Genomic DNA, 69060 nt, shown 5'->3' on the forward strand with positions numbered 1-69060 from the left:
GTGTGTTGTGTGTGTCCACTCAGACTTCCCAGCTGAGATGTGGGTTGGGTCGCTGTGTAGAACTGGGCACTGGTGTGCCCTGCTGAAGTCCCCCCACATCTCCTGCCGACCCAGGGCTCAGAGCCCTCAGGCTGCCATGGGCACTGTCTGGACCTGGAACGCCCGAGGGAACCGTCTGCCTTTCAGTTGAGGGGCAGTGCCCAGTGCCGCGTAACTGAGTCATCTCTGGGTTCTTCACACACATCCTTTGCAGCCCGGTCACTGCTCTCCCTGGGTAAACTTAATCAGAATGTGGGCTGGCATGGTGACTATTCCACACCACAGGAAGAATGGTATGGACTTCAAGTGCTGATTCCAGTCTTGACCCCATCCAGCTCCTGGTGATGCACGTGGGAAGGCAGCAGTGATGGCCCACGTGCCTGTGCCCCTGTGCCCCTGTCGGAGACCCAGATGGAACTCCAGCCTCTTGGCTTCAGCCTGGTCCAGCCCCAGCTGTTGTGTGCATTTGGGCAGTGAATCAGCAGATGGGAGAGCTCTCTTTCTCTTTCCTGCACAGAGACAGAGTGGCCACTCTCCTGGACGAGTTCCTGTGACAGCTGGGGAGCTGGGGGCCCCGCAGTAGGGGCAGTGTCCCCCACATGGCCAGCCCAGGGCAGACAGTTCTCTGGGAGCACAGCCAGGGGTGGGGTGACCCGGTCCGGCTCCGGGGTCCACACGTGACCCTAACCTGACCCCGTCAGGCCAGGCGGGTTCAGCAAGGCGCAGCCCGCCTTCTGGGCTGAGTTGATGGCGGACAGGACCTGAGGTGGACGCTGCGTCCGGGGGACCCCCTCGGGGGCATCCCCACCTTTTGGTCGTCGACCACAGAGGGGCGGAGGCGGGAAAAAGCCGAGGCCGGGCCGCGTTCTTAGGACTTCCCGGCCTGTCTTCCCTTCCCCCTGGACGTCTCACTTCCATCCCAGAAGCCTCACGGGCGCTCACAGACGGTCCCGGCCGCGAGCGACGCCCCCTTCTCTTCCGCTTGGAGGGGCGCGGGTCGCCACGCCTGGGCCCTGCGACCCCGCCCCCGATGCCGCCCCGCCCCGGCCCGTGGCCAATGGGGAATCAGGGCCTGGGGGTGGGCGGGGTCTCAGCCACCGCCCTCTAGGGAATTCTACCAATGGGGAACGGGGCCCTGGGCGTGGGCGGCGCTCCCGCCCTCGCTGCAGCCCTCCGCCAATGGGCGTCCGCGTGGGCGGAGCCGGCGGCGTGCTGTGCACTGAGGAGCGCGCCGGAGCTCGGGGCGCGGGCGCTGGGCCGGCGGCTGCGGGCGCAGCATGGCGGTGGAAGAAGAGGGCTTGCGCGTCTTCCAGAGCGTGAGGATCAAAATTGGTGAGTGCTATGGCTCCGTCTGCCGCGCCCTCTCGCACGCTCGGCCCCCGGTCGGAGGGTCCGCAGCGGGAGTGCCCTGCATGGTGCGCGCTTCGGGCTAGGCCTGGGGGACCCTGGGAGCAGCCGGGGAAGGTGCCGTGTGTGCAGTGTGCGGGAGTCCTCTGAGTGCAGAAGTGTGCATGAGTGTGCACTGTGTGTGTGCAGGAATGTGCCTGTGTATACGGGTGTGTACCGTGTGTGCAGGAATGTGTGTCCCTGTGTATGCATGAGTGTGTGCTTGTGTGTAAATATGTGCGTATGTGCGGGAGTGTGTGTGTAAATATGTGGGTATGTGCGGGAGTGTGTGTGTGCCTGTGTGTACAGACATGTGTGTGCCTCTGTGTGTGTACTTGTGTATATCTGTGGTATCTGTGTGCAGGAGTTCAGGGGTGTGTGAGGGTGTAGGGGAGTGTGCTGCAGAGAGCCAGTTCAGGCCTGCCTGGGGACTTACACTTGGGATGTCCACCCGTGTTGAGGGCTCGGCATCTCCCCTTGCCATTGGCCCAGAAGCTTCCTTTCTGGGCAGTGTGCTGCTCTTCTTGTCTTTGTGTGGGCGGCAGCCAACAGGCTGGCTGGTGGTGTGTGGTGATGCAGCCTCTGGCTGGGTGCCTGAGCCACCAGCACCTCCCCTTTCCATTGAGTGCTGACCGTGGGAGCTTGTGGTCACCAGGGCCTGCCATTCAGGACTGCCTCTCTAGGCACCAGGGATGGTCAGCATGTCCAGAAGGGTGCCACTCTGGGCACCCTGCCCCCATCTGGAGAGACTGTACCACTGTCTTGGGACAGTGATGGCCACCCCCCACCCCTCACCCCCGGCCTTTCTGGAGTGACAGTGCACGCACAAGACGATCTGTGGGCCTGGTGGGTGTGCGGCTTGCCGGGGTGGGGTGGGTCCTTGTGGTCACTCTCTCACCTGCTCTGGGCTTTATACCTGTTCTATTCCCAGGGGTAAGGGTTGCTGGGAGCTTGTCTGGGAACTGTCACTGTGGGTGATGCCTGATGCTGTGAGGCGCTCCGGCCCGAATCTGCTTTATTTCAGTGTTCATGTCATCACTGGGACACTGTTCCAACGCTCAGCCTAGGGGCACTGCAGGTAGGGGTGGTGCTCTGGGTGCCTGCAGTGCCTGGGGGTGGGAGCAGAGACCACTCCTGGGAAGGCCTAGGGATGTGAGAGTGGCTGTGTCTCCCTGCCCAGGGAGATCAGGGGGTTAGCGGGGAAGCCACAGCCTGTGCCTCATGGGAGGATTCCGGTGCAGAACTATACCAAGGACTCAATTTTTTGTAGAGCAGCACTCAGCACAGAGCAGGAGTGAGAGAGGAGCAGCCCCCCTGGCCTGTCTCAGTGCTGGGGGTGGGCTCTGAAAAGCAGTGACTGGGCCGTCCCACGTGGGCACCCCTGCTCCCTCGTGTCTGGGGAGAATAGCTACAAGTGCTGTCCCCCTCCCATCTGCAGGGCTGGGAGGAGGTACATCCTTGTCCTTCTGGGGTGGGCAGTGCTTGGGCAACACAGCTGTGCGTGTGAAGGTGAGGCACAAACAAGTCTGAGCAGAAGCCGCTGGCTAAGTGTTGCTGAGTTAAAGGGAGGGAAGCGACAACCCTGCTGGGTCAGTGCACTCTGGCTGTGTCCTCCCTCAGGCACCTGGGTTCCTACCATCCAGGTATCCCTGGGCAGCCAATGCAGGAGCCTACCTCTGCTCTCTGCTCCCACCCCTCCACAACACCGCCATATCTTCCACCTCTGCACCTGGGGGAACTTGCTGGCCATGCTGCTTAACTCGATAATCATCCTTTAGGTGGAGTCTGCAGCCACATAATCCAGCAGTCACCACTGGTGCTGCTGTGAGACAGGCAAGCTTTTGGGGGACGCAGAAGGGGCACTGTTTTAGAATGGAACCTTGGCTTCCAAAACAGGCTGGAACGTTTGGTGCTCTGTGGGTTCATCCAGAGGCTAATGCTTGGGAAAAGGGAAGAATCTCTTTCACTTCCTCTTTCATCTTCCTTCCCCATTTTCAAACAAGATAACAGAAGAGAGTAGAACAAACTGGAACCCTTATGGTGCAGGCACTGCTGCTCCCCAGTCATCAGTCAAATCATTTGATTGATTTGGATGTGAATGGGCCACGGGGGGATAGTCATGTGGTCTGCATGTGCATGGACAGACAACAAGAGTGGTCACATGGTCTGTGTGTGCATGGGATAGGGCAGTGGTCACGTGGTCTGGGTGTGCATTCAATGCTCAGTGGCAATGTCTGGGTGTGCATGTGATGACCAGTGATAGTGTGGTCTGGGTGTGTGTGGGATGGGGCAGGTCTTATAGTCTGGGTGTGCATGGGCTGGGGCAGTGGTCATGCAGTCTGGGTATGGGTGGGCTGGGGTAGTGGTCATGTGGTCTGCATGTGTATGTGATGGGCAGTGGTAATATGGTCTGTGTGTGTGTGATGGGCAGTGGTCACATGGTCTGGGTGTATGTGATAGGCAGTGGTAATGTGGGCTGGGTATGGGTGGGCTGGGGCTTTGGTAATGTGGTCTTGGTGTATGTGCGATGGGCAGTGATCATGTGATCTGGGTGCGCATGGGCTGGGGCAGTGATCACATGGTCTGGTGTATGCAATGAGCAGTGGTCATGTGGTCTGGTTGTGTGTGCAATGGGCAGTGGTCACATGGTCTGTGTGTTTGTGCGATGGGCAGTGGTCATGTGACATGGTTGTGTGTGTGATGGGCAGTGGTCACATGGTCTGTGTGTTTGTGCGATGGGCAGTGGTCATGTGGTCTGGTTGTGTGTGCAATGAACAGTGGCCATGTGGTCTGGTTGTGTGTGCAATGAACAGTGGCCATGTGGTCTGGTTGTGTGTGCAATGGGCAATAGTCATATGGTCTGTGTGTGTAATGAGCAGTGGTCATATGGTTTGTGTGTGTGTGCAATGGGCAGTGGTCATGTGGTCTGGTTGTGTGTGTGATGGGCAGTGGTTACATGGTCTGTATGTGCGTGCAATGGGCAGTAGTGACCAGAAGAAGTTGTGCCCTTCTTGGCTGGTAATGCTTTCCTTTTCTGCAGTGTTTACTGTTTTAGAATACATCATCTTATATGTGTAACGTGTTTGGTAACGATAACAGTGTTTCTTGAGAAAGTACAGAAGTGAAGCGAGGCTTTGCATCCTGACTAGCGGGCTTCTGGGAGCTCTTTGGGTTGCCCTCCTGTCCTGCTGTCCAGCTATATTGTGGTGCCTGTGAGGCCTGGGGGATGTGCTCTCTCTCCACCTCTGCTGCCAGACTTCCTGTGATGCCTGGCTTCCTCTCTCTTCTCTCAATGTGTGATGCTTTTCCAAGTACACGTGTCACTCTAAAATCAGAGCTTGTCTTCAGACAAGGGATAACCACGGATATTGATGCTGACAGCTCTTCCCGGGGACACAGCGTGTCCCTGGCCTCTGGGAGCTTTAGGGGCTGGCCACCTCTGGCCCCACTTTGCTTGACTGCCAGAAAAGTGTCAGCAGAAGAGCAGGCAGAATGACAGGAAGGGGGACCTGGCCATCTGGACAACGTGAAGGTGACAATTGGAAAAACCTCAGCTTTCCTTGAATTTCTCTTGCGTGAGAGATGTCACACCTAAGTCTCAGGGTGCTACAGGTAGTCCTGAGGTGTCACACCTGGGTCTCAAGGTGCTACAGGTAGTCCTGAAGTGTTATACCTAGGTCTCGGTGCCATAAGCTTTGTCCTGATGTTTCATAAAGTACAAGTGGTTCTTCTTGTCTTCAGCGCCACCGCTTCTTTCAGACACAAGCACTGATGCACAGCACTCTCACAGGTCCATGCAGCACATGGCTCAACGGCCACATGTGGATCTTGGCATCAGGGAGTTGAGATTCTCCTGAGCTCTGGGAGGCTAAAATTAACTGGAATATTCTATTAACCAAACTCAGCAGGGTGGCTTGTATTATTTTCACAGCCAAGGATGATGTGTGTGACCAGCTCTGTCTGCCAAAGTCATAAAGGGGAGGGTCTGAGGGTCAATCCAGCCATTAGCTCCAGGGTCTGCTGAGCTCGTGTGGGGTAGAGGGAGGAGGCAGGCTTTGCGAGGGTGCTGTGTGTTTCATCCTATTCCATCTCAATTCTCACAAATAAACTCTCAGAGTTTTGTGACACTGAGGCTAAGAAATGAGTCTCACAATGAAGATGCCGCCAGTCACCCAGTATGTAGGTGCCCAACAGGAGTCCAAGCTATGGAATGAGCTGCTTCATGCCGTCTGCAGTCTCTGCCAACCTGGATTTGAAGTGAGCATCAGGAGGGCTGGGGAAGATAAGCAGCAACTTTAGGGACAAGGAAGCAGCCAGCACTGAGAAGGGAAGGAAGTGTCAGTGGCTTGCAGGCCTGGGCAGTGGGTAAGTCAGCAGTTAGGAGTGTCTGGAACCTGCCAATGGTCAAGGGGCTCAAGAATAGATGCTTGAGAGCAGAGAGGTGGTGATGGCAAGGTCTTGAGGGCCAGATGTGACTGAGCAGGGTCATTGATTTCTCTGGCCCTTTTGGTGCAGGGTGGGTGGATCTCTAGCTGCACAGGGTGACACTGTGGACACATTCAAATGGTAAATGGCATTAGGGTGCAGGGGGTCTCAACTTGCTGTTGTGCCAAAACATCGTCCTCACATGGTGGACTGACTGCATCCTCCGGGAGGTGCACATGGTGACTTAAACATGGAAGGCTGAGGATAGGGGGCAGGTGAAGGTATCAGCTGGACACAGTCACAAGTGAAGTGGGAGCTGCCCTAGTGTTGTTTGTGAAGCCTAAGATGTGACTTGTGCAAGTGGCACTGAAGGTTAGGGCAGCTGGGTGCTTGGAGATGGTTCTGTCCTGGCTGTGTCTCTGGGTTATGGAGCAGGAAGAAGCTTAAGATGGGAAGTGTCTCAGAAAGTTGCACCTGCAGCTGTCCAGGCTCTGAGTGTGGCCAGAGAACAGGAGGGGACTGGTGGCAGTGGCATCTGGCCAAGTTTGGTGGCTTGCAGCCTATGACTTTCTGAGACTTGGCAGCTTGCTCACAGGCCCTCCTTAGGCGAGGTTGCCATTTGTTAATATGTCAAGCAGGTGCAATCCACTGTTTGCAGAGGCCCCTCAGGGCTGCCTGTGCTTTGTTCAACAAGTGGCCCTTTTGGTTATTGTCTCAATCTTGAGCAACTGACCAAAGCGCCAATGATTGCTTGACCCTGGTGCAGTATACAAGACTTACCAGATTAGTTAGCGACTCTGACATTTCATGTGTTTGTCAGCTGTGCAGGTATTTGCCTTAAGTGCCTTAAGTGGATATTGCTGAAACAGGTTCTCCCCAGGAGCATCCAACAGCACAAGGGCATCTGAGACCCGTATTTGGAGGATGATGGTGGTTGACCCTGGTGCCCTGCATAGTGGTCTGACCCAGAGACATGTTGCAGCTTTGCGGCTGGCTCAATGACACATCCTGGTGATGTGGAGATCCCCCAGGAACAGCCAGGTGCATCCCAGCCCTTGGGAGAATCAAAACCAGGGAGTCAGAGGCACAGCAGCTGGCCTTGTTCACACCCTGCAGGAGCCTCCACCTGGGACAAGGAGATACAGAGCTGCACAATGTTCACATAGGTCTCAGGAGTTAGCCCCGAGGGGCCCCACTGGACCGTCTCCTCAGCAGAAACCCTGTGGTGGAGTGACCCAGGCCAGAGAGCAAGACCTGAAGCAGAGCAGGGTGGGGGGCAGCAAGTAAGCCCTCCAGGATTCTGTGTCCACCCAGTGACCCTCCTTGGGCCAAGAGGTTTCCCTGAGCACTGTGAGTCCTTGGCTCCTGCCTGAGGTTCACTGGACGGCTGCCCTAGGCCGTAAGGGTCCTCTCCACACCTACTAGCCAAGGGCCCAGAGCTCAAGCTTCCAGGAAGCACAGTGCCTGCTTTGGGGCATTGCAGAGGGTTTTCCTTGCTCGTAGCCAGCAGGGGGTGACGTCTAGCAAGGTAGGGAGGCAGCACTAACAGCATTTAAGGTGCCGTATGGGGTCCAGTGACCCGCCAGGCCCAGGTGGCCCAAGTCCAGTTCAGTGTCTGAGGCAGACACGGGGAAGGCCAGTCCTCATCGCAGCTCCACTCTCAAAAGCTTGCCATGGGTCCGGTGGGGAAATGCAGGTCTAGGTCCAGCACTGTCCAGGTGCCGTAGTTGCTGTGGAGGACAGCGGGAACCTGTGGGACACCTGGCAGCCACTGGCTGAGGCTGGTTCCCACCCAGCCTAGGCAGTGACCACAGCCCCAGCTTGACTGGCTGCAGTCACTGGCTGACACTGGCAGGTTGTGATTGGCTGAGCTGCAGTCACATGGTGGTAAGGCATGGTAGATTCAGTTGGCATGGCCTGCTGAGGGGCACTTCAGGGTTATGGTGGCTGTCTGAAGCCAAACTTACCTCAGCTGGACTGGTAGCGCTCTGAGGGGAGCTGGGGGTGATGAGGGGCCCTGGGTGAGTCCAACCTCTCCTATAAGGTGGGGACCATGACCTGCTCCTCTGCTTGACCCAGTTATTCTGGCTACGTTTGAAGCCTGGGAGTGAGACAGCAGCACTGGGGATGCTGGGGTACGTGGTAGGCGGGACTGGGACAGCTGTGATTGGGTTCCTGCAGCTAAGATCACACCATGGCCAGGGTCACTGTAGCTCTGGGTCATTGTAATTCTTGGTTCTTGGGTCTCGCCATGCAGAGCCCTGGGACATGGCCCTGTGGGGTCTGGTGTGTGCCAGTAGTCATTGTTGAGGGCCACTTTTGAGGACCTGGTCACAGTGCAGTGTTCCCCATGGCTGGGGCCACTGCCACTGACACCCTTGGGAAGTGACTGTGTGATGTATGGGTGCTACTCTGGCACCACTTCCATTGGCTGCCGGGTTCAGGGCAGGGCAGGGCAGGGACAGGAACCTGGATGTGGAGCTGGGCTGAGCTGGTGCCAGGAAAGATCAGGGTTGGCACTTGCAGTGCTACTGACCCAGGCCTGACCGCCAGGTGACCCTGATACACAAAGACCTCCGTGGCAGGAGCACGCCCAACCAGCAATAAATGAACAAGCAGCCAAGGGGAAAACCTGGGCAGCAGTGCCCACTGAAAGGAGAGACCGGGTGCACCCGTAGCCATGCAGAGCTGCGACCTCAAGCAGATGAGACGGGGTCTAAAGTAGCCCCTTGGCCTGGGAGCGGGGTGAGTGCAAACCCTCCAGAAGAGGAGGAGCATCCCCATGAACAGAAGCCAAGGAGAACTTGGAAGTTCCTGCGGAGCAATGTCGTGGATGATTGTTGGGGCCAGAAGGTTGAGTGGAGAGCTTTGCCCTTGCAGGTGCATCTGAGTGTCAGAGACAAGGGCCACATCCAATGCCCAGGGCCCCACATGCAGCCAGGAAGCTGTGACACAGGTAGCATTCTGTCACGTGCCCTTGGGCATTTCTGTGAGTGTGGGAAAGACACACGCACTGGGGTGCAGGTGTAGTTGTCAGGGTATCCTGAGAACTGGGGAGTGAGGGTGGGTGCCAGCTGCCTCCTTGGGCCTTGGAGCCCTGGAAGTGGCTCTCACACCAGGGTTGTTAGTGGAGATACAAGCCTACCTACATGTCAGAGTATCTTAGAGAACCTGCTCATGTGTATGTTTTACTTTTGCTAAAATAGACCAGCAAGCAGAGTGTGGGTAAGGACCAGGGATGCTTGTTCTGTCCCTGTTCCTGCTCATGTCTTCACACTCAGGCCTGTGTTCCCCTGATATTCAGTGTTACCAGTAGTGGTTTTCAAGCACGTTTGGAACCCTTCCCAATTTTGGGAGAGTCATGATAATTTAGAGCTCAATTTGACACCTCAATCAGTGTCCTGGTGTACCTTAGTGACATAATGGCTGTTCTCTTGTCGCAGGTGGCTATGGCTCAGAGTACCCTAATGGGGCGGTGGTCGCAGACCCAGCATTAGGTGGCAGCACCTTGGTCTCTGGAGACAGACGTGGCATCTTGACCCTGCATTAGCCAACAGGTGGATTCCATGCCTGGGTTATCCCTGGAGTTGTTTGTCTTCGCGGGAGCTGGGTAGTTTACAAAATGCACAAAATCTTCTTTTCTGTCACAACCCCTCATGGTCAGCGTGGGATCAAATTCCCAAGACCACTCAGGGCCCGAGAGGCTGTGTTGGTGACTGCTTTTCCTATACCCAGCACAGTGAGGCACTTTGGTCCCCAGGGTGCCTTAGTGTCAGTCCCCTGGGTGGTGCTTGGGAAGGCGGAGACAGTTCCCCAGGGCAGACAGCTCCCTTTCTTGGACTGGTGCCTGGCTCTGCCCTTTGGCTTCACTGAAACCATGCCCTGCCCTCTCATCCTGCCTCGGCCATAGGCCTGGAGGAGCTCACTGAGCACTGGGGAGCAGTTCAGTCCCACACCCGGATTCTCTTCTGGGTCCAGGCTGAGTTGGGGTTTTCCAGGGCTGGTATCAGGGCCCAGGAATATGGGTTGCTTGGGAAAGACCCCAGGGGCTGCGCTGAGCTTCGCTGCTCTGAGGCCTGGGGTTGGCCTCCTGTTCCCACGGCCTCTGGCCTGGGCTGAGTGGGGAATTCCGGATCCTCAAGTGGCAGCTGTTGGTCTCAGCCTATTCAGGAAGCCCAACTGACTGCCTGGGGCTGGGCAGGAGGCGGGCACCACATGGGAACATGGCTGGGACACACCCCATCATCCCTGCTGACCTGCATGGGAGTGGACATGGTGTGGGAACATGGCTGGAAGGGACATGCCTCCTTTTCGCTGCTGACATGCATGGGCCCAGCTCCTCCAAAGGCCATGTTGGGCATGAGTCTAATAAAGGCAACCGCAGAATGAGCAGAGCAGAATGCCCACCCATGACAGGAGGAAGTCCATTCTAGCCACCAGAAGCCTTGTGATCGACTTCCTTTCCCCGTGCAGCAGCCAAGAACAGGGTGACTGCTCCCTTTGGGGTCCCCCTCTGACAGGCAACATCCACTTGTGAATACTGAGTAACACTGTGTGCACCTGCCGGCTTGTCTGATGTCACCCTTTCTGTCTAGGAGTTGAGGTAACAGATGCTGCCTACCTACTTTTCTTTCATCAACTTGTCCCTCTTGATTTTAAAAACACGCTAAGTTGGAAGGCTAAGAGAGAGAGAGGTTCCTTATCCCGTGGTTCACTTCTCACACACCTGTAGCTGGGCCAGGCCGGAGCTGGGAGCTGGGAACTTGGTGTGGGTACCCCATGAGGTAGTAGGGACCCAGTTACTCAAGCCGTCACCTGCTGCCTCCCGGCCTCTGTATTAGCAAGAAGCTGGATTGCAAGTGGAGCTGCAACTGGAGCCCAAGGCCCCCCATGGCCTCACCACTTCCCAAATGCCAACTCCATGTGCCTCTGGAGAGCTTTGTAAGGGCACCTTGGTTCAGGTGGGGCTGTGCCCTCCGCAGGTGCTGCTGCCCCTGTGTGGGGCTGATCCGCTGGTCTCCCTGGGGCAGGATCCATGTACAAGGTCATGTCCTGGGCCAGAGGGCGATGAGGTGAGCCCAGTGACTCAGAGGGAGCCTCTAGGTGATGGGTTGTGGTAGACTAAGCCATGGACTCCTCAGGGTCCCAAGACCTCCAGCTCCTGATCCCAAGTCAGAACTTGACCCTTCCTGGGCTCTGACCGACCCTGGCCCTTCTTGGATTCTGTCTCCTTTAGTCAGCCCTCAGAGCTTCCATCGTGGAGAAGGCAGTGGGAGACAAGGGCTGGAGACCCCTATGACTGAGAAGGCTTCTAGGGGTTAGGGCTCCATTCCATGGCCCCATTGGTGTCTCCTGCACCTAGTCGACCCTGACCCTGGCCACCTGTCCACCTGATTTCAGGTGCCCAACTGTGAGCTGAGTAAGGACAGGTTGTAATGGTTAGAATTTCTTCTTCCTCTCCCCCTCTTCCTTCTTCCTTGTCTTCTTCCTCTTCTTGCTCTTCTTCATTTGTTTAGCTTTATTGGAAAGACATATTAGAAAGAAGAAAAGAGGGCCCGGCGCGGTGGCACAGTGGTTAAGGTCCTCACCTTGCACGCCCAGGATCCCATATGGGCGCCAGTTCTATCCCGGCAGCTCCGCTTCCCTTCCAGCTCCCTGCCTGTGGCCCGGGAAAGCAGTCAAGGATGGCCCAAGCTTTGGGTCCCTGCACCTGCGCAGGAGACCTGGAAGAGGCTCCTGGCTTCAGATCGGCATAGCATCGGCCATTGCGCTCACTTGGGGAGTGAATCATTGGACAGAAGATCTTCTTCTCTGTCTCTCCTCTCTGTATATCCACCTTTCCAATAAAAAAAATAATAAAAATAAATCTTAAAAAAAAAAAAAGAAAGAAGAAAAGAGAGAAAAAAGATCCGTCTGCTGGTTCACTCCCCAAGTAGCTGCCAGAACTGAGCCAGTCTGAAGCTGGGAGCCAAGAGCTTCTTCCAGATCTCCCACACCGGTACAGAGTCCCAAGGCCTTGGACCATTGTCTGCTGCTCCCCAAGGCCATAAGCAGGGAGCTGGAAGGGAAGCAGAGCAGTCAGGACACGAATTGACATCCATATGGGATCTCAGTGCTTGCAAGGAGAGGATTTAGCTGCTGAACCATTGTGCTAGACCTGGAATTTCTCTTCTCGTAGATTTACTAATTTATTTGAAAAGCAGTTAGAATATTCCACTCAGTGGTTCACTCCCTGAATGGCCACAGCAGCCTGAACTGGGTTAGGCTAAAGGAAGGAGCCAGGAATTTCTTCCACGTCTCCGAAGCGGGTGCAGGGCCCTAAGCACTTGGACCATTCTGTTTCTTTCCCAGGCCATGAGCCGGGATCTGGACTGGAAGTGGAGCAGCTCTTGTGGGGTTTTAGTGTCTCGGGCAGCAGGTCGGCTGATGGTCATTGTCACCTCTGGTGTGGGCTAAAGCTGTGCGTGGTGCATGCAGAGTGTGATTTATGGATGGGGCAGCTTGCTCATCTGTGCCTGTGCGGCGGGGAGGGTGCTGTGTGCTCCTCCTGTGGTTTCAGGAAGCACAGCTCCCTCAGGGCTGAGTCCCATGTGCTGGTGTGTCCTCCCTTTGACCAACTTTGGATTGCCACTTTGGCGGTGTGTCCTGCTGTACCATGCTGCCTGCCACAGGTCCGTGCCGGCTGTGGTAGTGCTGGGGTGCGTGGGGCATGTGGCCTTGGGGGTGCAGGCTCGCCATGGTTTCTCTTGTCGAGTGTTAGGTGGCTGTGAGATATCTGCAGAGGGTCAGGGTGTTTTCCTCACAGAATTGTTATGTTTGGAAAACAAACACACAGTATTGGCTGATGATTTTGAGAGAACACGTCTGTCTGCTCTAGGGTCGGTCCTAGCCACTGTGGGCACCTCAGTGTCTTTTTGAATGAGTTGCTTTCTTCAGTGAGTCAGAGTGGGTGTTTATGTGGGGCTGTGTGGGAAACCTGAAGTGACTCGCTGTCATGCTGACAGGTCACTGCTGAGTTCTTTATGTACAAATAAAAGTAAGTGGGCCTGGTGCAATAGCCTAGTGGCTGTAATCCTTGCCTTGCACACACCGGGATCCCATGTGAGTTCCGGTTTGTGTCCAGGTTGCTCCAGCTCCTTGCTCGTGGCCTGGGAAAGCAGTGGAGGGTGGCCCAAGGCCTTGGGACCCCGCATCCACGTAGGAGAGGCTTGAGGCTCGAGGCTTCTGGCTTCGGATCCATTAGCTCAGTTCTAGCAGTTGCAGACACTTGGGGAGTGAATCAGCAGATGGAAGATCCTGCCTCTCCTCCTCTCTGTAAATCTGACTTTCTAACAAAAATAAATAAATAAATCTTAATAAAAGAAGAAGAATCTAAGCCACTGAGATAGGAATTCTGTGGAGGGCAGAGGGAGGCATGCTTGCCAGGCCTCTGAGCCTTGCTGCTGCTGTACACAGCGGGCCAGTGGTTCCCATGTCCACCTGTGCTCACTGGACTGTTCCTGAGACTGGGAAAAGGAGAGAAAGCCTGAACTGCCCAGCATGAATGGACCCTGGCACTTGTGCTAAGTGCACTCACCAAGGGGGCACCAGAGGACCCCTCTCTCCTCAGAAACGTGGTGATAGTTGTGTGGTCCCAGCTGTGGTTGTGCCCAGCTCCCCCAGGCTTTGTGCTGAACGTGGCTGGGGTATAAATTCTGTGACATGTTAGAGGCTGGTGTGGACAGGGCAGCACGGTCTCCCTTCATCCTGAGGCAGGAAGTTTGCTGGAGAGGCTGGGCTGCCCATCCCTCCGTGCTCTCACTGGGTTGTTGACTTGGCCCTCCCAGAGGGAGACAGGTGTACCGCTGTGAAGTAGGTGTGACTGGATGTGTGCCTACGGGTGGGGGGGCATGGGGAACAAACGCTGGGGCCGAGCCACTGATACCTGTCCTATTGCTTTCCAGGTGAAGCCAAAAACCTTCCTTCTTACCCTGGGCCAAACAAGATGAGGGATTGCTACTGCACCGTGAACCTGGACCAGGAAGAGGTGTTTAGGACCAAAATCGTGGAGAAGTCGCTGTGGTAACATCTCGTGATGTTTTGTCCTGCTGGCAGGGCGTCCCCTCTGTCTTGCAGGGCGGTTGGCCTCCATAGTGTTGTGGGTAGCTGGTGCTCAGTGGCCAGGGTCTGGGCACCAAGGGAGCCTATGCCTGCCCGCTGGTTGTACCCTGCACTTGTGCCCCAGAGGAGAAGTGAGAGCCAGTTGCAGCCAGGGTAGAGGCTGAGGGTTTTGCAAGGAGGAAGTATGAATAGAAAGATTTTTAAACTAATTTGAGAGACAGACACACAGGTAGACTTCCTTTCCCCTGACTTTCCTGTCAAAATACCTGCAGCCGACAGGCTGGACTCCTCTGTGGTGGCCGGACCCAGCTCCCCGAGCTGCCATCTGCTACCACTCAGTGTGCTTTAGGAGGAAGCTGGAGCAGGAGCAGAGGCAGAACACAGAGCCTGGCTCCTGACCTGGGAGGTTGGGGTCCCAAGGGCCTCTAGGCCACCGCCACAAAGGTTTTTTTTACCATCTTCCTTTCAGGTTTTCTTGAGAGACATAGGTAAGATGAGCAACAAGGTAGCTGTCATCTGAGAAAACATTTGGTTAAGCCAAAGGCCATCGCCTGACAGGCCCTGAGGGTGGTGAGCTTGCTACACAGCCCTCCCCACTCCCCAACTCTGGCCTCAGCTCTGCACATCCAGGAGGCCGAAAATGCGCATTGTTCCCAGGTGGGGCTGGGCTGAGCCTGCTGTGGGAAGTGGTTGGGGCAGGAAGAGAAGTACTTCAGGGCAGAGCAGTTCCCCTGTGGGTTGGAGCGAGAAACCAGAGAAGAGCATGTGGCAATGAAACGTGACTGGCAAGTGGGTGGGGCTCGGATGTGGCCAGGGTGACCTGCTGAGCCCTGCAGCTGGCCAGGCAGGGTGGGGGGACGTGGCTAGGGGAATGTATGCAGCCTGTGACCCAGCCCCGGGATGGGGTTCAGGCCTGTGGGCTCCGTCCAGAACAAATCACCCCTGGTTTCACCACCTATAAATGGGAACAAACAACATGATCTAGATGATCATCTTTTTTTTCTATTAAATATTTACTTATTTTGCCTGAAAAAGAGGAGAGAGACACAGACATCTTCTGTCCACTGGTTCACTCCTCAAGTGGCCACGATGCCTGGAACTGGGCCGATCCGAAGCCAGGTGCGAGAGCTTAGATAGGTGCAGGGTCCCAAGCCTTTGGGCCATCCTCCACTGTTTTTCCAGGCCGTAAGCAGGGAGCTGCATTGGAAGTGGGGACCTGGGACTTGAACCAGTGTGCATGTGGGATGTTGATGCCACAAGTGGAAGCTTAGTGCATTACACACGGTGCTGGCCGTCAGTGAGTCTGGCTGGGGTTGGAAATGTGACTCCCACCAGTGCTGCTTCTGTTGAGATTGAGGAGCTACAGCTCTTGTTTTTTTTTTTTTTTTTTTTTAATAAATCTTTTGTTTTTAGATTTTTATTTTATTTAATTTTTTTATTGAAAAGGCAGATATACGGAGAGGAGGAGAGAAAGAGAGAAAGATCTTCTGTCTGATGATTCACTCCCCAAGTGACCACAACGTTTGGAGCTGAGCCAATCCGAAGTCAGGAGCTCTTCCGGGTCTCCCACACAGGTGCAGGGTCCCAAGGCTTTGGGCCATCTTCAATTGCTTTCCCAGGCCACAAGCAGGGAGCTGGATGGGAAGCAGGGCTGCCGGGATTAGAACTGGCGAACATATGGGATCCCGGCATGTGCAAGGCAAGGACTTTAACCACTACTCTATTGCGCCGGGCCCTGGTTTCATTTTTTCAGAATTTGTTCGACAGGCATTTACTTAGGAGGCACGCAGGGCGGGGAGAGAGGTCTTCCCACCTGCCAGTCCATGCCCCAGATAGCTGCAATGGCTAGGGCCAGAAACTCCATGCTGGTCTTCTATAAGGGTGTGGAGACTCAACACTTGGATCATCTTCTGCTCCCTTCCCTGGTGGTTTAGTATGGAACAGGATTGGAACTGGAGCAGCAAGGCCCCAAATTAGCACATGGGTCAGGGATGCTGGCAGTGTGGGTCATGGTTCAACCTGCTGTACCACCCTAGGGCCTTGGGGGGTGGCTCGCTAAATAAGAACAGCAAGCCCAAAAATATGGTCAGGGTCCAGGACATCACTGAGGCTGTACCCCAGACCTAGCTGTCCCTCTGTGTGTAGTTGGTGGCATTCCCTGAACACTGTTGTACCATGTTGTCTATTGGGGTACCAGCTCATGCTGTGCCTGTAACTGGCACAGACTCTTCAATCTTCCTTGCAGGCAGTTTTAATAATCTCATGTGTTGGTGCATTGATTTATTCTTTTTTTTATTTGAAAGAGACACACACAAATTTCTCTTTTAAAAAAAGGATTTCTTTATTTTTATTGGAAAGATGGATTTACAGAGAGGGGAGATAGACAGATTTTCTGTCCACTAGTTTAATCCCCAGGTGGCCATAATGGCTGGAGCTGAGCTAGTCTAAAGTTGGGAGCCAGGAGATTCTTCCAGGCCTCCCACGCCGGTGCAGGATCCCAAGGCTTTAGGCCATCTTCTGCTGTTTTCCCAGGCTATAAACAGGGAGCTGGAAGGGAAGTGGAATGAACAGCCAGGACACGAATTGGGGTGCGTATGGGATCCTGGTGCTTGCAAGGTGAGGATTTGGCCACTGAATCATCACACCGGGTCCATACACACTAATCTCTTATCTGCTGCCTCACTGCCCAGCTGCCCACAGTGGCCAGGGCTGGCCAGACTGAACCTGTGCACTGAGAACTCAATCTGGCTCATCAGTAACATTGCTGCCTTTCATGGAATGCTCTGGTAGGATACTAGAGTTGGGATGCAGGGAGCGTCCAATCCAGACACTCTGATCCAAGGTGTAGGTGCCTCCTGGGGCGGCTGAATTATTGCGCCCCATGCTCACCTGTAAATGGAAATTTGCTGAGGTGAGACTGGGAGCTGACAGCACAAGAGAACTCAGTGCACAACAATCAGAGGGCAACAGACAGGACTTAGCGTGGAGGCCTTGCAAGCTGAGCTCTGAGAACTCGCCCCTAGAATTAGGGGCAGATAGATGAACTCATTCCATCACAAGCATCAACAGGAAGATGAACGCTTAGCTGGGCACTCAGCATTTGAGAGCAGAAACTGGCTGCTGTGTGTTTACAGCCTGCACTCAGCCACACTGCTGCCTAGGAATGTTGGGTCATGTTTGTGCATCATGGATGCTGATGCCTGTCCATCAGACACACAATCCAATCATTGCTGAGAATATCCATGGATGATGTTGAGTGGACCAAGAGCTCGATGGTGCAAGTACAGAAGAATGAAGACCTAAAGTACCAGGCACAAGAGGACAGAGCAGTTAGAGAAGCTGGGTGAGACTGGCGAGTAACACAGAGCATCACATTGCTGAGTGTAATCCAAGGTGGAAAGAAGCGGATGGGCATGGCAGAGTGGCTTACGCTGCCCTCTATGACTCTGGCATCCCTTAGTCATAAGTTTAAGACATGACCCTGGCATCCCTTGTGAACGCCATTTCAAGTCCTGGCTGCTCCAATTCCAATCTAGCTCCCTGCTAACATGCCTGGGAAGGCAGTGGAGCATGGCCCAAGAGATTGGGCCACTGGACCCATATGGGAGACCTGGTGAAGCTCCTGGCTCTGGGGTTAGCCTGGCTGAGCCCTGGCCATTTGTGGCCATTTGGGGAGCAAATTGGTGAAGGAAGATCTCCTCTGTGTCTGTCACTCGGCCTTTCAGATGAATATATATAAATATCATATATTATATTAAAATATATATTAGATAATAATGTATATATAATATATATTTTTTAAAGTACCAAGAAACAGAAACATAAGTAGAAAAACTTGAAAAAAATATTAAATTGCTAGAAATTAAAACTGTAAGATTTAAATAAAAATCTCAGTAAATGGCACGACTGATTAAATATGCTGCCAGGAAGACTGAGGGAAGATCTGACACCTGAGGATAGCGAGAGGCCTAGAGACACTTGGTCTGAGACACTTGGGGCAGGGACATGGGAGGGCTCACTGGAGGGACCAGACTAGAGACCAGATCCTCTGGCAGCTTCCACCATCCCCTAAGCAGAAGGTGGTGACAGTCACAAAACCAGGGTACAGGCTTTAGCCCTTGCACACCTGCTGTTGCCACACCTCCCTGTGCCATGTGCTGATCTCGGGGAGTGGAGTTTACAGCCTGCTCGCTTTGCCTCCTCCAATGACTGTGACATTGGGACCAGCTCACTCAACTGGTTGTCACCATAGAGAGAACAAAGCCTGTGTCTGTGTGTCCTTGCTTAAGAGGTGGGCAGCATGCTCTCTGGCCGACTAGAGCCAGCAATGCCCTGAAGCCTGTGCCACAGCCATCAGTGGGCTCTTCCCGTGGCCTGTGATGGACAGTAGCTGGGCTAAGCCTCTGGCTGTTGCCAGGATATGGTGGGTCAGAGTGGAGCTGCAGGTGGCTGCGTCCAGGGTCCTGGGTACCCCGAGTCGGCCATTATAGTCAGCACTGACCCCAGGGGGTCTTGCTGATGATACTGCTGTGAGCAGGTTCACGGGTGGAGTTCAGGAGATGCCTCTGCCCAGGTTTGTTTTAGGCACTTGTTGGAGCAGGTGAATTTTGGACAAACCCCTTCTCCCAGTACCTGATCAAAGTAACTTTCCTAGTGTTTAGCACAGACCAGTATAACTTTTCAGGTAACAACTTTTGACTGTTATTGCTCATTTAAGCTAAAACGTTGGCTGGACTTGCATGGACAGGGTTGGGCTTGGAGCTCCCTTTGAAAGCACCCAGGAGTCCCTGCGAGCCCCTCTTGATCCTTTAAGGGGGAGGGGACACAGAGCCTAGGGCAGCTGATGCCGATGGCACTCCCCTGCTGCATTGGAACTGCCTGAGTTGGGCGAGTCCAGTGTTGCCAGAATTTTCCATGAGCTTTCCATGGCTCTCCTTGAGGACACTGTTCTGCTGTACCCTGACATTGTGGAGATGCTTCCTCACTCAGTGGGCTGGCAGTGGGGTCCTGGTGTGTCATCTTCTTCCTTGTCTAGGCTGCTCCCAGGGGCCTGGAGGAGAGGGGCTCCTGCTAGCCCCACACGGCCGGGCGCATCTGTGGTATGTGGTCAGGTGGGCGAGGCAAGCCACAAGGCTCTGTTTACAAGGCAATTCCTTCCTGTTGCAGACTAACAGCGGCCATTTTTGTTCTGTACTTGGTAGTTATGCAAATTGTCACCGTAAGTTAAAATTAGAACTGGAAATTAAAACTAGAGTTGACTGTACCACACACACAAACATCTCACCCTGACACCACACGAGGGTGTTCCCCACACAGACGCCTCGCACTGTACCCACTCCCCTGTGGGTACACCACGCTTTGGGCATTAGGCTGAGGACAACACACATGCGAACACCAGGTACAGGGTTGCATTTCTGGTTGGTGTTGCAGAGGGCCATGGTAGGACACACCTGGGCTCCTTTTGCTGGGTCAGCCCCTCGGGAAGTGGTTTTCTGGGGGAGGGGAAGGCACAGCAAAGGATGCTGTCACCTGGCAGGAGCACAGCTGGCCTCCCTCAGGTGCCCTCGACAAGACCCCGGTGCTGACAGAGAAAACGGGGAAGGAGGGTGGGACCGCCTGAGAAGTGTCCCTGCTAGTTCATTTATCTTCTTGAAACTGAAGTGTCAAGAAAGACTCAAGGCTGAAGAAAGACCTAGAACATTCCATCTCTGCCAAAAGGACCTGCCTTGTCCTCAGTGCTCAGGCCCTTTGGCCATCCTGCGCTCACATCTCCAGGGTCAGCAGGGACCCTGAGTCCATCCTGTGACAAGGATTTGCAGAGCGGAGTACCTGCTGGCATTGAGTAGCAACTGTTGGCATTGGGTGGCTCCTGTGGGGGAAGGAGGAGGTGATGGGTGGTCCCAATGATGCCCCCTGGTGGGTAGCTCCAATTCTGGTGGGCACTGCCTGACTGCATGAAGCAACAAAGCCATACTACAGAGCCCACATGCCCCAGGAGCTGCACATGTGGGGTTCGGGTCTGCCCCTCGCTGTGATCTGGTGGGGGAAGGGGGACAGCGAGTTCCAAGAATTTGGTGGCTACAAGGTTCTGGTCTTTATAGGACGTCTGGGCAGAGTCATGGCGTCAGGTGCAGTATAAGCTGGTGATGCTGCTACGACATGTTCAGCAGAGGCGGGAGGTGGGAATGCATCAGTAGCTATGTTGGATGCTGGGAGTAGGGTAGGGTTGGAGGTTCTATGATTCCTCTAATCCCTGCCTCTCTCTTTACCTGCCTAGGATGGGCAAGGGTCACTCATGCAGGTCTACGGATGCTGATCAGCTGCTGGCCAGTGGATGTGGCCAGGACCAGCAAGCCAGAGCACTGCTGTCAGGCTTGGTGCCAGTGAGTGTCCACAGGCTGCATAAGAAGCCATGGTCATTGTGTTGTTCTGGGCTCTAGCCCTGCATCTGGAGTGTGTCTGATACAGGCACCTGCATGGTGGACTGCCCCCTTCTCACTGTAGGGGCAGAGCTGGCCTGAACTGACTCCTGGGAACCTTAGCCAACTGTCCGGCCCAGGTTTGGTTGCTGTCCTCACGGATGAGGCTTTGTGGACATTAGATGTTGGTGGTCCTCATGTGCCTTCTACAGAAGTTTTCCGTGTGTCTCTGAGAATGGCAGGAGCAGGAATGGGAAAGGTAGGTCCAGGTGCATGGGTGTCCTGGCTCAGTGGATGCTGGAGAAGGCAGTGTCTCCTCTCTCCTCATGTCTTGTGCCCAGAGGCAAAACCAAGACTCAGTGTTGAGGGGCAGACATTCTCTTGTCAATGCAGAGAGCTGATTGAGGAACTGTCTTCCTGCAGCTCATGGGTGGGAACAGGGCGTGGCAAAGGGTGCTGTGGTTGTGGCAACCACAGAGCTCAAAGCCTGCTCACTGTTTTTGCCACGAGGCCCTGCTGGATGTGGGAACCAGCCTGTTGGAGGCTTTCCTGCTTCAGCACCTGTTGACCCAGGCCTCTTCCAGTTTTGTTCCAGTCACATCGTGTGGGCTCTCACCTTCCTGTGCAACTCATCTGATCTCCCAGGCCAGGCTGGAGCTTGTGGGCAAGGGGTCTCTGCCAGGTGGGACTGTGGATCTGCCACCTCAGGAGGAAGGAGCCAGGTCCACTGCAGCCTCTCCAAGGTGACCTCTGCCCTTCTCTCCCAGGATCTCTTCCCTCTGGCAAGGCCTTATTGAGGGTTCACAAGTTTGAAACGTTTGCTGTGTCACTGGGTCTGTCTGGCCTCCCCACTGAGTCCCTGTTTCCATCATGTTGGGTCTTAAAAGACCCGTCAGATTTTAGCTAGACTGTAAGGATTTAGGCCCCTTTAGGGGAAGGTGAGGACAGAAATCAGTTACCATAGAGGGATACTGGCCCTACCACTTGGGATTGGGCTATATTGTCCTGACATCCATGAATCTTGCAGGTGGATGTGGGACCACCGTGTAGCTGGGGAGCCTAGGAGAAGATGTGCAAGCTTTTCCCCCTTGGTCTGCCCCAACACTCCCAGAAGCTTCTTTTTTTTTGTATATGTTTTGAACATTTTTTAATATATTATCATTTTATGATACGGTTTCATAGATCCTGGGATTTCCCTTATCCCCTCCCCAATTCCCTCCCGCTTCACTGGGTTCCCTTATATTATTACTATAGTATAGTTCTTCATAAACAGTCATATGTTCATCTTTGTGGACATGGACAACGGCAGAGAGTGCAGCATCCTATTGTCAAGATATAGTAAACAGTTTCATTGGGAGTCTATCTTTTGTCTGGAAGTAGAGATGCATACTGCATTGTATCCTCACATGCGGATGTGATGATCTCCATTACACAGATACTATACATCCCCTTAAATGAAAAGTCACAATACAAAATCAACAACAGGAAGAAAAATAGAAATTTACAGTGCCATGAAGTTAAATAGTCTCCATTACACAATTACTATACATCCCCTTAAGTGAAAAACCACAAAACAAAATCAACAACAGGAAGAAAAAAGAATTTGACAACACCACGAGGTTAAATAATATGCTGCTGAATGAGTAATGTGTCGCTGAAGAAATGAAAAAGAAAATCAACCGTCTTGGGCCCAGCAGCATAGCCTAGCAGCTAAAGTCCTCGCCTTGAATGCACCCAGATCCCAGAAGGGCGCCAGTTCTAATCCTGGCAGCCCCACTTCAAATCCAGCTCCCTGCTTGTGGCCTGGGAAAGCAATCGAGGATGGCCCAATGCTTTGGGACCCTGCACCCATGTGGGAGACCTGGAGAAGTTTCCTGGTTCCTGGCTTTCGATCGGCATAGCACCGGCCTTTGTGCTCACTTGGGGAGTGAATCATCGGATGGAAAATCAACCTTCTTGAAGAAAATGATGCTATTGTATGATCTATGGTCATTGAAGAATTTAATCAGAAGAAAACATTTTGAAGAGATGAAACTTAAAAAAATCAAACTCCATGAGATATAGTTTCCACTGATCTTTGTTGGTGACATATGTCTCCTGTAGGCAACAAATAGATGTGTGTTTTTTTTAATCCAGTCTACCAATCTGTGACATTTGGTCATAGATTTTAAGCCATTTACATTCAGGGCTAATATGTATGGGTGGTACTTTGGTCCTGTCATTTTAGGAATGGGTTGTTCATTGGTTTGGTCTTCTGTTGTCATTTTACTGGGATGTTCTTCACATTTGCCTTTGGTTTTTTTTGGTGCTATTCCTCTTCTCTGTCAAGAGAACATGTTGAAATATCAATTGTAGGACAGGTTTGGAAGAGGCAAATTCTTTTAACTTCTTTACTGTGGAAGAATTTTATTTCATTTTCAAAGACAGAGGAAGTTTTGCTGGGTATGTTATCCTGGGCCGACAATTTTTTGCTTTTAGAATCTGGAATATGTCACCCCATTCTCTTCTTGCCTGTAGAATTTCCTTTGAGAGGTCTCCTGTGAGTTTAATTGGCATTCCTTTATATGTCATTGATGTTTTTCACATGCACATTTAAGAATCTTTTCTTTGTGTTCAGTTGAAGGGAGCTTGATTATCATGTGTCTTGGTGAAGATTGCTTTTGATCAATCCTATTGCAGGTTCTGTGCCCCTCCTGGATGTTATATACCAATTCTTTCTCTAGATGAAGGAAATTCTCCCTTATTATTTCATTAAATACGCCTTTAATTCCAGTTTCTCTTTCTGCACCTTCTGGGACTCCCATAACTCTTATATTTGGCCTTTTAATAGTGTCTTTCAGTTCTTGAATACTTTTTTTTTAGCTTGATCCAGCTCTGCTTGCAGCTTTTTGTTTGTTTTCTTTTTTTTTTTTTTTAAAAAAAGATTTATTTATTTATTGGAAAGTCAGATACACAGAGAGGAGGAGAGACAGAGAGGAAGATCTTCCATCTGATGATTCACTCCCCAAGTGAGCGCAACAGCCGATGCTATGCCAATCCGAAGCCAGGAACCAGGAACTTCTTCTTCTTCTTTGCAGGGTCCCAAAGCATTGGGCCATCCTCAACTGCCTTCCCAGGCCACAAGCAGGGAGCTGGAAAGGGATTAGAACCGGCGCCCAAATGGGATCCGGGTGCATTCAAGGCGAGGACTTTAGCCGCTAGGCCACGCTGCCGAGCCTAACTTTTTATTTGTTTTCTCCTGGTGACAGGAAATATCTTCCAATTCTGAGATTCTTTTTTCTACCTCCTTCATTCTATTTTGGAGACTCTCCACTGTACTTTTAATTTGCTCCACTGTATTTCTAATGTATCAGCTTTCATTTGATTCATTTCCAGTGTGACATATTCCTTAAATTGTTTTAATGCCTGCTTTATGTACTTCTTGTTGTTGATAAGTTTTATAACAAGTGTTTTGAATTCTCTATCCCCTATTTTCTCAATGTCTTCCTCGGTGAACTCTGCAGTTGGCAAAAGTTTTTGTTCCTCTGCATGGGAGTCTTCAGTAATATTCATTGTGCCTCTCTCTCTTCTTATGCTCTTGGTCATTATACTTTTGGTTATCACATTCTTCTCCTTGAGGCAGGTTTCTAAGCTTTGTCACACACAGGTCTACAGTCCACTTTTACTTATTGTAGTTAGTACACAGCTCTTTGTTTGCAGTCACTTGTGCCACTCCCTCCAGTGAGATTGGATCTGGGTTCTTATGTTAGATTTCCACCATGGTCTCTGTAGCCCCAGCTCCTAGCTCACCAGTCTTCACCTCCTGTGATATCTTGTTGAGGCTGCACCATTGTCCATACAACTTTCTCCCACTTCCAGTTGAAGCAGATCCCATTATTAGGGAGACACCATGTGTCCTATATAGCTAGGTTGTTGGTGGTGCTAATCTTGCAGGACCCTGTTGGCCGTTAGGTCTGAGGGTCACAGGGGCCTATTTTGACGCATACACTGCCATTGTTGATATTATTTTCCTGTGGGACCAATACAGTGCACTGAGCTGAGTCTCTCCCTGCTCAGCACATGTGCAGCTCACTGTTGTCCCTGCAATCTTAAATTCTTTACTACACTGTACGAAATGGCACCTGATTTGCTACTACTAGAGTTCTTGATCTGCTGGCCGTCAGGTCTGAGGGCTACCTGGACCTGTCTTGGGTGGAACCGTAGGATGCCAAGTTGTTGCAGTTCACTGAGCCAGAAATGAGATCACTCCCAGCTCAGTGCTTGGGTAGTACTGTCCTGTAGTCTGCCTCCTTAAACAAAATAGCACCTGATTTGGCTCTACGGGGCAGACTGGGCTGTGAAATCTACTCTGTTCCCTTACTGTCCATCTGTAACCTGCTGCTCTGTTTCTGCTCCTGGTCAAATCAGACCAGCAGGATGGACAGTTCTTTGTCTGGATTCACCTCCTGAGCTCCCAGTGAACATCCCTTCCTGGTGGAGTTCCGGCTGCCACTGGAATTCAGATCGCCATTTGCTGAATGCTGCTAGGGTATATCGGTCACCGCAACACCATTATTCTGTCTTCTCCTATTTCCTGGAATGTCCCCCTCTGCTTCACACTGGCTAATGTTTTTTCATCTGTTTAAACATGCCCTTATCCTATTCCGCCATCTTGGTTCTAACCAGAAGTTTCTTTGCAGGCCTCCGGAGTCTGGAGAACCATGTGGGCCATCTTGCTTCCCCTCTTGCTCCTTGGCTGGTACTGGCCAAATTCAGGGCCACGCTGTGCCTTCCCCTAGCCAGCCCTGTTTCCTAAGTGAGGCCATGTTTGGTTTGAAAACTCAAGTAAATGGCTCCATACAGCTAAATCACATTGAGGTGTTGTGCACCCTGCCCTGCCATGGCACAGGGGAAGGGTAGGCAGAAGGCCCTGGCCTGACTTCAGCTTTTCTTTTACTACAGAAGAGGGTTAACTCTCAGATCTGTAGGAACCAGAGCCAATGGTGCTGTGTGATGCTGACACTGGCATGGTACTGCGTAGTGCTGGTAGAGTTTTGGCATGGTGCTGGTATAGTGCCGACATGCTGACGTGATACTGGTATGATGCTGGCATGGTATAGCATGGTACTGGTGCAGAGCCAGGCTGTTGGTCTGACAGTGACCTACACATGTGCCTTCCTGTCATGACCTTCCAAGCAGCATCCCCCTCTCTGCAGGACACTGCAGGGGTGTGGTCAGGGGTGATGAGCCCTGGGACTAGGGGCTGTGTTGGGGCTTCCAGGGGTTTTAGAATCTCAAGTATATGCTGTGAAAGACACCTGACAGGAACCTGCTGGTTTCTCTGTGTTTGTCCAGACGTGGAGGAGGATAGCCAGCGTGAAGTCCCTTAGGAGCAGCTGTAGTACATGGTGTCCAGACGGGCAGTCCCTGTCTCTTCTCTTCCACTCCTCCTGTTGCACACAGTGGTTGTTCAGAGCCCTGGGTGCTTGGGGAACTGTTCTAAGGAGGCAGGTTCTTCAGGGTGGATCTCAGCAGCCTTGGCGCCTCCTTGGAACTGGACCTGGCCCAGGGCTCTCATGGGCTCTTCTGTCCACTCTGTTCTCTGCACACAGCCCCCAGCTGTTGGGAAACAGACATTTGCATCAGACCAGCCCTGCCCATCTTCCCTTGGCAGGTGCTGTTCATTATAAGGTCAGGAGCAGGCGGCTGCCAACAGATGTGGGGAAGTGACTCACGGGCGGCCTGAGTTGACATCCCTGGGGCACAGCCCACTCTGTCCCCTGCCCGCTGCTCGTTTCTTCTCAGGAGAGATGCTTGAGTGTGCATCTCTGGGAATCACTGTGGGCTTAGGCAGAGGCACAGCTGAGGGTGAGGCTAGCCGGGCCCTCATCCACTTGGCAGAGGGTTCTGGGGCCCGCCTGGCTGGGGCATGAATCATGCATTTGGCCCTACTGACCACGCCTGGACAAGGCAGTGACTATGCGGGAGACACCACAGGGTTAGGCAGCCAGCAGAAAAGGCAGTGCCTGGGGCTGTGCATCCTTCCCCCACTACCCCATGGTCTGTCAGAAAGAAGACGTTGTCCGCACAGCCGTGGGAGGGGCACCCTGCACTCAGCCACTTCCTGTCCTTTGAAAAGGGACAGTGCAGACTGCCCGGTTGATGGATGCGGAGGGAGTGGGCTGGCCGAGAGAAGCGAGGTTGCGGCCCTCCCCCACAGGGCCCCGTCCTCTTTCCTCGGATTCGGCTTCAGTGGTTACCCAGGGTCACCTCCTGCCCAAGTGGTGACATGGCTGGGGCGGGGGTCCATATGCCTCGAATGTTGTGTTTCAGAACCATGGGTCACACATGGCCACTGGTGACAAAGCTGTTAACATGTGTGTGGTGTTCTCATTGAAAAAGACGTTCTTCACATGTTGTCCATACTGCTCTGTCAGTGAGTTGCCACGCAAAATCAGAATTTCTGAGTGGGTAATACCCTGAGCAGGAGAACATGAAAGAGGGATGTTCTAGCAGGACATAGGCCAACAACATTTTAAGAGAAAATGGAATTTTATTCATTCAAAGACATTATTATTATTATTGCAGATTATTATTATTATTATTGCAGATTTTATAGAGGGAAGAGGAGAGAGAGATTGTCCATCTGCTGGCTTGCTCCCGAATGGCTTCCATGACTGGAGCTGAGCTAATCCAAAACCAAGAACCAGGAGTTTCTTCTGGGTCTCCTACACGGGTGCAGGGTCCCAAGTACTTGACTCTTCTGCTGCTTTCCCAGATCACAAGTAGGGAGCTGAAAGGGAAGTGGAGCATCCAGGACACAAATCTGTGCCCATATGGGATGCCAGCACTGTGGACCTGGGAAGTAACAGTGGTACTCAAGCAACTGGACCCCTCCTGCTGTGTGGGAGAGCTGGTGGGGTTCCCAGCTCTCAGCTTCAGCTGGCCCAACCATGGCTGTGGTGGTCACGTAGCAGGACCCCTGCCTCCTGTGTGAAAGATCCAGTAGGGTCCCAGCTCTCAGCTTCAGTTGGTCCAACCATGCCTGTGGTGGTCACGTCGCACTAATATGGGATATTCAACCTCAACTGGAATTTAAATACTTCAGATAGGGCCTAGCATGATCGCTCACTGGCTAAATCCTCACCATGTATGTGCCTGGATCCTATATGGGTGCTGGTTCATGTCCCGGATGCTCCACTTCCCATCTAGTTCCGTGCTTGTGGCCTGGGAAAGCAATAAAGCCTTAGGACCCTGCCACCTGTGTGGGAGACCTGGAAGAAGCTCCTGGCTCTTGGCTCCTGGCTTCAGATTGGCTCAGTTCTGGCCGTTGCAGCCACTTGGAGAGTGAACCAGTGGACAGAAAATCTTTCTCTCTTGTCTCTCCTTCGCTGTATAAATCTGTCTTTCTAATTAAAAATAAAATGTTTAAAATTTTGAATAAAATAGTTTTTTTTCTTCAAGTTTTACAAAATTTAAAAGTACTCATAGGGCCCAGAAGGAGGCAGGTATCAATTGGTCAGTGGTCAGTACTTGTGGAGGGTGTGACCTGTCTGAGGCCTTGGGCACCACCTCCCTGGGAGCAGCCATCCCCTGGGAGGGACCAGCTGGGGTGTGTGCTGTGAGGCGGTGCCATCAGGGCCAAGTTCCCATGTGTGGAAATGTGTGCACATATTCCTGCCTTATCACGGGAAGGCAGCAGGAGCTGAGTCCATGAACCTTCGTCTGCTCCCTGTGTTTCTGTAGCTTGGCAGCTTGCCTGGTGTGCTACACATTTTACCTGCCAGAGCTTAGCTTATTTCCATTGTGCTGTGTGTAGAGAACAAACCTGCACCTGCCCCTCCTCACAGCAGTATAAACTGGGGCCCTCCTCCTCCTCAGGGCCCCTGCTTTTCTCCTCTTCCTCCTCTCCCTCTGCACTGATGCTCAACCTGCTGCTAGATCTCCTGACTCAAGATGTGTTAGCCCACGTCAGGGCTGGGGGCAGTCAAAATGGAACTCTGGCTGTCTTCCACAGATGCCTTGCCATTTCTGGAGAGTGTGAGATGAGGGACAAGAGGGAGCATCGAGCAGTGCAATGTAAATAAAAATAGGAACCAGGACAGTTAGTGGGATATGAGAGGACAGGTCTCCCCACCTCCCAGCTCCTGCCTGTGGGCCAAAGTGCCAGCTGCTGGTGCAGGTGTGGATGTGGGACCCTCGGGAATACTGACTTGTAAAAATAAGCCCCTGAGGAGCTGGATCTCCTGGCCCTGAGTGCAGGGAAGAGGTTTTCCCAGCTACTTTCTGAGATGTTCAAGGGGGCGGGCAGGTAGTACATGGCCTATGGCCTGCATCTCTTAGCAGACTGTCCAGGATTGAGTGCGTCCATCAAAGAGCCAGCCACACAAGTGGCCACCCTGGTAGGCAGCCAATGGTAATTCATATTGTGGGTCCTAGGCACCCACAAGAGACACATCTGAGTTCTACCTCCTGGTCCAGCCACGGATGTCGAGGTCAATAGGGCGTGACCAAATAGATGGAAAGTGCTCTTGCTCCTTGTGATTGTGCCTGTCCTATGGCATGGCCTTGGAGGCCAGGCTAGGGACAACATCTGTGCAGTGCAGCATGGGGTTCAGTGTAAGTCACTGGTTCTTGTCAGATGACTGCATTACCCATGTTCCTCCTCTGTCACTCTGGCATCATCCTGCTGGTTTTAAAGCAAATATTATATAGCTGTCATCAAATTAGTTCTCATTGAGTCTGATTTGCTCTTTTTTTAAGGCAACTATGCTGTTGATGTAGCTAGTCTGTTTTGTGTATGTGTGTGGAGGAGGGTGTGTTTACTAAAATACCCCTGAGAGCTTCTTTGGGAATCAGGAGTCTTATTTCAGTTCTCAGCAAGGCTGCTAGGCCTGGCTCTCATGGAGGCTCCTCAGCATGGGTGTGCAGCCGTATCACACATGGTGCTGGTGGGGGCTGCTCTTGGTGGGTGTGGCAGACACATCACATCTGGCTCCAGTGGGGGCCACTCAGCATGGGTATGGCAGACACATTCCCTGGCACTGGTGGGGATTTTCAGCCTGAATGGGGCAGCCAAGTCAGACTGTGAACCAAAACAGCATCTAAACTGAACTTGAACTGACATCCTCAGGTCCTGAGTACCTGTTCTGGGGCTACCTCCAGAGACCCAGAGGCCTGTGCCCCTCCCAGCATTCCAAGTGCATCATGTGGTCCAGTCTACACACCCATGACCAAAAAACTATTATTCCACAAATGTCAGAGCTACACAACTACCTGCATGCCCAGCAGGGGTCCAATCTGGAAATCTATACTGGGCTCCAGGTTCTAGATTGAGTTTATGTTTTTCTTTTGGAATCTGTGATGTACCACTTCTGTAGGCTGTGCTGAGTTAATGTTTGGGTAGGCTGTGGGGACATCCCTGGCAAGCATGGTGTCTTCCTGTTGCTTTCCATTTAGAGGTGTCCCCTTTGGGACTTAGGCCATTGACAGTGCAAGAGTGGCTTTGTGCCACTTGTCCCCATTGGGACAGCCACTGGTCTCTGGAAAGGAGCAGGCGTGGCCCTGGGCACAGAGTCCTGCTGACTTCCCCAGCTAGCTACCATTCCAGAGTGCCTATGCTCGGCCAACAGCCCTAGGCCCTGCTGTGCCCTCTGACTTTGCTTGTGCTCCACCGGGCTGTGTACAGAGGTTTGTTGGTCCCTCATGACAGTCTCAGGAAAGGCAGGAGACCCTGTACTGTCCGCTTTACTGTGGGTGTAACAACTGTTTCTAGGGTATGTGGAAAGCAAGTCCTCTGGCTTGGGTCTCGACCCTCTCTCTCTCGACCCTCCTGGTCTGGGCTGCTGCATGCATCTGGGAAATGACTCTATGGATAGGAGATCCGCCTTTGTCTCTCAAATAGAAACAAAAGCAAAATGACACGGTCACATCTGGTGCTGAGAAGGAGCTCCCCAAGAGGCCCTGCAGAGAAGTTAAATTGGCTTTGGGTTGGGCTGGTATACAGCTCCTAGAACATGAATGGGTCTGATAGACCTCTGCTTGTCTTCCAGCCCCTTCTATGGAGAAGATTTCTACTGTGAAATTCCCCGGAGTTTCCGCTACCTGTCGTTTTACATTTTTGACCGGGATGTTTTCCGGAGGGATTCCATCATAGGTAGGTGATGGGGTGGATGGCTTCTTCTTCTCTGCCTCTTGGGAATCAAATCCCACCCCAGTGGAAGCAAGGAGTGTCTTTGTGGTCGTCCCTGTTCCAAGTCACAGGTAGTTCTGAGTGATGGGCTGCCTATGGAGCAGGGCCTAAGCAGCTGCTGGCCTCAGTGGGCATCTCCCCATTCAGTGGAGGAATTGTCCTATCAGCAGGATCCTATGCTGGATTCCACATACAACCTCCAGTCTTGCGAGGCATGGGCAAGGGCACCTCAAACCATCCCCGATGGCATCTTATCACCAGGCCTGCTTCCCAGGTTCTGTACAGGATCACCCTCCTCACTGCTCCTGCCATGGCTGTCTTGTGGACCAGTGAAGGGCCAGGGGAGCCCCTGAGGCTCTTCTCTAGTTTTAAGGGGGTGGCAATAACATATCCTCCCCTGGAAGACAGCTGTGGCTGGAGCAGTGGCAGACAGGAAGGCCCATGGGATGGTTTCTGTTTGGAGAGGGCCCATGTATACTGGGTGGAGGGTGAGGGAGAGGAAGATGGGTGTAGGACTCCTGAGCCTGTCAAGGGAGTTGAGGAGCGTGGGTAACTAGGCCCTGTGAGCTTGGCCACCCCGGTGGGCAGCAGTTGAGGTCCCTCAGAATTCAGTGGAATGCAGAAACCCAGCTGGACCACCCAAGGATGGACAGACACTGAAGTGGTGATGGCAAGTTCCCAGGCATTGCTCACAGCAACATGTGTGTGTTCCTCACAGTCGAAATACACTATTATACATAAATCACATGTGCCTGTCACATTAGTCTCACATGCACCTCACATACCTCATATGTGCCCCAGCACATACTGGTGCACATCAGATGTAGTCCTCACCTCGCAGTGCTCCTCATGCACACCTCAGGTACACCTCACACATGCTCCTCACACTCACTCGGTTCATGCTTATTCTTCCCACTTAGTGTAAACCATCTACTGGTGCCCAAGTCACACTCATTCCTTCCATCCAGCCTTACTTCTTACATACCTGTGTCTCTGGTCAGCTTTCACTGAGAGAGCTAGATGCTCATGGATGCCAGCATGACATCAATGGACGTTTGTATCTTTGTGTTCACTGCTGTAACATGTGATAAAGAACTGAGCAAGTGGTTTTCTTTATAACAACATCTGGAGGCAGACTGATCCTGACCCTGATGGCCTGGGTTGAACAACAGACACAGCGGGCAGACATCATCCTGACCAGGTTCCCATGACAGGAGACTCCATCTGACCAGGTCCCTGTGACAGGAGACTCCAACTGACCAGGTTCCCGTGACAGGAGCAGGGGGGAGACACCATCCTGAATGAGGTCCCTGTGATAAGAGCAGGAGTGAGACTGTCTGACAAGGTCCCATGACACAAAGAAGGCAAGGGATACCATCTGACTCTGTGTCAGATGCAGGCGGGAGACACCATCTGATCAGGTCCCTGTGACAAAGGACACTGTGCTGACCACATGTTGTCTGCCCTGTTTGAGGCAGAGCTCAGTGGGACTTTGTCGGCTGACACCCAGGCTCCTCTGGACTGTAGGGCCCTGTCGGAGCTGCTATGCTATCCTGGTTCAGGATATTCCACTGGAAACGGATTCTGTGTCCTCTCTGTGTATGGTGGCCTTGGGCACCAGGTCTTCCCATTTCTTAAAAGCAGCAGAACATCTTGCTTTTCATCACTAGCAACACATTTTTACAAATTGAAAACTTACATGGGCAGACAAGTCACATGTGTGAGAAGACATTCCCCTGCCCCACTTTGGGTGGAGGTTTCTAGACCATAGGCCCTTGCCCTGGCGGAGTGGGGGCATGTGGGGGGGGGGCGCTCTGCAGTGCCTGGGGTGGCCAGGCTGCACCAGCCATCTTGGGAGACCCGTGTTAGAGCCAGGCCTTGTGTGTGCCCAGCACCTTCCCCCGCCGAGCAGGTACGTGTTCTGTGTATCTCTTACACTGCCTATCTTGGGTTTATCTGTGGCTTCAGGGCATCCATCTGGGCTTTGCTGCAGGCAGTCCTGGACTCTTCTGCAGGCAGTCCTGGACTCTTCTCCCAAAAGCCCAGGGTTAACTCATCTACAGCATGATTGCTGTTTCCAGTTGGCTCAGCTGGCACACAGCAGGAGGAGCACGGGAGCCCAGCATTCCCACAGGGACCACTTGTGTCCCATGAGGGCCTTGGTGCTGGGATATACTCTAAGTCCAGAGATCTTCTCTGGGGTGTGTGAGAACCCCTCTGTCAAGCAATCAGGCTGCGCTTAGGGCTCTGCATACCTCCACAGGCCAACATCTCAGCCTGCACCCTGGGGAGTAAGGCCCACTTGCTAAGGAGCCCCTTGGGACGGTGTAGCCAACATTACCATGAGTCTGGTGACACTCTACAGATGCCTAGTCTGACTTCTCTGCCTTCTGTTGGGTGTGATGGTGACCACTCTGTCACACTTGGCCCTGTCCCATGCCTGAGGCTCTCACACAAGTTGGAACAAACCCGAGGGAGAGGAAGTAAAATCAGCCTTAACAGGAACTCCTCAGGAAAGGAGTACAAGGCCAGGCTAAGGACGTCAGACTTCAGGCAACCTGGCCGAGACACACCTACCTGTCAGGAGTATGCAGCCGTGGAGCTCTCGCTAGCCCCACCTCGCTATGCGAGCCCGTGGTGCCGAGGCTCCAAGGTCTCGGCTATGAGGGAAGACACAGAGTGTCCTGGAGATGGAAGCTTCAGGAGGACAGCTCCGCATGCCTAGGCTGATTCGGGTCTCCTGCAGCCCTGGGGCTTCATTGCTAGGCCTGGCACCCAAGTCAATGGTATGGCTTGCCTTGACAACACACCTGAGGCTCCACTCCACACTCACACATGCACACACAGAGTCACTGTGGCCTGAGAAGTAAACAGCCCTGGCTTCTGAGAGGCGCCTGGGGGCAGCATGACCAAGAGGAGTGCTCAGTGCTTAGAGGCCTGCTCTGGCTGGGCTGGGTAAGGGGGCATGATCCATTTCCTCAAATCTGCTGACTCATACTGGAAACTGCAGGTGTCACCCCCGCAATAGCAGGACCAGGTTGAGGACTCTTCCTTGGTAAGATTTTCCAGCTGAGAGCTTGTGGGGCCTCCGTGCCAAGAGACCCTGCTTATGGGTGTGCACTGACATGTCCTGTGCACTGGTGTGTCCTGAGTTACAGCTTATATGAGCACATATCAGGAAGTCCTTCACCCAGCTGTGCCAGGAGACCCGATGTACAGGTGTGCACAGGTATGTCCTGAGTTGCAACTCATGTGAGCACACATCAGGGAGCTCTCTGTGTTGTGCGGCCAGTCATGGTTGCCACCTGCCCTCATCTTTGTTCTCTCCACCCTCATCCTCCTGGGACTTGATATGCTTGCTGTGCAGGCAGCTGGCAGAGCTCTTGTTCTTCCCCATCCCTACAGCTACCCCAGGGGATGCCGGGGAAGGGACAGGACAGCATCGTGCAGCTTGGTGCTTGATTCCAGGGGAGGGTCTGTGTGCTGTGGGGTGGGACATGGTATCTGCACCTCCAGGCAGAACTGGCCTGCCTGGCCCCTAGAGGAAACATGGTGATGCTGCCAGGGCCAGTTCTGCCCCAAGCTGACTCACAGCCAAGTTGGATTTGTTCAAGTTAAATTCAAGGATGTGACCAGCTCCCAACCTGCAAGCAGAAGAAGCATGTAGTACAGGCTAATTTTTCAGCAGGCTGGGCCTTTCATAACTTTAGGGTCCTGGCCTGTTCTGAGCAGTGGGGAAAGTTCCAAGGTACAGGGAAAGGGGAGGGGGGAATGGGGATGATGCTAAAATAGTGTATTGGAGCATTTTCAAATTTGAAAGGTTTGGCCTCCTGTGCAGTTAAAGGAAAGATGCAGTGTAAACGTCCCGAAGGAGGCTGCATTGTTCACTGCTTGGGGGGGGTCAAGGACACAGAGAGATCCTAATAGCTTGTGTCCTTACCCTGTCACTGGATACCCACCCTGGGTAGCTGCCAGAATCCCACTGGGAAGGGCAGAGAGACTGGGGAAGGGGCTGCCCTCTAAGGATGTCTACCATGTGTGTCACAGGAAAGGTGGCCATCCAGAAAGAGGACTTGCAGAAGTACCACAACAGGGACACCTGGTTCCAGTTACAGCATGTGGATGCTGACTCAGAGGTGCAGGTGAGGCATGAGGTTGGGATCCATGTTCGTCTGTGGCCAGGGGTGGGCACACATGTTGATCTATACTCAGGTGAGCACACATGTGCTGATCTGTGGTCAGGTGAACACACATGTTGATTTGTACTCAGGTGAGTACACACATTTTGATCTGTAATCAGGTGAGCACCCACGTTGATCTGAGGTTAGAAGTGAGCTCACATGTTCTATGGTCAGAGGTGAGCACACACGTGTTGATCTGTATTCAGGTGAGCACACGTGTTGATCTGTATTCAGGTGAGCACACGTGTTGAGCTGTGGTCAGAGGTGAGCACACATGTGTTGATCTGTATTCAGGTGAGCACACGTGTTGATATGTGGTCAGAGGTGAGTGCACACGTGTTGATCTGTGGTCAGAGGTGAGCACACACGTGTTGATCTGTGGACAGAGGTGAGCACACACGTGTTGATCTGTAATCAGGTGAGCACACGTGTTGAGCTGTGGTCAGAGGTGAGCACACACATGTTCATACATGGTTAGAGGTAAGCACACGTGTTGATATGTAATTGGGTAAGCACACATGTGTTGATCTGTGGTCAGAGGTGAGCACACACGTGTTGATCTGTATTCAGGTGAGTACATGCATATTGCTCTGTAATCAGGTGAGCACATACATGTTGAGCTGTGGTTAGAGGTAAGCACACATGTTGATCTGTGGCTAGAGGTGTGCAGACTCTGAAGCTGCACTGGCTTCTACCTGCAGCCCCTGCTTCCTTGGCTAAGGAGTAGAGTAGCATCAAGTGTGTGTTCCTAACTCATTACCCACATGGCATGCTGCATAGGGCTGCAGTCTGTTCCAGGGAAGACTCCCCTCATCCCCTCTGGGCAAGACCTGCTGACTGTCTTCTCAGGCACCTGGAGACCATGAAATACCTGCTCATGAGCCCTGTGTGTGTCACCTGCAGACATGTGCTGCTGGGGCACACGGCATCCAGGCTATGTCAGTGTCCAGTAACTGCTTGTGTTCTGGGTCCCTTGCCTGTGATGCCAGACCTGCTTCGGCAGAGCTGGGAGCCAGTGCCTGGGTGTGGCTCTAGGTGCCTCTGCCCCTCAACTGTCACCCCAAACTGTCTCCTGCTCCTCTCCTGATGGTGTTTTTGTGCCTCGCAGGGCAAGGTCCACCTGGATCTGCGACTGAGTGAGGTCATCACGGACACGGGCATTGTCTGCCACAAACTCGCCGCCCGGTGAGGCACAGCCAGGTCTCCTCTGCTACCCAGCCTGCACAGGGCTATTCCCATATAGAAGTGCTGGGGCACCAGGTTCAGGAACTTCCCAGACCATAGCATTTATGGGTGCTCCAGCCTCCAGCAGAGCAAATGCTAGCCAGAGGCTGTGGTGTCTCCATGCACCATGTACTTGGTGCTGCCATCCTATGTTAGATGTGACATAGCCAGGGTCACCTGACAAGGACATGACCCCCAGCAAGGAAGAGCTGCACAGCTGTGTAATGCAGATTCTGCCACATGATTGGCCCCTAAGTCACTTGTTGGAAGCTGTGCATGCTGGGACACATCTGCACACCACGTACACACACAGATGCACCCTAAGACACACACATGCACACACCATATACACATGTGGATGCACGCCAGGATGGACACATGCAAACACCACATACACATATGGATGTACCCTAGGACACACACATGCAAACACTGTTAACCAGAGGCCTAAGGGTAGCCCTGCTGGGACTTGGGTGTACTCACCTGCTGAGACCTGCCCTGTAAGCTTTGTTCCTCAAAGGAGGGAACATGTGTCTCTTCACTGTCCCCATGTCCTGACTGCACACACACTTCATCTCTCACTGCACCCCATGTCCTCTGACTGCACACTGGCCCTGTCTCTCACTGTACCCCATGTCCTCTCTTTCCTCAGTATTATCGAGTGCCAAGGCCTCCCCATTGTCAACGGGCAGTGCGACCCTTACGCCACAGTGACTCTGGCTGGTCCACTCAGGCAAGTTTATTGTGCCTGGAAAGTCTCATTTGTGGCCCTGGGAGTTGCCCTACAGTTGATGTTGGGGGCAGAAGTCCTTGTCTACCCTCTGGGTTCCATAGGCACACGTAGTGTCTACCCACCCCTCTGTGTTGCAGATCAGAGGCCAAGAAGACAAAGGTGAAGAGGAAGACCACCAACCCCCAGTTCGATGAAGTATTCTACTTCGAGGTGGGTCTTCCTCTCCTTCTGCAGGGCCTGGAGTCTACCCAGAGTATGGAGCACTGGCATGACGTAGGGGCCGGGGTTTCTGCTGTGTTTGAGATGTGGGCAAGGTGTGGAGAAACAGGACCATGTAGCTGGTTTGCAAGAAACACTTTTGAAGCAGAGAGGAAAATAGCCAGGCCCAGTGGCCCTGCTGCCTCTGAGATCCTGCACCAGGGTGCAGCCAAGAGGGAATCTGGGATTAAGTGGATCCTGCCTGTGGGCAAGGCCCGAGCACTCCCTTCTCTGTGACAGGTGACTAGGCCCAGCAGCTACAGCAGGAAGTCACACTTTGACATTGAGGAGGAGGATGTGGACAAACTGGAGATCAGGTGAGTGAGCCCCAACCCATTCCTGTCTGAACCTGCAGGACCAGGATGTGGGGCGGGGGGTGGGGGTGGGGGAGCTGCAGCCCAGAGCAAAGGGCACACATGCCCAGGATGGTGGGCGCACAACACAGGACCTCCCCTGGCGGGCATGGGTGTGTAGGTGGGCAGGTGGGTGTATCACATGTAGACTGTGTGCGGGAAGGTAACTACAGGGGCATGAAGACTGCATGTGGGCAAGTGTGTGGGAGTTTATGAGGACTGCATGTGACAGGTGAGTGGAGGGTGTGAGGACTGCTTGTGACAGGTGAGTGGAGGGTGTGAGGACTGCGTGTGACAGGTGAGTGGAGGGTGTGAGGACTGCATGTGACAGGTGAGTGGAGTGTGTGAGGACTGTGTGTGACAGGTGAGTGGAGGGTGTGAGGACTGCTTGTGACAGGTGAGTGGAGGGTGTGAGGACTGCGTGTGACAGGTGAGTGGAGGGTGTGAGGACTGCGTGTGACAGGTGAGTGGAGTGTGTGAGGACTGCGTGTGACAGGTGAGTGGAGTTTATGAGGACTGCATGTGACAGGTGAGTGGAGGGTGTGAGGACTGCATGTGACAGGTGAGTGGAGGGTGTGAGGACTGCGTGTGACAGGTGAGTGGAGGGTGTGAGGACTGCGTGTGACAGGTGAGTGGAGGGTGTGAGGACTGCGTGTGACAGGTGAGTGGAGGGTGTGAGGACTGTGTGTGGCTGGTATATGGAAGGTTTGAGAACTACATATGGCACGTAGGATAGGTGGAGGTGGCATGTGGGTTGGCACATCTCAGGTGAGTGGAGTGTGTGAGGACTGCGTGTGGCACGTAGGGTAGGTGGAGGTGGCATATGGGTTGGCATGGCTCAGGTGAGTGGAGGGTGTGTGGGTGGCTATTGTGGGCGTGGTGATGCTGACTGCTCCCTACCCATGCTCCTGGGATCTTTGCCGATCCTACCCCACCCTGGGGTGAAAACTGTGCCCCATGGTTTCAGAGTGGATCTCTGGAATGCCAGCAACCTCAAGTTCGGAGATGAGTTCCTTGGAGAATTGCGCGTGCCCCTGACCGTGCTGCGGGCATCCAGCTGCTATGATGCATGGTAAGAATGTGGCAGGTAGGCATCCCAGAGGCTCATACTGACCTCTCCCCATTGCTGCTGCACTGGTCAGGCAGCCACAGCAGCAGCAGACCCAGGGCTGTGAGAAATGTGGGATGACCCAGGACAGCTCCTGGGGTAACCTGTGGGACTGGTGTTGGCTTGGTCTAGGCCTTGTCTGCAGCTGGGCTGGCTCCATCCATGTGGTGGATACAGGCTGTGCCTTTGTTTTAAGGTTTATTTGTCTGTCTAATCTGTATGTCTATGTGCCTGTGTATGTATGCATCTGTGTACACGTGAATGGATGAGTGTGTCTGTGTGTACCTATGTGCATATATGTGTATATCTAAGTGTCTAATTCTGTATTTGTGTCTGTGTTTACATTTGCCTGTTTTGTCCGTGTGCTTATGGATGTGTGTTATGCATATGTACCTGTGTGCATCTGTGTCTATGGCTATGCATGTTTGTGAATACATATGTGTCTATGCATATCTGTATGTTTATACGTATGTGCATGCATTTGTCTCTATGCATGCATGTTTATGTATGTGTCTCTGTGTTCACATCTGTGTATTTATGCATATGTCTGTGCATATCCATGTGTTTATGAATGTATGTTTATGTGTGTGCATAGCTCTCCTTGTGCATATGTGTACATGTGTCTATGTGCGTGCACATCTATATGTTCATGCATGTGTGTAAATGCGTGTCTATGTGTGTCTGTTTAGACATACATGTCTATGCACATCTGTATGTATTTGTGCATATGTGTATTATATATGTGTGTGTGCGTCTATCTATAAGGCATTGTGCCAGCAGGAGAGAATGAGGGTTCATCTGTCAAGTGGTTCCCTCCCCACTGCCCACAGTGCTGGGCAGGGCTGGGATCAGGCACTTAGGTCAGGTTCTATTCCTCCTATGTGTGTCAGCAGGATACTGGGTAAATATGGAGTGGCTGGGAGGGAACTAGACTTCCAACACGGGTCCTGGCACAGAGGTTATCCTGTTTTCCCCCAGTCCCCCCACACCACATAGGCGAGAGATGTGGCCTGGCCAGCATCTCTGACATCACACCAAGGACCAGACAGTAAAAAAACCTTATTCCCTCCCCTCCAACACAAAGAATGTTCCATAAAGAAGAGGAGGGGCCCTGCTGGTGATGGCAGTCCCCACCCTCTGGAGAAGTCCAAGGGGTCCAGATGTTGTGCTTACCCTAGGCCCCACCTGTGGTTCCCCAGCCAAGGACCCTCCTCATACTGCCTAGACAGCTGAAGCTAAGCTGACCTCCAGGGTCAGCAGAGACCAGAGTGCCCATCCCACCTTGTGGTTCTCCAATTTCCCACCCAGGTATTTTCTCCAGCCCCGGGACAACGGCAGCCGCAGCCTGAAGCAGGATGAGCTGGGCTCACTGAGGCTAAATGTTGTCTACACAGAAGACCATGTTTTCTCCTCCCAGTATTACAGTCCCCTACGTGACCTGCTGCTCAAATCTGCTGATGTGGAGGTGGGCTCTGCCCCTGTCTCCTGCCCTAGGCTCCACCCCTAGAGCCAGGCCCTCATCCTAGGCTCCAGTGCCAGGCTCAGGCTCCCCCATTGGCCCTGTGGGTAACTCCTCCAGGGCCCCTCCAGTCCACTCCCTCCTGGGACACCCCATCTCCTCTGCCGGGGCACTCGGGATCCTGCTGTGACTGCCTGTGGACCCCACTGTGTTTGGGTCTGGGCTAGGATAGGCCCCGCCCTCAGCAGCAGCTGCTATTCCAGGGTTTTCAGGGATCCCTGGAGCAGAGGGGGTTAGGAGCAGTAGTCCCTGTGTGGGGAGGAGTCTGGGGCCCTCAGGCGCACCCTGAATTAGCCCTCCCGGCCCTCTTGGCACAGCCAGTCTCGGCGTCAGCTGCTCACATTCTGGGTGAGGTGTGCCGAGAGAAGCAGGAGGCAGCCGTCCCTCTGGTGAGGCTCTTTCTGCACTGCGGCCGGATTGTGCCCTTCCTCAGCTCCATCGCCAACGCCGAGCTGAAAAGGACCCAGTGAGTGCCCCCCTGGATCTGCCCTGGTGTGGTCCTTCAGGTGCAGGGCCTGCAGGAGATCAAGGTGGGCATGGTCCCCAGGTGCAGGGCCTGCAGGAGGTCAGGGTGGGTGTGGTCCCCAAGTGCAGGGCCTGCAGGAGGAGGGCCTGCAGGAGGTCAGAGTGGGCATGGTCCCCAGGTGCAGGGCCTACAGGAGGTCAGAGTGGGCATGGTCCCCAGGTGCAGGGCCTGCAGGAGGTCAGGGTGGGTGTGGTCCCCAAGTGCAGGGCCTGCAGGAGGTCAGAGTGGGTGTGGTCCCCAGGTGCAGGGCCTGCAGGAGGTCAGGGTGGGTGTGGTCCCCAGGTGCAGGGCCTGCAGGAGGTCAGAGTGGGCATGGTCCCCAGGTGCAGAGCCTACAGGAGGTCAGAGTGGGCATGGTCCCCAGGTGCAGGGCCTGCAGGAGGTCAGAGTGGGCCTGGATACCAGGTGAGTTCTCCAGGAGCTGATGCAGTGGGAAATGACCTTGGTCCAGGTACTGGTCCTGCTTCTGTTGAGCTTGTCCTTCACTGGCTGAGACCTCCGCAACCCAGGCCCTGTCACTCACACTTTGTCACTTTTTGAAGAACGCATCTGGCATGAATAAAGGGAAGGAGGCACTGGTAACCCAGCTGGGGTCCCCAGGCTGCACTGGGCTACTCCTGGCTAGAGCTGACTGGCACATGTCCATGCCAAGGCAGCCCAGTCCATGCCTGAGGTTATAACCCTCTGATGATGGCACACACCTGAGGGTGGCCCGAGCCAGGATGGAGCCCTGCTGGCTGGTAACTCAATATCCAGGCAGGCCCCACCCTTTCCAGCTGATGTCACACAGTCACCCTCCACTTTGCTTCCAGGGACCCCAACACCATTTTCCGAGGAAACTCACTGACCTCTAAGTGCATTGATGAGACCATGAAGCTGGCTGGAATGCATTACCTGCATGTCACACTGAAGCCTGTCATCGAGGAGGTGTGTGTGTGTGTGTGTGTGTGTGAGAGAGAGATAGAGGAACTGTATGTAGCATAGAGGATGTGTGTGGGGGGGAGCATGTTGGCCCTTGAGGACCTAGAGGTGTGGTTGTGCCAGTAACAGGTCATGATCTATTGTCTTCTGAGCCAGGGACTGACCCACATGAGGCTGGGAGCCCTTACAGAGCCCTGTCCTGGTGTCTCAATGTTCCCCAGATATGCCAGAGTCACAGATCCTGTGAAATTGACCCCGTGAAGCTGAGGGACAGTGACAGCCTTGACAACAACATGGTGAGCCTGGGGCCTCCATCTGTGCATGGGCAGGGGACTGTGTGCCCAGCTCTGGCTTGAGGTGGGGCTCTGTGCTTGGTGGGGAGGTGTTGACTGCTGGGTAGCCTTGCCAAAGGCCCTCCCTATCCATGTCCATAGCCAGGCCACTTAAGCCCCCTAGAGCTGTGCCCTGACATGACCCTTCATGCTGCCCTATCATGGGATACTGCCTGGCATAGATCATGCTGTCCTGCTCAGAAGAGAGAGTCCCCAGGGCCCCCACTCAGCCGAGGAACAGCACTGTGCCCACTGCCCCTGCTGCCTGTGGCCTTGTGGGCAGCCTCAGTCATGCTGGATGCCATGTTTCACTCCCAGGAGACCTTGCGCCAGCACGTGGACCGTGTCTTTACTGCCATTACCACCTCTGGGGTCAGCTGTCCAACTGTCATGTGTGATATCTTCTTCTGCTTGCGTGAGGCAGCTGCCAAACGCTTCCAAGGTGAGGTCCAAGGAAGAATGAGTGACAACCATGGCCACAAGGAAGTGGCAGGCACATATATGTGTGAGTGACAGCTATGACTATGAGAAAGTAGCAGCCATGTACACGAGGGAGGACAACCGTGTACACGAAGGAGGACAGCCGTGTACAGGAGGGAGGACAGCCGTGTACAGGAGGGAGGACAGCCGTGTACAGGAGGGAGGACAGCCATGCACATGAAGGAGGACAGCTGTGTACAGGAGGGAGGACAGCCATGTACAGGAGGGAGGACAGCTGTGTACAGGAGGGAGGACAGCCGTGTACAAGAGGGAGGACAGCCATGTACAGGAGGGAGGACAGCCGTGTACATGAAGGAGGACAGCCGTGTACAGGAGGGAGGACAGCCATGTACATGAAAGAGGACAGCTGTGTACATGAAGGAAGACAGCCATGTACATGAAGGAGGACAGCCGTGTACAGGAGGGAGGACAGCCGTGTACAGGAGGGAGGACAGCCGTGTACAGGAGGGAGGACAGCCGTGTACAGGAGGGAGGACAGCCATGTACATGAAGGAGGACAGCTGTGTACAGGAGGGAGGACAGCCGTGTACAGGAGGGAGGACAGCCATGTACAGGAGGGAGGACAGCCGTGTACACGAAGGAGGACAGCCGTGTACAAGAGGGAGGACAGCCGTGTACAGGAGAGAGGACAGCCATGTACACAAAGGAGGACAGCCGTGTACAGGAGAGAGGACAGCCATGTACAGGAGGGAGGACAGCCGTGTACATGAAGGAGGACAGCCGTGTACAGGAGAGAGGACAGCCATGTACACGAAGGAGGACAGCCGTGTACAGGAGGGAGGACAGCCATGTACATGAAGGAGGACAGCTGTGTACAGGAGGAAGGACAGCCATGTACAGGAGGGAGGACAGCCGTGTACAGGAGGAAGGACAGCCGTGTACAGGAGGGAGGACGGCTGTGTACACGAAGGAGGACAGCCGTGTACAGGAGGGAGGACAGCTGTGTACACAAGGGAGTGACAGCTGTGACTATGAGAGAGTGACAACCATGAGCACTGGGAGTGGTGACCACATACAGGAGGGAGGGACAGCCATGTCCACCCAGCCAGGGCCACGGAGGAACTGGGGATGGATAAGACTCCTTCATGTACCTTCCCCATCAGAGTGCAGGCTGGGTCCTGGTCCTGGCCCTGCCTCTGTTCCCATCCTGCAGTGCCCCCTAGGCATCAAGAGTGATGGTTTTGTCCTTGGGTCTCATCGTCCACTGGGAGACCTGGGCAGAGCTGATTCCTGGCCATCCCAGCCCAGTGCCCGCTGTTGTGGGCATGTGGGGCATCGCTCTGCCATCAAACAAGTGACTTAGCAGAGCCAAGGCTGCCCTTTCCCAAGGCCTCTGGACACCCGTCTCTGTCCACAGACGACCCTGATGTGCGATACACGGCCGTGAGTGGATTCATCTTCCTAAGGTTCTTTGCACCTGCCATCCTCTCCCCCAACCTCTTCCACCTGACACCGCACCACACGGTAAGTCAGCTAGGCCGGGCCAGGCCCAGTGAACACCCTACCCTGGCCATGGCTGCTGGGAGTGTGGGTGGGGTCCCTTCAGGCCCTGCCCACAGGCCTGAACATGGGAGGAAGTGTCAGGGCGGGGTCCCAGCTGCTGGAGCCAGGTGTGTGCTCGCCATCACTTGTCTGTCAGCCAGGACAGCACCTGCTGTGTGCCCACACCTCTGCTCAGCTGGGGTCTTTCCTGGAAAGGCTGCTATTTGATTTCCTTGTGTCAGCATCAACCTTCCAGCCAAGAGCTGGGGGAGATGGCAGCCTTGAGCTGGGCACTGCCCAGATCCTCAGTGTGGGCTCCTGTAGCCCTGTGCCCAAGTGCTCACACATCCTCCTGAGCCTGGGGGCCGACCTGAAGCCCTACCCCTGGACGCCATGTGGCAGGGTCAGTCACACTGCTCTCCCCTTCCCAGGACCCTCAGACGTCCCGAACCCTGACGCTCATTTCCAAGACCATCCAGACGCTGGGTAGCTTGTCCAAGTCCAAGTCTGTGAGTCACATCCAGCACATGGGGTCTCTGCTCTGCAGGGGATTGAGATTCAAGTGGGCTTTGGTCAGGGACTGCCTGGTCCTGCCCACTGCCCCATGGCTACTCCTGTGGGTGCCTCCTCTGCTGTACCTGCCCCAGGCCAGCCTTACCTTGACTCAGCCTCTCGCCATCTAGGCGTTCCTCTTGTTGTCCGGAACTAGCTGTTGCCCAGGGGCGGGGTGCTGTGAGGGGGTCTGCTCAGGCCAGAATCTGGCATCTACAGGGATGGGTGGTGGGCTCCAGGCCATGGACTGCCCAGAGCCATTCAGGGAGGCCTGTGATCTGAGGCCCCGAGTCTAGCCGACTGCAATGTTATGGGCCATTGGCTCCCAAGGTCCCTGGAGCTGCCAGAAATGGGAATACGGGGCTGTGGGAGGTGGCGCTGGGCCTGTGTCTAGTCTGCTCTCCCAGGCAAGTGCTCTCCCTTTAGGCCAGCTTCAAGGAGTCCTACATGGCCTCATTCTATGAGTTCTTCAATGAGCAGAAATATGGGGATGCCGTGAAGAATGTAAGTGTATGGGTGCTGCCGCACGGCACTGTTGTGGCCCTCGGCCAGGGACACACCTTGTGGGGACCCAGCAGGGAGCTTCTCCCTCCTCCAGCAAGCTGCTACCGCTGTAACCCCTCTGCACACACAGAAACCCCCAACACACCCTGCCCTCACACGTGCCCCAGGCACACCTGAATCAGTGCAGGTCAATGCACAGACCTCTTGTCCCTGGGCCACCATGAGAACCAGTGCTGGGCATGTCTGCTTCTCCCCCAGAGCTCCCATTTCTGCCCCCTCAGTTCCTAGATTTGATCTCCTCATCGGGGAGAAGAGATCCAAAGAGCGTTGAGCAGCCGATCCTGCTGAAGGAAGGGTAAGCATTCGGCTATCATGGTTGTGCCCTTCGGCCCTCGTCTGACCTGTGGGGCCTATCCTGGGCCATGGGCCTTGGAGACTTTGTGACAGGATGCCTGGACATCCACACCATTCTCTGTAGACTGCAGGAGAGCAGTGAGGTGGCTGAGTCCCCATGGGGAGACTTCGACATGTCTGACCCAGTCTCCCCTGCACCCAAGGCCTTACCTGCATGTCTGCTACACCCTGCTGGGCCTGTGGTGGCCTCAACTCCATGGCCCTGAGGCCAATGTGGCATCTTTCCACCACCCAGTGCCACACGTGTCTGAATTCTGCACTGACCCACCCATTATGGAAGGGCTGAGGCTTCCTGTACAGCTCCCAGGCCTTGGCATCCAGTGTTCTCACCTCTCAGAGAAAATCTGTGAATGTGTGACATGAGCAAGACTGTCCAGTGGGTCAGGCAAGTCCTCCAGCACCCATCCACTGAGGCTTTCTAGAATATGCTGCCTTGGCTGTGTGGTTCCACAGGTGCCTTTTGGCCATCCAGTGCTGGGGTCTGCGCCCTGCTCTTGGGAGTTGATGTGGGAAGTCAGAGGCCCAGGCCTTGCTGAGGTGCCAACCAGCTGCTGTCCCTGCCCATGGTCATCACCGCTGATCATACGAGCTGGCCCAGCAGAGGAGAGCTCTCCACTCTCCTTGAGGACACAGTGATGCTGGTTTCAGGCACAGGCACTGTCCTGACCCTGAGTTGTGGCCAGACACCTGCTGACTGCACACCCTTGCGCAGGTTCATGATCAAGAGGGCGCAAGGGAGGAAGCGCTTTGGGATGAAGAACTTCAAGAAGAGGTGGTTCTGCCTGACCAACCACGAGTTCACATACAGAAAGTGCAGAGGTGACGACACAGGCGGCCATGCAAGGGTCTGGAGGAGATTGCATGGGGGAGGGACAGTGAGGGCGCTTTGTCCCCAAATGGTAAGATCCCCTCATCCCCAGAGAGTAAGGACCCTTCATTCCTGGACTATGAGGGCCCCTCATTCCTGGACAGTTAGGGTGTCTTGTCCATGGACAGTAAGGGCTCCTTGTCCATGGACAGTGAGGGCTCCTTGTCCCTGGAGAGTGAGGGCCCCTCATTCCTGGACAGTGAGAGTCCCTTGTCCCTGGACAGTGAGGACCCCTTATTCCTGGACAGTGAGGGTGCCTTGTCCCTGGACAGTGAGGGCTCCTTGTCCCCGGAGAGTGAGGACCCCCTCATTCCTGGACAGTGAGGGCCCCTTGTCCAAGGCCAAGCTCAACTGCCCACGCCCCGTCTGCCATAGGGGACCAGCCACTGTACAGCATCCCCATTGAGAACATCCTGGCTGTGGAGAAGCTAGAGGAGGAGTCCTTCAAAATGAAGAATGTGAGTGTCGCCCTTGAGTACCAGTGGCTCCTCCTGTTCTGCCCTGTTCCCCTCTCCAGGCCACTCGTGTCCACCCTGGTCCCAGGGATTTTGCACTCAAACCTCAGCCCAAGGCTGACTCTGGTGGAAAGGAAGTCCATACTTGCTGGCCACAGGAGGGGTTATGGTGGGGAAGAGGACGAGGCTTCCCCATGAGCCCCCTGTGTGTTGGGAATAACAATGCATTCCCTCCCCCCTTCCCAGATCCTGTCCCCTCACCCTATTCATGGTCAGCCTGGATCAGGTGTCCACTCTTCCTGCCACTTTGATACATGCACCTGCTGTTCCCCTTGCTCTGACAGGGCACCCATCCTGCACTTATTTCCACCTTCTGAGTGCAGCTGGGCTCTCTGTCCATTGCTGACATTGTCTCCCCAAATCCCAGACACAGCCCCTGTCTGGCCATCCAGGGAGCAGAGTCTGGCCTCGTGGTGTCCCCTAGGGTACAAGACAGCATCTGACACCTAGGAGTGTTTGTCAGTTGAATAACAAACACTGCAGCGTGGGCCCTGGCAAGACTTGTGAGGAAGAGAGTCACAGGGGGTAGTGCCCACGTCCCCAGGAGGGCTGTGTGCCAGGCACGGCCCCTCAGCCTGCTGTGCACACAGATGTTCCAGGTGGTCCAGCCGGAGCGTGCCCTTTACATCCAGGCCAACAACTGCGTGGAGGCCCGGGACTGGATCGACGTGCTCACCAAAGTGAGCCAGTGCAACCAGCGGCGCCTTACTTTCTACCATCCTTCGGCCCACCTCAACGGACACTGGCTGTGCTGCCGGGCCACCTCGGACACTGCGCCCGGCTGCTCCCCTTGCACCGGGTGGGTGGGCTGCCTTCATACGGGCACTCAGACATGCCAGAGGGGAGGCTGAGGCAGTCCACACCTCATATGCACACGCACCAAGCTTCCATGCTCCTCCTAGTCCCTGCCAGCAGTGGGGCACTATGGGGGAGGCAGAGGGGCTCACTGCGGAGGCGGGGCTGCAGGCAGGGGCCAGGGGTTCAGTTCCTGTTAGGAGAACCTTACCCTGCTCCCTAGGAGAGCCCCATGCTGCCTGATGGCAACCCTGGGCCCTGCACTGAGCAGATTAGCCTGCTAGCTCATAGGCCTGTTCCTTGTGCTCCTGATGGCGAGCTCAAGCCCCTCACTCCTGACTCCTGCAGGCACCACTGGGCTCCCTCTGGGAGAAGGGACTTTGTACCCCATGTCACACTGCAGATGCTGAGAATGAGGAGAGGAATGTCCTGGGAGGAGCCGCCTGTCATGCTCTCCAGGAGGCTTCATGTGGCCAGGGTGCCTAGCTTTTGGGGAGGGGTCTCTCTGCTGTCAGCTTCAGGGCAGGCACAGGAGACCCTGCAGTACCTCTTGGCTGGGACAGCTAAGCCGTCAGGGGCTGCCTGCCAGAGAGGTGTATTCCAGGCCACTGTGTCACTTGACTTTGGGGTTGGCTGGTGCATATGCAAGTCCCAAGAGACTCCAGTCACCAAGGCTAGGCAGGTCTCTAAGATTTATTTATTTAAAAGGCAGAGAGAAGGGCCCGGCACAATGGCCTAGTCGCTGAATCTTTGCCTTGTATGCACCAGGATCCCATATGGGCGCTGGTTTGTGTCCCAGCTGCTCCATTTCCCATCCAGCTCCCTGCTTGTGGCCTGGGAAGTCAGTAGAGGATGGCCCAAAGACTTGAAATCCTGCACCTTTGTGGGAGACCTAAAAGAAGTTCCTGGCACCTGGCTTTGGGTCAGCTCAGCTCCAGGCATTGTGGTCACTTGGGGAGCGAACCAGTGGCTGGAGGATCCTTCTCTGTCCTCCTCTCTATAGATCTGACTTTCCAATAAAAATGGCAGCAGCAGTCAGGTGTAGGCCAGACTGAAGCCGGGAGCTTGGAACTTTGTTCTTTCCCCAGTGGATACAGAGGTTCAAGGACTGCTCCCACCTTCTGCTGCTTTCCTGGGCATATAGCTGGAAGCTGGGTCAGAAGTGAGGCATCTAGGGTTCAAACCAGTGCTCCGACATGGGTGCTGGTATTGCAAGTGGCCAACTAGTCCTTTCCAAGTGCTGTTGAGCTGTCCACACCAACCGTGTGGCCAGACGTGGCCGTTGGCCTCCTCGTCACTGAAGCCTGCTAGGGACTATGTTCATGTTTGTCTCTGAATCTTTGCTCTTGGGTAATTTGAAAAAAAAAATAATATGACGAGCATTTGAGTTGCTCAGAAGTAAATTGTCATTCTTTGTGTCCTCTCCGTGTACGAACAGGGGCCTCCCAGCCAATATCCAGCTGGACATTGATGGAGACCGCGAGACAGAACGCATCTACTCCCTCTTCAGCTGCTACCTGGGCAGGCTGGAGAAGATGCAAGGTGAGTGCGGCTGTAGGCACATGGGAAATACAGGGACCTGAGGAGACCTGAGTCTGGGACCCCACTGTCCTACAGAGACATAGTCCCCTGCCAAGCCTCTGTGTTGGTGGGCAACACATGCAGCATGGGAAACTGCTGTTGGGAGAAGGGGACTGATCCACTCTCCAGGTGGCTGCTGGGTGGGTTTGTCTACATTGTGGAACCACAAGACCTTGTTTGTGAATATAGCTTCGTCAATTCCAGTTTCCAGAGCTATGTGTATATGTGGACATGTGTGCAAACTGATGTGTGTGTGTGGACACGTGTGCACAGCAATGTGTGATTGTGTCCCTATATGTGGAAACATGTGCAGAGGGTTGTTTGTGCACATATGTGGACACGTGTGCAGACTGGTATTTGTGGACACATGTACAAAGGAGTATGCATGTGTATGGACATGTGTGCAGACCGGTGTGGGGGGCATGTGCGTAGAGCAATGTGTGTGGACAAGTGTACAAAGGGATGTACATGCGTGTTGACACATGTGCAAAGCGGTGTGTGGGCACATGTGCAGAGGGATATGCATCCATGTGTATGCATGTGTCACAGTCATGTTTGGCAAAGTGTAGCTCAGCTTTCTGTGGCTCCTGGTTGTCCTTGATATTGAATTGCTCTGTGAACCTGCACCAGCAACCAGGGGGAGGTGGGCGAGGAGCCTTCAGGAGACAGAAATGGCTACCTGGCACAGCCAAGGCTCATGAATGAGTCCTCCTGGTCTCTCTGTAACCCTCCCAGCAATGCTGCATGGCCTGGGCTTACCCCAGTACCATGCTGGTGTGCACTCTGTGCCTGGGGCACAGCCAATGCTGCTTCATCCTGTAAAACTCTCTGAATGAGGGCTTTTTCTCACCTCTCTGTCAGACAGCCTGGAGTTCTGTATTCCTGTGTTCACCTTCCATACAAAGCAGAGCTCATGCCCTGTGCAGAAGAGATCCCTGACACCTGTTTGTTACACATACAGACAAGTGGATGGATGATGGGGATGGATAGATGGATGGATGGATGGATGGATGGATGGATGGATGATAGGTAGATGGATGGATGGGAAATGGATGGATGGATGGATGGATGGATGGATGGATGGATTGGTGGATGAATGGATAAATGAACAAATGTGTGGGTGGGTGGGTGGATGGATGGATGGATGAACGTGTGGATGGATGATGGGTACGGGGATGGATAGATGGATGGGAGGATGAATGGATAGATGGATAGATGATAGGTGGATGGATGATAGATGTGTGGATGGATGGTGTATGAATAAGAGGATGCTTAGAAGGATTGATGGATGGATGGATGGATGACTAGTGCTTGAGTGAGTGGATGATCAACAGAACACAGGGATGAATGGCCAAATAGGATGGGCAAATGGGTGGACAGACAAATGGAAAGTGGTGTCACAATCAGCCTCCCTCCCAGTGAGAGGTTACCTTGATAGTAGTGGTTCATTCATGTGATAGCAACGTATTTGGGAACCTCACTGCTCACCCTGGTCCTTCAGGGGCCTAGGTCACTCACTCCTTCAGTGCCCAAGCCCTGCCAATCCATCCTGGGACAGAGAATTGTCACAATCACGTCGAAGCTGGTGATCTGTGTGCATGTATGTATATCATCCTGGGAGTGACTGCCTTGAGGACCTGGGGATGCCACTTTGCCCTGGCCTAGGATATGTGCACGGTCATGTGGCAGGGGTTTCCTCGGCTCTCCATGAGCCCAGTGGAATGCTGTGCCAGAGGCTGCTGCATGGTGAATGACAAGAAAGGCATTCAAGTGGCAGCGGGAGTGAAGCTGCTGAACAGTCTCCTGCTTCAGGAAGATGCTGGGTGAGCTGCTGTCTCTAGTCTATAAAACAGGCGTTAATACCATGTCAAGGCTGGGGAAGGTGACCAGTGAACAGGGAGAGCTGTGTGACAACAGGAAATCAAGTTGTGGGAAAGTGGCAAAGAACCTAAGTTTATTTTGCTGCAGAAATACTTGATATAATTTTTCAAGATTGATTTCACTTATTTTTCTTGAACAGTCAGATTTACAGAGAGGAGAGACAAAGATCCACTGGTTCACTTCCCAAGTGGCTGCAACAGCCAGAGCTGAGCTGATATGAAGCCAGAAACTTCTGGGTTTCCCATGAGGGTCCAGGGTTTCAAGGCTTTGGGCCATCCTCCACTGCTTTCCCAGGCCACAAGCAGGGAGCTGGGAGGGAAGTGGAGCAGCTGGGATACAAACCAGTGCCCATGGGATCCTGGCACATGCAAGGCAAGGACTTTAGCCACTGGGCTACTAGTCAAGGCCATCAGAAACTTGAAAGTTTTCATAGACCTCTCCTCAGCTACTTCCAACCACCTCTTTCCTATCAATTGTGTAAATAATCCGTGTTCCCTCAGATCTGCCCATCACCCTGTCCTCTCAACAGGAATGTCCATCACCCCTGTCACCCCTCAGCTGTGTCCATCCTCCTGTCCTCCACTCAGCTGTGTCCATCCTCCTGTCTTCTCTTCTGCTGTGTCCCTCACCCCGTCTCTCCTCTGCTTTGTCCATCATCTCTGTCCTTCCCTGAGCCCTCCCAGAATCACTGAGAGGACACTAAGTGGTTCTGCCACATGCCTCGCACCTCAGGATCCACTGCACAGGCACCAACAGCATTTTTTGAATATCTGCTATTGGTGCCTTGCTCTTCCCAGTCAGTTGCACTGCTGGACCCAAGTGCCACCGGTTCCTGTTTCCCACATGCAGATTCTTGTCCTTGGTCTTGTGTCCCGGTGCCACCCTTCAGAGGTATACATAAGGCCTCCAAGTCACACATGGCCATTGCTTGCCAGATCCTCCCATATGGGGATGGGGGAGGTGCAGGGCAGAGGAGACTGCTTGGGCCTCTGGTCAGGTCTGACTTTCATCCCCTGGATGTGAGCAGAGTTCAGGTGGGTGGAGACAGCTCTGGTGTCTGGCTGCTTTGTAAAGTGATCAGGAGAGACTGTCAAGCCCTATAAGATACAGAAGTGTCCTGCTGGCCGAGGAAGGTGTGTTGGACTCAGGGCTTTTGCAGAGAGATATTTTCGGTCTCCCAGCTTGAGCCCTGAGGTCGCCCAGGGTCTTGGCTCAGCCTCCAGGTGTGGTCATGTCCTTTCCTGGGCCCACTGGGCGAGCCATCAGGAAGTAGACAAACTCCCAGTGTCCAGCTTATCGGCCATGCCAGCTCGGGGCCCCTACTGCCAAGCTCAGCAGGACACACCCTGCCCAGGGTCAGCACCTGTGTCTGCCTGAGCCATGAGCCTTCAGCGGAGGCTGCTGCAGCGGCTAACCTCTCCCCACACCCCTGCAGAGGCCTGTGGCAGCCGGTCTGTGTACGACGGCCCTGAGCAGGAGGAGTACTCGGCGTTTGTCATCGATGATCCCCAGGAGACCTACAAGACCCTGAGGCAGGTCATTGCCGCGGTGGGAACCCTGGAACAAGAACATGCGCAGTATCGGAGGGACAAGTTCAAGAAGACGAAATACGGGAGCCAGTGAGTGCCAGGAGGTGGCCCTGGGCCTGAGCTGGGGCCGTGTCTGCAGCAGATCCTGGTGGCCGGGCTTCCCATGACAGGCTGTGTGAATGGGCAAGCATGCACGCATACGTACACACACACACACACAGCCTCATTAAGGATGTTGAGCCCGTAGGAAGCCCCGTGTAGTGTGGACCACTCAGGGCAGCACAGTTGGGCAGGGCTGCTGAGGGTGTGGGGTCAGGGCATAGGATAGGATAGTCGGACAGGGCTGCTGGGGGAGAGTATCAGGGCCCAGGACAGAACAGTCGGGCAGGGCTACTGGAGACGGGGCTTGGTCAGGGCCCAGAATAGCACAGTCGGGCAGGGCTACTGGAGACGGGGCTTGGTCAGGGCACAGAATAGCACAGTCGGGCAGGGCTACTGTAAAGGGGGCTTGGTCAGGGCACAGAATAGCACAGTCGGGCAGGGCTACTGTAAAGGGGGCTTGGTCAGGGCACAGAATAGCACAGTCGGGCAGGGCTACTGTAAAGGGGCTTGGTCAGGGCACAGAATAGCACAGTCGGGCAGGGCTACTGTAAAGGGGGCTTGGTCAGGGCACAGAATAGCACAGTCGGGCAGGGCTACTGGAGACGGGGCTTGGTCAGGGCACAGAATAGCACAGTCGGGCAGGGCTACTGGAGAGGGGGCTTGGTCAGGGCACAGAATAGCACAGTCGGGCAGGGCTACTGGAGACGGGGCTTGGTCAGGGCACAGAATAGCACAGTCGGGCAGGGCTACTGGAGACGGGGCTTGGTCAGGGCACAGAATAGCACAGTTGGGCAGGGCTACTGGAGACGGGGCTTGGTCAGGGCACAGAATAGCACAGTCGGGCAGGGCTACTGGAGAGGAGGCTTGGTCAGGGCACAGAATAGCACAGTCGGGCAGGGCTACTGTAAAGGGGGCTTGGTCAGGGCACAGAATAGCACAGTCGGGCAGGGCTACTGGAGACGGGGCTTGGTCAGGGCAGAGCTGAGCTGAGCACAGGTAGGAGTTGTCACAGGAGAAGCAAGAGGTGCTTCTCAGGCAACGCCAGGCAACACTCCAACCTTGTTCTCAAACTCCTTGATCTTGGGGAGAGACCCTGGCTCCATGGTGCCTCCAACTCATGGCGTCTTCCCGAGCACACACCACACATATGTATGCTAGCTTCAGGAATAGTGGGCAGTGGTCAGCTTACACATGTTTGTGTGTGCATGCTTGCCCTAACATATGTGCTTGTGTTCCAAACATGCATACACCTTCTACATGTGTGTTCACACCTCATACACTGCACAATGCTCATCCCACACACACATGCACAGTCAGGCCAGGGTAGCAGTGGGTATCTGCAGTCCTGTGCTACATGCAGCAGAGCACTGGACTGAGGACACCGCAGCTCAGAGGTGTCCTTCCTTATTCTGCCCATACCTTTGCAGGGAGCACCCCATTGGAGACAAGAGCTTCCAGAACTACATCCAGCAGCAGTCAGAGAGCTCCACCCACTCCATATAGAGTGTGCAGCATCCAAGACAGCCCCACAGCCATGACAAGGGGCGAGGACATGGATCTCACGCCCGCCATTGCCCAAGGAAGCCGAGATCTTCCCCAGAGCTACCCTGAAGAGGCCATGCAACGTGTGTGTTGCCCAGCTCCAGTGTTAGGCGCCCAATCACATGTCAGGAGCTTGGGGTAGTCGGTGTCCTGGGGACCCAGTGATCTAGAACAGCCAGCTATGAGGGACCCTTCCTTCCCCATGCCCTGGGCACCTGGGGCTGCACCACTTCTATTCAGCCCCACATCTGGGCTGGGCACACTGGGCCTTCAGGGATATTTGCCAATAGCCTGCAGTAGAGTCAGCTTCCACCAGCCCCACCCTACTGAAAGGGTTACAAAAGCAACAGGTCCCCTCGCACAGCTCCTGGTTCCAGCCTTTGCAGGCCTGCCTACCAGGTGCACGCAACTCTGCTGTTAAATGGGACCTGGCAGAGGGGGAGCTGAGAAGACCTCAGAGCAGAGCATGCATCAACACTGGTGTGGGGCTGTTTCTATTCATCCTGACAGGTTTCAGGACCCAGGCTGTGCTGAGGGGAGGGACCTCTGATGGGAAGACCCAGAGGAGAAAGGTAGTATGAGGGCTTGAGGCCCACAGTGAAGCAGGCAGGGCCTGGGCCACTTTCCCCAGGGACCACAGACCCCCAGCCCAAGGCCCCTCCTATGATGCCACCAGCAAAACATGACACAGCAGGAAAATACTGTAAAAAGGTGACTTTGGGACTCACAGCTGTGACAGGACTGTAATTTTTAACCTGGATTTGTATTTAACACTTCTGTTTATAATATACTAATGACTTGTGATGCAATTAAAGCCTGCATTTTATTCTTTCCCAGAATTGGCTGGATTCCAGGGGGTCTCTTGGTGGTGTTCAGCTCTGGGAGGAGGACGGCTGCGGACGTGCCTCTGTGACAGGCAGTATCTAGCCCATCTGCCCTCAGGACCGTGCTTCAGGGGCTGCCACCTAGCAGCATGGCCAGGCACAGGGCCTCCCCGGGTGCAGGGAACTTGGTCACTCCAGGTTTCCTGACAGGAGCGAGTGGAGGGGCCCTGGCAGAAACCTGGGACTGTGAGGCACTGTAGGCAGCTCCAGGGGGAACACCACTGGGCAGGAAACTGCTGTGCCTGAGTGGCCTCTGCTCATGAGGCTGGCAGGCCAGAGAGGGATGGATGTCCAGGGGGGGATCTTGGGGCCATCTAGGCTGGGCCCACCCAGAACTGACTCCTGCTGGCCCTAAGAGGCTCCAAAGGGCTGCAACAGGAGGTAGGGTCTGAGGTAGGAGGATCTGGGGTAGGACCCAGGCAGCGGGTCCCATGGCTTCCCCGAGATCCCAGTGCTGACCCCAGGTAGAGAATGTTGCCTCCTGACACACAGCCACCATCAAAGCTGGTAACCATGGCGCTGGACTTGGGAGGAAGGAGGCTGAGTTGGGCTGGGCCCACTAACCTCTGACCTGTGATGTCACAGCAGCCCCAGGGCGACAGCCTTGGCACAGCCATGTCCCATGCCTGAGGCTGTGTGAGGCACTCTTTCCCAGCCCAGCATGGAAAAGGACCTGGCCACGGCACACAGGAGGCACCGGCCTGGCACCGGCACCCTCCTCTTGGGTGGCAGGATGGCCAGCGAGTTCCCCGAGCTGCAGAGGAGCAGAAGTGAGGGTGGCCTGCACCAGAAAGGGGACCCCCCAGGCCATGTCAGGAAGGTGGCCAAGGACCTGGGTAGGCCCAGGGGACGCTGTGAGGGCCCTCCGGGTGGAAGTGAAGCCCACAAGGCAGGAACACCAGAACTGTGTCTAGGGATGTGGGGTTTCCACCCCATTAGCCCCTCTGGGAGGCATCTCTGTGCAGTGGCCACTTGTAGGGGACTGGGCCTGGGGGTCTGGCCCATGCTCAAAGGATGAGGTACAGCCATGTGCAGGGCCTGGTCCCCATTCTGTGAAAGGGACACGTGGCCTGAGGACCACTGTGGAGACATAGGAGGAGTCCTACCCCTCCTTGCCAACCTGCTCCACTGCATCCTCCAAGGGTCCCGAGACCTCCCTAGACCACTCTGACTCTGGCTCTGTTTAGCTTGACTGCGGGGCAAGGGCACTCAGTCAGGCCTCAGCTGGGTTATGGGCCACTCTGGGAGGTGGCAGCACCGACTAGCCTCGTCCTCCTCCCCCAGAGTCTGAAGAGCAAGAGAAGGAGCAGCAGAGTCACGCCGAGGATGTGGACTGGTGAGTGGCTGGTGGCCAGCCTGAGAGGAAGGAAGCCTTTGCAGGCCATTCTGTGTTGCCCTAGCCTCTGCTCCAGGTAGCCCTGGTCAGCCCACCCAGCCTCCGTGTCCCCAGGCTGTGGCCTGCAGGGCTCAGCTAATGTCCAAGGCTGCCTTCAGGACATGGCCCAGACATGATGTCCTCTATAGCCCTGCCGTGTCCACTCTGTTCCCCAGGACCCCCACAGCCCTGCCATGTCCACTCTACTGACCAACCTCCCCCCACACCCTCCTGCCTCCTATCACTGGATACCCTAAGGTAGGCATGGGTGGTCACCTCGGATATAAGAAGCATCCCCCTGCCACATTCAGCCACCCAGGGAAACATCAAGGCAGGCCAGGCCTGACCAACAGGCGCCCCACCATTCCTGTAGTACCCAACCAAGTCCCTCAGCCAAAGGGTGCTGCCCCAGAAGGGAACCCACACTGGCCGTGCCTGTCCCAAGCCACTCCCTCAATCCCTGCCACAGCCAAGCAAACCTGGAGGAAGACAAGAGGCTGAGGGGTCAGGACACCCCAAGGAGCCTGGGCCGTGAGAGTGGATGCAGAGACCCTGAGCCAGAATGCAGCAACTCTGAAGCCAGCGCCAACGAGGAGGAGCAGGAGGCAGAGCCCATGGAGAGCATCCCGGAGGCCCAGGTGCCTGACTTAGCCCCACCAGCCTCCTGGGGCCTCAGCCCAGCCCTGCTAACCTGCCTGCTGCCCCTCTGCAGGAGCAGGGCCCGGCGTCCACAGGGCTGAGCAACCTGGAGAGAGAGGCCAGCACTCCCAAGCAACCACAGAGACAAGTGGGGTCAAGGGTTCTGCTCAGCAGACGCTGAGCCAGGCACTGGACCCAGCTCCGTCCTTCCCAGGCTGGGGCCAGGCTGCCTTGTCCCTGGGTCCCATCCTCCCCAGGCTGCCTGTCCCTGGGTCCAGTCCTCCCCAGGCTGCCTGTCTCTGGGTCCCCTCCCTCCCTAGGATGAGACCAGGCTGTATCTCCATTTGGTTTCAGGGACGTCCTCATTGTGGTTTCCCGAAGTGCCTTTGTTGGAAGCATGGGGTGCTGAAAGCCTCGGGTCACAGCTATCCCTGCCCAACTCCCCTGGACTGTGCCCAGGAGGAGCTGGGCAGACATGGAGCCTGATGGCCATGGAGCCCACACAGGTGTCTGATGTGATGAGATGGAAAACTCATCATGACCAATTCCACCTGCCTGTGGGCGGTTGGGGCTGTTTTGGCTCCCAGGCCTGTGCTGCTGTGTCCTATACATGCCTCTCCTTCACATACCCCAGTAACATGGACACCTGCTCCAGTCTGTCCAGTCAAGGTGCCATAAGTGGGGCCCCCCTGCAGTTCACCAAGGCAGAGGCCAGGGTTGCCCAATCCTCGGCATTTCCCAGTCACTAGAGGGCGAAGGTGAAGGAGGCTGGATGGGAGGTGGGTGGGGAAGCACAGGAAGGCAATACCCTCTCCTGTTGCTCTCCTGCCAGCACCAGAAGCCCCAATGGTACAGGGCATTCCAGATCCCCGATACTGGCTCCCCTCCTGGACACCCCGAGGTCACCCCTGTCTCTGGTTCCATCCACAGAAGCCGTCTGTGTTTGTGGAGATTGATCTGGGAGATCACACTGAGGAGGTAATGCCATGAGGACCGACTCAGCCACTGGATGGCACTGCCAGGCTGGGCTCCCTGTAACAGCATGAGTGGGTGGGCAGGGCAGGAGCTCAGGAAAGGGCCCAGTTCCTCCACACCCACCCCCCAATCAGCACACACTCCAGCATTGCCAGAGCTTCTAGGGCCCCAGCCAGCCCTCAGCATCTCTGGGATCCTCTAGCCTGGTGGAAATGGTGCTGACCCAAGATCTCAGAGGTGCACAACTACTGATAAATGCTCAAAACACTCATCACACCCCTGAGCCTCTGCTGTCTTCTCTGGAATGAGTGTTTCAGAGGCTCTCAGAACAGAACCCCAAACCAAGAAAGCCCCGATACTAGGCTTCATCAACATGGCCACCACCATTACAACTGTTAGGATTTCACCATCAATGTCACCACCCCGGGCCTCACCATCACCACCATCATCACCACCATCACCATCATCACTACCACCACCATCACCACCATCACCACCATCACCATCATCACCACCATCACCACCACCATCACTACCACCACTATCATCACCACCATCATCACCACCACTACCATCATCACTACCTCCACCATCACCATCATCACCATCATCACCATCACCACCATCATCACCACCATCACCATCATCACCATAACCATCATCACCATCATCACCACCATCACATCATTACTATCACCATCGTCATCAATACCACCATCACCATCAACAGCCCATGGCCGTCATTGCCAGTGTCTAGAACAAGTGGCTGACCCAGAGCTCTGGACCCCGGCACATGGGTCAGACACATCTTGCATTGTACCAGTAGTGCAGCCAGCTAGGGCAAATTCTGCAGATTTCAGTTTTGCCAGAGATGGCCATTTTCCAGGTCTTGCTGGCATCCCCTTATGCCCTCAGAGCAGCCTACAAGATGAAAGGAGCTGGCCACTGCCACCCTCAAGGTTATTCATGAGCTCACAGTCTCCAAGGATTCTGAGGGACTCCCCAGTGGCTATCAGAGGCCAGGAACAAGACCCCTTCCTCAGCGGCACAGGGCAATGGGGCTCCCTTGGGCAGTGTCTGCTCAGCAGGACCATCTGCTGGAGGCACCTCCTGGCCTGTGGTCATTTCCGTGCCTGTTGGGCTCTGCAGGGAACCTGGCACCCAGTCCCTGACACACTGTGGCCGTGCCCCCAGGTGACTGCCTGCACCCCCCAGGAGGAGAAGCAGTCCCCGATGGACCCCGACCTGTTTGAGGATGAGTGAGTGGTACTTGTGGCTGTGCTGGCCATTTCGTGCCTTCCTCCCTGTAGGTGGGACCTGAGCACACACTCAGAAGGCCCCACAATGCCACCCCTACCCTGGAACTGCTGGACAGGAGTTGGGGGAGAGGAGAGGAAGAAGGAAGGGATTTGACTGTCCTGGTTCCCAGCCAATGCCTGGAGCCACACTCAGGGCCAGCAGTGGGGTCACTCCCGGCCCGGGTGTCCAGGAAGCTGGGGTGGCTGGCGGTAGGCAGGCAGGGCAGACAAGTGGCAGCAGCTGCCCTGGGGGCCCTTGTCACCCGCCTACCCTTTCTCTGACCTTCAGGACAAGGACGAGCTGGGTGTGCTGCATCCCGTACACCATCAAGAAGAAGGCCAAGGACAGCGCCTAGTGGCCTGTTGGAGGTACGCGCTGGGAGAGAAGGGGACTAGGCACACGCAGACCCATTGTCTTGTGGTACATTCTGGTTCACTGCTCAGCTGAACACACACGTGTGCATGTATGCAGTGGCCATACATGCCGGCAGGTACCAAGGAGCACTTCCGAGGCCCCCTGGGTCAGAGGTCAGAAGCACCAGATGCGGCTTGGTCCCTGCTGTCTGGGGCGAGGGGCCGAGGGAACACAGGAAGCAGTGGCCACTGGCCAGGCCTTAGCCTCTGCCTGCCGGATGGTGGGAAACGCCTGCAGCGCCCCCTGGTGGCGCGGCGCGGTCGGTTGCCCAACCTCTGTTTCTCTCAGGCGCCCTAGGCCGACTTGGAGCAAGAGGAGCTTCCTGCGGTCCTGTTGCCCCTCAGCGCTTCTCAATTAAAAGATGGGTTGGGTGTAAGCGCAGCCTGGGCCTCACTCACGGGACGACCTCGCGCCGGCCGGGGGCACCTCCTGCACCACAGTGCCACTGCCCTTTCCTCGGACAGCCCCGCAGGTCCTGGGCCTGCCCACAGCTCTACCCAGAGGCCCGGCCACACCAGTGTTGCCTGCGTGTGGCCCTGGGGTGCCTCCCCAGCCCAGGTACCAGGCACCCCAGGGTCGACCTTCTGTTTTTTTTTTTTTTTTAAGATTTATTTTATTTTTATTACAAAGTCAGATATACAGAGAAGAGGAGAGATAGAGAGGATGATCTTCCGTCCAATGATTCACTCCCCAAGTGACTGCAACGGGCCGGTGCTGTGCCAATCCGAAGCCAGGAGCCAGGAACTTCTTTCCGGGTCTCCCACTCAGATGCAGGGTCCCAAGGCTTTGGGCTGTCCTCAACTGCTTTCCCAGGCCACAAGCAGGGAGCTGGATGGGAAGTGGAGCTGCTGGGATTAGAACCGGCGCCCATATGGGATCCTGGCGCATTCAAGGCGAGGAATTTAGCCACTAGGCCACGCCACTGGGGCTCCAGGGTCAACCTTCTGTGTGCCCAACGGCAAGGCCAGTCCCTGCTTATGTTTGCTCCTCCCACAACCTGGGCTCCAGAAGAGGGCTCTGACTGAGGCCCTGCCCTGCAGGACAGGGTGGGGGTCATCCTTGGAAAGGTGTGCATGTGTGGGCATGCACACATGTATACAAATGGTGGGTGTTGCAGATATTGTATGTTTGTGGCTGTGTGAGCACATATTAACACACATGCATGTTGTGGTACACACATACTGATGCATGTGGGTTTATGTGTTCAAGTGCATAGCATGTGGTATGCACTTTACAGGCAGCCATGTGTAGGGATTGCGGTGTTCATATGTATAACATGTGGTGCATGTGTGTGAGTATACCCTGCTGAGGCGATGCCTAGGGCAGACATGACAAGGGCGGGTTTCACAAGGAGGGCTGATGTATGATTGCTACGTGTCTTGGCCTGCATGGTTCTGACAGCCCAGTCCTCAGGGCCTGTGACTGGATCCCAAACAGCACTAGTGTCTGAGGGGCTAGGTCACAGCTGTGCAGGTGCTGACAAGAGGGGACAGTGGGTGGGGAATCTGCATGGACATGGGCTGGACACCCTGAGGAACAAGGCCCCAAGGTGCAGAGAACTGCTGAAGCCCGTTTCCAAATGGGAAAATTGTCTCCAGAGGCAGCAGTGAGAGGCTGTGTGATCCCGGGGGCTGGCTCTAAACTCTCATTCCCTGGGGACCTCGGCTGCCTCCACCCCGTGGCTCCCTGTCCTGGTGGCCTGGGCCTTGTACCCCCACGTGTCCATCCACCAGCACCCCTGCCCCAGTGGACTCTAGCTCCTCTAGACTTGGGCCCAGAGTCTTGTTCCATGGGTGCCCAGCCCAGGGTGAGGTGTCGCAGAAGGAGGACCAGGACTCTCTCGCTGAAGATTTGTGTGTCCCTGGGGGCTGGACGGAGGTCTGATCCCTGTCCCTCAAGAACCTGAACAGAGAGCACCCCACACTGCCACTAGCAGCACCGCCTGCTGGTCCCAGGTACACTGACCAGCAGTATGAATGGGACTCACAGTGGGTCCGTGCAACCACTCTGGCTTTGTAATAAGAATTTGAAAGAACAAGACAAAGCAAGAGTGAGAGCAAGAAACAGTATGAGCCTGTCCACTCACTGCCCAGATGCTGGCCACATCTGGGGCTTTATGGGAGGAGGGGATGGGCCCAGGAGTGTTGCTCAAGCCTCAACCCCCAGCGAGTCCTGTGGTCACAGGTCCCTGACCTGCCACTTGCAGGGGACAACATGAAGGGTCCTGGACTGATAGGAGGAGGTTGGCAGTGGGGACAGAACATCTGCCTGCTGAGGGCCCTAGGAGGGGCAAGCAGGTCTGAAAGGAAGGAAGCAACTGGTTCTACCCCCCAGAGATCCTAGAAGGAGCCAGCCCCAAGATAGCCTTCATCCCCTGCCCCCGAAATGGAGATGAATCCTTGTTCTGGGCACTGTGTGCTGTGGGGCTCAGAGGGGCGCAGAGGGGCTCAGAGGGGCTGGTGGGTCCGTGTCGCAGCCCTCACAGTAGCAAAGGGAAATCACACCCTGGAGGCAGGGAGCCAATGTGGCTGGTGTCCCACAGAGTCAGCCAGGCAGGAGGGCAGGGAGGAGGTCCCAGAGCCCAGGAGCTGCTTCCCACAGCTTGGCTGAGGCCCCTCCTGCCTCCAGAATCAGCCACTTTGGCCTTCTCATCACAGCCATCTTCCCAGCCTCACCCTCCACACTGGAAGAACGCCTGTGTGTGGGAGGGGCAGTGGCTGTGGGTGTCTCCTGGGTGGGACTGGGGGGACAGTGGATGGGAGCAGGGAGGGGCATGGGGCCAGGAGCAGAGAGGCGCCAACAGCTGTGAGGACAAGAAGGCAAATCCTGCCTGGAGGCCCTGGACACAGTTTATCCCAAACAGCTGTTGCCATGGGTAACAGGCACCAGGCTGGCTGCCAGGCCCCCTCAGCAGCTGACAAGATTTCACAGACGAGAACATCAGGCCGGTAGAATCCAGGTCCGCTATGTTGGTTGGGTGCCTGTCATGGTAGGGCAAGAACACCGCCCTTTACAGGTTAACCTGTGAGGGGCCAGGTTTCCTCACCAAGCCCTACTCAAGGTGGTCACACCCTGCTCAAGGTCATGGATCGTTAAGGTCAGCAATCACCGCTCAGGGTCACCACTGATCAAGGTCACTGCTCAGGGTCACCAATCACTGATCAAGGTCACTGATCAAGGTACCAATCACTGCTCAAGGTCATTAGATGCTGAGCATGTGTCAGACAGGTCCAGGTCTCCTCCCAGGTCTGGCTTGCCCTAGGAGCTGAGGCATGGTGTATGTTTGTGTGAGAGCATGAAGGAGCCAGGCTCTTTGTGCTCCCATTTTCCATGGGTTGCCTCTGGAGGACCTGCGTGTGGTCGGGGAAGGGAGGACAGCCTGGCTCTCTGAGGGGCCAGGAGGAAGGAGCCTTGTGTCCATGGCCCCTGCCACTCACAGGAGTAGTCCCACTTTACAGACAGAACTGAGGCTCAGGAAGGCAGTGTCAGGAACAGATCAGGCACACCCTTGACTAGCCAGCCACATCACCCATGACCTGTAAGGGGGTGCAGGCTCTCAAGTCACCAGGTCCCTAGGTCCTTGGACAGGCTGGAGGCCACAGGAAAATTACCCGAGTGGCCACTCTGCCTCTTCCTAGTAACTCCAGTGTGGAAGCAGCCTGGGCCATCCTGGAGGTGGGCGGCAGAGTACTTTTGAGATGCCCAGATCCTATCTGCGCTAGATGTCACCCCATCCCCAACACAACACATGACCTCCATCCAGCTCTCAGCTACAGATGGCGAATCTGAGAACAGGCCCACATTCTGCCAATGAATGTTGGCTCCTGCCCAAATATGCCTGGTCAACAGTCCAGCTCTACTCTGCTGGGCCTCCTCCCTCAGACCCAACCCTGGGCCTCCTCTCTCAGAACCAAACCTGTGTTTCCGTCAGAACCACCTGGGCCTCATTTAGAACCAACCCTAGGTCTCTGTCAGAACCAGTTGGGCCTCCTCCCTCAGAACCACTGGCCTGCTCCTCCCTCAGAATCAACCCTGGGCCACCTCTCTCAGTTCAGGACAACAAGAGCTGGGGCAGGGTGAGGCTGCTCACTGTCCCACGCGTACCTGGGGGTGGAACTATGCTATGCTCTTTCCTGTTCTGGGCTCCATCAGCATGGGGCTTGAGCTATCCAGCTGGTTCTGACAGGCATGACCTCATGCATTAACCTGCTGGCATGTGGTGAGCCGGAGGAAGGAGCTAGCTGTTCGCTCCAATAGGCAGTTCCTGGGCTCAGGCAGAAGAGAGGCCCTTCTGTACCCCAGAAACTTCACGGGGGCTGCAGGTGTTTGGTGGGCTGGCACTCACCTGGCTGTGGAGCTGGCCTTTCTGGTGCTGGGTCTGGACTCGGCTGTCCGGGACCTTGACCCACACCCTAGCCTCTGGCTGCCTCCCTGCTGGACCTGGTAGAGGTCACTGGGTCAGTGAGCTGTGCTGGTCCAGGGCTCTCGGGAAGCGATGCACTCCTGAGGGCAGACATACAGCAGGCAACAGCTGTGGGAACATCACTGTGTTCCCGTGTGCCAGTAATACCGCACACAGATGGGGGCGAGTAGGGCAGGGACACACCTGCCGCTTGAGGAGGCTGGGACTGGGAGGGTCGCATTGGGGTTCATCTGCTGGCCCTGCCCCCCAGCTCTCTCATGCACATGTCTCTCACCTGTCTGCCAGTGAGCTTCCTTGCAGGGAAGGCTCCATCCCCATTGGCTGGCACTGACACCTCAACCCAGGAATCCCAGTGCACTGAGGGTCAGGATGGTACTTGGCCAGGTCTCTGCTCACTGCACCTGCTGGGCTCTGGGAAACCCCAGAGAACCTCAGGGAAACAGAAGAATGGCCTTGGTAACGGGTGCCCCTGAGCAGCCTGAGGCTGGGGGTGACCTGGCACTCAGCCACAGGCTTGTGGGGGCAGCAGTGAGAGACCTCAGCCTGGAAAGCCCGTGACAGATGACAGACCCCAGCAAGGAACCTGTGGGTGACCGTGGCCCTGAGGCCATCCCTGGCGGGGTGTCCTCACATCCAGTAGCACCACTGTGACCACAGGGTCTGTTTTGTTCCAGGTCCAGCAGTCCCAGTGTGGCTGAATGGGGATAGGGGGTGTCCCCATGCTGGGTGATGAAAGGCACCCCTCTTCCCAGGCCCCAGGGAAGGGGTCAGGCTGACTCATGTGTCCACACCCAGCTGCCCATGTGCTTTAGGCCACCAGGCAGCCCGGGCCTGCTGGGCCTGTTGGGGCGTGAGAGGCTCCCTATCAGCCCAGGCCCACACAGTTCTGGAAACATAGTGCTACAGGGCCGATGCAAGGTGTGAAGGAACACAGGCCTCTGCCCCCTTGCAGGAGACCCTGAAGAAGCTCCTGGCCTCACCCTGACCCAGCCCTGGTCACTGTGACCTGGGAGAGCAGTGGAAGATGGTCCAAGTGCTTGGGGAGGTGCGGAGGAGGCTCCTGGCTCCTAGTTTCAAATCAGCTCAGCTGTGGCTGTGGCAGCCATTTGGCACATTGTGGCAACCAGCAGATGGAAGATCTGTTTCTGTCTCCTCTTTCTGTAACTCAAGTAAATAAAATATTATATAAAAAATAGTAACATTTCCTAATAAAGCCCAGGACTATGAGACTCGGGGTGAATCAGCAACAATGACCTAAGAATTAACATGAAACCCTACAGACCACTTCCCAACATACATGCTGGTGCCATCCTGGTAGCAAAGTCAGATCATAGGAAGAGGTGACCACACACATGTCCATGGCCACAGCAAAGGACAACCTCGAGCGCAGCCGTGGCCACAGGTCAGTGTGCCTGTGATGGTGCCACAGTCCGACCAACCTGCTTGTAGCCACGGCCAGCTGCGTGAGTCACCAGATTCTGTCTGACAAGCTGTAGCCATGCCAACCTGACCCCATTGTGGGGCCAGGAGTGGCTGGGCTGGGCCATGTGGCACCTTACTAAGGAGAACAGCTGCTATGGACCCAGGGCGAGCAGAACTCAGTCCCTGCAGGGTGTAGATGCCAAGTGCCTCCCCTCTTGCCCATCCCTCAGACCCTGCTCTCAAACACCCTTGGTGCCGTCTACACTGTGGGCCCAGTGCCCAAGCCAGTGCAACAGTCACACCTGCTCGCAGAGATGCCAGCTGTCGACGGACAGAGGCAGCAGACAACCTCATGGGAGGCCCCTGCTCCCAGGTCCATGCAGGACACCTGGGGGGAAATGGAGGGAGGCACCTTACAGCTGCTGGAGGCCTGGGAACTGTGCCTGGCCTTACCTCCCACACACTTGTGGCCGGCGCTGGGCAAAGCTCAATTACACACTGGAGGCTCCTGCCGAGCCCAGAAGCAGGCCCAGTTCCTTGGTCGCCCACAAAGCTCTGCAGCGTGCCTGGGAGAGAACGCCAGCTGCCTCCTGGTGCCCCCAGCAGCCCCAGGACTCGGTCTGTCTCCTAGGTGTTAAGATCCCTGTGGGCTGGCAGCCAAGACCCCAGCATGGCATTCTGTCTGCCAAGGCCGTGTGGACCAAGAAGTAGGTGTACTCTGTGAGTGGCCCCTTGCCTGTGAGTTCAGGTGACAGGGTGGTTTGGGGAGTCTTTTTAGGACCTGAGCCAGAGAAGGAAGGGCCAAGGGGGCCAAGCTGGGTCTGCGTGGACAGCAGAGAGCTGGGGACCTGGGAGCCGGTATCAGGCCCAGGAGTTGGCATGGTGAATGGCTAGTGGGTGCCCTGCTCCATCCTGGCCACAAGAAGGCAGACATGAGTTGTAAGGGCAGTGCCTGGCACACCCCCCAAAGCCATGGCACCACCCTCCTCTCAGGTCTGGGTCCAGCTTGCAGCCCTGGCCAGCCTCCATTCACCAACACCTGCAGCCGGTGAGTCCTGGTGTGAACTGCCACAAGTACCTCCACAAAGCTTCTGCAGCCAAATCCTTGGAGCCAGCCTGTGAGTGCCCAGGCTGCCAGTGATGGGGAGGAGGGTGCGGCTACTGGGCAAGGAGCAGCTGTGGGAGAGGGTGGCACCGCCATGCTGTAGGCACAGCCCTGGCCAGGGCCCTCTGCCTGCACATTGGCTCCACAGAGCACAACAGCTCGTGGTCTAGGCCAGGGCAGATAGGTGGAAGGTGGGCGATCTAACAGACTGCATGCAAGGACTCAGCTGCCATCAGACGTGTGTTGTGGCCTCCACAGGAGGAACCTCCTCCTCCCACCGTGAGCTGAGCCACTGTGTCCAGGGACCCCACAGCATCTGAGTGTGGTCTCAGGGAGCCGAGGAGCTGAAGACCTTGGGCCACCTCAGCCTTCCCTTCCTAGCCCCTCTGCTCATGAACAGAGCCAATGTGTGTGCATGTGTTTCTCACCTTGTCAGGTCCACAGCTGGCGCCAGGGCTGGCAGATCCACGGTTACAAGCCTTGTGCCTGCTGCAGTTCACCTTGAGCACTGGGCCTCCTGATCCTGAGACTTTGACAAGAATCCTAAGATTTCACGAGGCCATTCTCCTGGCAGTCTGCTCTCACCCTGGGGCTTGCTGCCGCCCCTGGCACCGTGCCCAGGGCCCTGCCCTGCCCTCAGCCTGGTGGGTGCTGTGGTCCTGGCTGTGGTGCTGCTGTCTCTGCCAGCTGGGGCCAGGGAGGCGGCTGACAGACAGAACCCACAGAGGAAGCTGGGGCTGGGTGTGGGTCCCACTCACCCCAGCACATGCCGGATGTGAGCGAGTGCGGGTCCAGCCTGAGTCAGCTGGCCGTACCCTGAAGTGTCAGCTCTTTGTAGGCAGATGTGGCAGACAGCAGGGCTATGCAGGTCAGGGACACAGCCAGGCGGATCTGCTAAGAAGGGCAAGAATCACAAATGCCAAGAAGAGGCCAATGAGAGCTGCCCACATGGCACAAAGGCTACTGGGACCAGCCATGGAGTAAAGGCTGTGCCTGAACTCAGCGAGATCAGAGTGTGAACACCAGGCGAGGAAAGAGAGAACTCACCCAGACACACATCTGTGATGTGATAACCCACACATCTGTGATAACACACACCTGTGATGACTCACATGTGATAACAGGTGTGACAACACACATGTGCTAACACCTCTGTGATAACAACACATCTGTGATAAATAGCACACACTTCTGTGATGACACACACAAACACCTGTTGTGACCCATGCAGGCAAAAGAAACTGGGTAGGCATCTCTAGGAGTCCCAGCACCTCTCGATTCCTCAACCACTCGGGCTCCTGGGGTAGGCCCTCAGGGCACTGCAGGCCACACAGAGTGCCACATATCATGTCGTGGTCTGTCATTCCCTCACAGGGGAGGTGAGCTGCTCAGTGCCCACCTCCCCACAGCCCTACACCACAGGTACCCATGCACCCCCTGAGCTATCGGGGATGGTATGTGGCCAGAGCCACCTTTGCGGCAGTGGGTGTTGGGGTGTGGAGATTCCACCCACAATCCAGCTCCATCCTTTGACATGCCACGTGGGATGAGGAGGTTCTTGTGGGCTGTGAAACCAGAGCTGCAGTGTCCTGGGTAAGATTCCACTGGACGCTGCATCCCATAAAAGGGGTAGACAGTTTCAGCTGCCCCATCCATAACCCATTCAGCTTGTGTCCTGGGAAAGCAGCGGAGGATGGCCCAAGCACTTAGGCCCTATACCCAAGTGGGAGACTCAGACTAGGCACCTGGCTTCAGCCTGGCCCAGCCCTGGCCTTGCAGCCCTCTAGGGAGTGAAGTGGCGGGTGGAAGATTGTCTCTAACTCTTTCAAATCAGTCAATCTCAGGAATGCTGACGGGCAGCTACATGGCGTGGAACAGGCACACATTTCCTGTGTTTCAGAGGAAACCCCATGATTAGCGCCAGCTGCCGGGGTGTGGGGAGCCAACAAGGGGGGCTGCCGGCAGGGCCCACATCCCAGGCTGCAGCGGCAAGCAGTGGAACAAGCCGTCCCCAAGGGGCGCAGTCCTCCCTCGTGCCAAAGCCACGGGGTCAGGAGGAAGCCTGGACCTGCCTCAGCTATTTACGATGCTGGCTGCTGCGTTTCCTGAAGTGACCTGAGGCTCACAGGGGCGGAGCAGGAGGAGGGCAGCTCTGGCTGGGCTGTCTACAGTGCCCAAGGCCAGCACAGGGGTCCTGAGGCCTGGACCCCCGCCTCAGCTGTGCACTTCCACCCAGCAGGGGACCTGGGCTTCTCAGGGAGTGGACAAGCTGCCTGTGGCGCTCCCGGCTTCACAGAAAGTCCCAGAATTAAGTCGGGCAACAAGGAGCCCTTTGTGGCACTGCACGTGGCAGGACTCCCTGAGGAAAATTGCCCACCAAGAGCCCCATTGTGAGACCTGGGGGTCAGGAGTGGGGGAGGGGCACACTGCCCGATGATGACATCATAGGGACAGTGCAGTGTCATCCCCCACCACCAGGCCGCCCTGTGATGTCACCGAGGGCCTAGGCCGCTCTCCTCTTCCAAGGTCACACCACTCCCCCGCAATCCTGTTCCCGGGCAGC

General features: G+C 55.1%; 2 protein-coding genes across 7 annotated transcripts; both read left to right on the forward strand.

Moving 5' to 3' along the window:
* Positions 1-1272: 1272 nt before the first annotated feature.
* Positions 1273-54770, forward strand: RASA3 (RAS p21 protein activator 3). Of its 6 annotated transcripts, none has more exons than XM_040991101.1 (25): positions 1273-1371; positions 13794-13911; positions 30401-30504; positions 34588-34682; positions 35830-35906; positions 36598-36678; positions 36816-36888; positions 37177-37253; positions 38257-38361; positions 39706-39862; positions 40234-40382; positions 41255-41369; positions 41585-41659; positions 42014-42137; positions 43554-43660; positions 44110-44187; positions 44657-44734; positions 45016-45089; positions 45861-45959; positions 46317-46336; positions 46392-46474; positions 47122-47330; positions 48765-48868; positions 52224-52407; positions 53847-54770. In XM_040991101.1, exons 1-25 carry the CDS (start codon positions 1317-1319, stop codon positions 53920-53922), a joined length of 2517 nt encoding a protein of 838 aa, XP_040847035.1. In that variant the 5' UTR covers positions 1273-1316; the 3' UTR covers positions 53923-54770. The 6 variants fall into 6 exon arrangements, 5 of the variants coding, with proteins under 5 accessions (XP_040847035.1, XP_040847034.1, XP_040847037.1 ...); XM_040991104.1 differs by lacking the exon at positions 46317-46336 and adding an exon at positions 12728-12795 and having other exon boundaries at positions 1279-1371; positions 45861-45967; XR_005884908.1 differs by lacking the exons at positions 46317-46336; positions 53847-54770 and adding an exon at positions 50409-50730 and having other exon boundaries at positions 45861-45967; positions 52224-52305.
* A 90-nt stretch (positions 54771-54860) lies between these two features.
* CUNH13orf46 (chromosome unknown C13orf46 homolog) lies at positions 54861-60148 on the forward strand. The gene is made up of 4 exons (XM_040991106.1): positions 54861-56858; positions 57790-57837; positions 58984-59093; positions 59422-60148. The coding sequence occupies exons 1-4, from the start codon at positions 56835-56837 to the stop codon at positions 59486-59488; spliced, it is 249 nt and encodes an 82-aa protein (XP_040847040.1). The 5' UTR covers positions 54861-56834; the 3' UTR covers positions 59489-60148.
* The last annotated feature ends 8912 nt before the right edge of the window (positions 60149-69060 follow it).

The sequence above is a fragment of the Ochotona curzoniae genome, unplaced genomic scaffold, assembly GCF_017591425.1.
Source record: "Ochotona curzoniae isolate NIBS_2020 unplaced genomic scaffold, NIBS_Ocur_1.0 contig_64, whole genome shotgun sequence".
Taxonomy (NCBI): Eukaryota; Metazoa; Chordata; class Mammalia; order Lagomorpha; family Ochotonidae; genus Ochotona; species Ochotona curzoniae.

What these genes read in the sequence shown, in the direction of transcription:
- CUNH13orf46 (XM_040991106.1), top strand. Translation starts at nt 56,835, where the DNA reads ATGGAGAGCATCCCGGAGGCCCAG. An exon ending in TGGGAGATCACACTGAGGAG is followed by an intron (nt 57,838 to 58,983) that starts GTAATGCCATGA and finishes TGGGCTCTGCAG; the next exon opens with GGAACCTGGCACCCAGTCCC. An exon ending in CCCGACCTGTTTGAGGATGA is followed by an intron (nt 59,094 to 59,421) that starts GTGAGTGGTACT and finishes TCTGACCTTCAG; the next exon opens with GACAAGGACGAGCTGGGTGT.
- RASA3 (XM_040991101.1), top strand. Translation starts at nt 1,317, where the DNA reads ATGGCGGTGGAAGAAGAGGGCTTGCGCGTCTTCCAGAGCGTGAGGATC. An exon ending in GAGCGTGAGGATCAAAATTG is followed by an intron (nt 1,372 to 13,793) that starts GTGAGTGCTATG and finishes ATTGCTTTCCAG; the next exon opens with GTGAAGCCAAAAACCTTCCT. An exon ending in TGCCACAAACTCGCCGCCCG is followed by an intron (nt 35,907 to 36,597) that starts GTGAGGCACAGC and finishes CTCTTTCCTCAG; the next exon opens with TATTATCGAGTGCCAAGGCC.